Raw genomic sequence first — 71,831 nt, forward strand, 5'->3', positions numbered from 1 at the left:
TCCTGTGTCTGACTCCTCTACACCAGCTACACACAGGCTCATTACATAATCACTCTCCTTGAATGGAGTCAGCAGGAGCAGACACCCTCTCTGTGGCAGTAGAGGAGTGCGTACAGCAGCACTCGACCCTTGTGCAACGTCTGGGGACCGCCATGGATCGAGTGTTGCAGACGATAGATTGTTAGGAGAGAGGAGGAGGTCTTCAAGCGCCCCCACCAGCCCCACTACAGCAGACCCCCCTCCTTCACCCTGTCCCAGTGGGATTCGGCTCGCACTCCAGAGGGAGTATGATGGGACGGCTGCCGGATGCCTGGGGTTCCTACTCCAGCTGGAACACTACCTGGCGACCGTCCACCCGGCTCCTTCGGGACGTGAGAGTGTGTCCACCCTCGTCTCCTACCTCTCAGGCAAAGCCCTGGAGTGGGCCAACGCCGTGTGGATTGAAGGAGATGCGGCGCCATTGGACCATTACGCAGAGTTCTCCCACCGCTTTCGGGCAGGTTTCAAGCACTCGCCTGAGGGTCGAGCGGCAGGTGAACGTTTGTTCCACCTGAGGCAGGGGACGAGGAGCGCACAGGATTTCACTTTGGACTTCCGGACCCTGGCCGCCAGCGCGGGATGGAACGACAGGGCCCTGATCGATCACTACCGGTGCAGTCTGAGCGAGCACGTCCGTCTGGATCTGGCCTTCCTAGACACCACCCTCACATTGGACCAGCTGGTGGACCTGTCCATCCGGCTGGACAACCTCCTTGCTACCCGCGGATGTCCGGATTGGGGCCTGTCAGTTCCATCCCCAAGCAGCTCCACTCCGATGCCCATGGAGCTGGGAGATGCTGCGCTTAGGGTGACCGGAGGAGGGGCCATTCCCTGCACCATCTGTGGCCGCAGAGGGCACACTGCTGGTCGGTGCTGGGGGGGCGGTTCCTCAGAGAGTCGAGGAAGCAGGCAGGGCACTATCGTGTCACCCCAGGTGAGATGGAACCAGGCTCACCCAGAGCCCCCTGTTGCTCACATGTATGTGTTTATTACATTTCCTGAGTTTTCCCTGCATTCCCAGCATAAGGCGCTCGTAGATTCAGGCGCATCTGGGAATTTTATTGACCCTTCATTTGCCCATAGTTTAGGGATCCCCCTTGTTCCTATGGTTATGCCCTTCCCTGTGCACGCCCTAGATCGTCGACCATTAGGGTCAGGGCTGATTAGGGAGGCCACCGCTCCACTAGACATGGTTACGCAGGAGGGTCACAAGGAGAGAATCAGTCTCTTCCTTATTGATTCTCCTGCATTTCCGTGGTGCTGGGCCTACCCTTGTTGGCCTGTCATGACCCCACTACTTCGTGGCAACAGAAGACTATCAAGGGGTGGTCACGAAAGTGCTCAGGGTGGTGTGTTTGTGTTTCCATCGGTGCGACTACGGTGAAAAGTCCAGACCAGGTCTCCACCTTGCGCATCCCCTCAGAATATGCCGATTTGGCTCTCGAAGGTGACTCAATTACCACCCCGTCGACGGGGGGATTGTGCGATAAATCTCCTGGTAGACGCAGCACTTCCCAGGAGTCACGTGTATACTCTGTCACAGGAGGTGACGGTGGCTATGGAAACATATGTCTCCGAATCCATGCGGCAGGGATACATTGAGCCCTCCACTTCACCTGCCTCCTCAAGTTTATGTTTTGTGAAGAAGAAGGATGGAGGTCTGCACCCGTGTATTGACTATCGGGGTATCAATCCGATCACGGTGAGGTACAGCTACCTGCTGCCTCTCATCGCCAGTGCGATCGAGTCAATGCACGGGGCGCGCTTCTTCACAAAATTGGATCTCAGGAGTGCATACAACCTGGTGCGTATCTGGGAGGGGGACGAGTGGAAGACGGCATTTAGTACCACCTCAGGGCACTATGAGGACCTCGTCATGCCGTACGAGTTGATGAATGCTCCATCAGTCATCCAGGTCTTTGTGGACGAGAATTTCCGGGACCTGCATGGGCAGGGTGTAGTGGTGTATATCGACGACATTCTGATAAACTCCGCTACACGCGCCGAGCATGTGTCCCTGGTGCGCAGGGTGCTTGGTCGACTGTTGAAGCATGACCTGTACGTGAAGGCTGAGAAATGTCTGTTCTTCCAACAGTCCGTCTCCTTCATAGGGTACCGCATTTCCACTTCAGGGGTGAAGATGGAGAGTGACCGCATTTCAGCCGTGCGTAATTGGCCGACTCCCAGCACGGTAAAGGAAGTAGAGCGGTTCCTAGGGTTTGCCAACTACTACCGGAGGTTAATCCGGGGCTTTGGTCAGGTAGCGGCTCCCATTACCTCACTGCTGAAGGGGGACCTGTGCGATTGCAGTGGTCGGCTGTGGCGGACAGGGCTTTTGGTCACCTGAGGGCTCTGTTTACCTCGGCTCCCGTGCTGGCTCATCTGGATCCCTCTTTGGCGTTCATAGCGGAGGTGGACGTGTCCGAGGCTGGGATAGGAGCCGTGCTCTCTCACCGAAGCTCTCACACCGACGCTCCGACCCTGTGCCTTCTTTTCGAAGAAGTTCAGCCCGGCGAGCGAAACTATGATGTGGGGGACCGGGAGCTTTTGGCTGTCGTCAAGGCTCTGAAGGCATGGAGACATTGGCTTGAGGGGGCGAGACACCCTTTTCTCATCTGGACTGACGACCGCAAAATGGAGTACATCCTGGTGGCGAGGAGACTGAACCCTCGCCAAGCAAGGTGGGCCATGTTTTTTACTCATTTTGTGTTCACCCTGTCCTACCGACCAGGTTCCCAGAACGCTAAGCCAGAAGCACTGTCCCCGATGTATGACACAGAGGAGCGGTCAATGGATCACACTCCCATACTCCCGACCTCTTGCCTAGTGGCGCCGGTAGTGTGGGAGCTGGACACGGACATCGAGCGGGCGTTACGTACAGAGCCCACTCCTCTCCAGTGTCCAGCTGGGCGTCTGTACGTTCCATCTGCTGTCTGCGACCGGTTGATCTATTGGGCCCACACGTCACCCTCCTCTGGTCATCCTGGCATCGGTCAGACGGTACGCTGTCTTAGTGGGAAGTACTTGTGGTCCACCTTGGCCAAGGACGTGCCCGGTCTCCCTACGGCCCTACAGACTTAGGAGGCCCTGTTCACTCCTGTCTTCCTACACTACGGGGTGCCTGAGAACAAAGTCTCTGATCGGGGTCCCCAGTTCACGTCCAGGATATGGAGGGCGTTCATGGAACGTCTGGGGGTCTCGGTCAGCCTCACCTCAGGTTTCACCCCGAGAGTAACGGGCAGGTGGAGAGAGTAAACCAGGATGTGGGTAGGTTTCTGTGGTCATATTGCCAGGACCGGCCGGGGGAGTGGGCGGTGTTCATCCCTTGGGCAGAGATGGCCCAAAACTCACTCCGCCACTCCTCCATTAACCTCTTACATCTAGACGTTCTGCTAGCGGAACACCTGCTCCAATGATAGGCGTGGCGCGAATGACAAATTCCTCAAAAATACAAAAACTTAAATTTTTCAAACATATGACTATTTTACACCATTTTAAAGACAAGACTCTCCTTCATCTAACCACACTGTCAGATTTCAAAAAGGCTTTACAGCGAAAGCAAAACATTAGATTATGTCAGCAGAGTACCCAGCCAGAAATAATCAGACACCCATTTTTCAAGCTAGCATATAATGTCACAAAAAACAAAACCACAGCTAAATGCAGCACTAACCTTTGATGATCTTCATCAGATGACACGCCTAGGACATTATGTTATACAATACATGCATGTTTTGTTCAATCAAGTTCATATTTATATCAAAAAACAGCTTTTTACATTAGCATGTGACGTTCAGAACTAGCATTCCCACCGAACACTTCCGGTGAATTTACTAAATTACTCACGATAAACGTTCACAAAAAACATAACAATTATTTTAAGAATTATAGATACAGAACTCCTTTATGCACTCCCTATGTCCGCACATTTTGCAATATTCTGAGTAGATAGCACGCCATCACAGGCTAGCTATTTTGACACCCACCAAGTTTGACCCTCACCAAACTCCGATTTACTATTAGAAAAGTTTGATTACCTTTCCTGTTCTTCGTCAGAATGCACTCCCAGGACTTCTACTTCAATAACAAATGTTGGTTTGGTTCAAAATAATCCATAGTTATATCCAAATAGCGGCGTTTTGTTAGTGCGTTCAAGACACTATCCAAGGATGACGAAGGGTTACGCGCCCGACGCGTTTCGTGACAAAAAAATTCCAAATATTCCATTACCGTACTTCGAAGCATGTCAACCGCTGTTTAAAATCAATTTTTATGCTATTTTTCGTAAAAAAGCGATAATATTCCGACATGGAGTCGTTGTTTTCGTTCAAAGACGAAAGAATAAAAACATGGGGTCGCCTCGTGCACGCACCTCCAGTCTCTGTTCTCTGATCGACCACTATCAAAATGCGCTAATGTTTTTCAGCCAGGGCCTGCAAAGCCACCATTCAGCTTTTTGCAGCCTTCTGAGAGCCTATGGGAGCCGTAGGAAGTGTCACGTAACAGCAGAGATCCCCTGTTTTGGATAGAGATGATCAAGAAGGCCAAGAAATGGTCAGACAGGGTACTTCCTGTACAGAATCTTCTCAGGTTTTGGCCTGCCAAATGAGTTCTGTTATACTCACAGACACCATTCAAATGGGAGTGTTTTCTATCCAAAGCTAATAATTATATGCATATTCTAGTTTCTGGGCAGGAGTAATAATCAGATTAAATCGGGTACGTTTTTTATCCGGCCGTGAAAATACTGCCCCCTATCCATAACAGGTAAACCTCTACTCCTTCCAATGCGTACTGGGGTATCAGCCGGTTCTGGCACCTTGGCATCACAGCCAGATTTAGGCTCCTGCCGTGGACGAATGGTTTAAACGCTCGGAGGAGACCTGGGATGCCGCTCATGTGCACCTGTAACGGGCCGTGAGGCGACAGAAGGTGAGCGCCGACCGCCACCGCGGTGAGGCCCCGGTGTTTGCACAGGAGGACAGGGTCTGGCTCTCGACCCGAAACCTGCCCCACCGCCTGCCCTGCCGGAAGCTGGGCCCGCGGTTTGTGGGGACATTCAAAGTCCTGAGGAGACTGAACGAGGTATGCTACAGGTTACAGCTTCCCCCAGATTACCGTATTAATCCCTCATTTCATGTGTCCCCTAGTGGCTGGTCCACTCCAGGAGTCTGAGGTGCGGGAGGTTCCTCCGCCCCCTCTGGACATTGAGGGGGCCCCGGCATATGCTGTTGGAGCCATCCTGGACTCGAGGCGTCGGGTGAGGGGCCTTCAGTACCTCGTGGAGTGGGTGAGGTACGGTCCGGAGGAAAGATGCTGGGAGCCGGTGGAGGATGTCTTGTACCCTTCGTTGCTGCGGGAGTTCCACCGTCTCCATCCAGATCGCCCTGCGCCTCATCCTCCGGGTCGTCTCCGAGGTCGGTGTCGGCGCGCTGCTGGAGCCGCGCGTCAAGTGGGGGTACTGTCATGACTTCCTCTGAAGTCGGACATTCTCCTTGTTCGGGCGGCGTTCGGCAGTTGACATCACCGGCCTTCAAGCCATCGCCAATCCACTTTTCATTTTCCATTTGTTTTGTCCTTGTCTTACACACCTGGTTTCATTCCCCCAATTACTTGTTCATTATTTAACCCTCTGTTCCCCCATGTTTGTTTGTGAGTGATTGTTTGTATGTAATATGGTCCGTTATTGCGCCGAACTCCTCTACACCGGCTTATTACTCTCCCAAGGATGAACCAGACTGTGGAGGTCTACAAATTTTTTTCTGAGGTCTTGGATGTTTTCTTTTGATTTTACCATGATGTCAAGCAGAGAGGCACTTAGTTTGAAGGTAGGCCTTGAAATAAATCCACAGGTACACCTCCAATTGACTCAAATTATGTCAATTAGCCTATCAGAAGCTTCTAAAGCCATGACATATTTTTCTGGAAATTTCCAAGCTATTTAAAGGCACAGTCAACTTAGAGAATGTAAACTTCTCAACTACTGGAAATATGAAACAGTGAATTATAAGTTAAACAACTGTAAACAATTTTGGGAAAAATGACTTGTGTCATGCACAAAGTAGATGTCCTAACAGACTTGCCAAAACTATAATTTGTTTAAAAAAAAATGTGTGGAGTTGTTGAAAAACTAGTTTTATTGACTCTACCCTAAGTGTATGTAAACTTCCGACTTCAACTGTGTATGATAATGTTTATTATATTATTATAATACATAATATGATGAATTACAATATCAATTGAACACATGCACTTCAATGTTATATCAATTCATATAGGATTAAAGCTTTTCTCCAAACAACATGGAAGTGGTTCCACTCTGTAGGCTACTGCTAATCACATCATTTAGCAGGTCAAATTAGATTTAAACACTCTAGATTTGAACAATGTCTCATAACATTGGAATATCTAAAGTGAACCTGTGTCATGTTACTAGTTACAATGTTACCAATGATTAGCTGCTAAATTGTTGGTCATCTCTGTCAGAGTAGTCCTACCGAACTGTATAATAAACCATATAACTGAACGTTACAATGTTTTTTTACCTCAATAATTTCTTAATAACGTATATCATTGGATGTCTTCTCCATAAGGTGTTTCTTGGTGTTCTTCTCCGGCCTGAACAGAATAATAAAGCATTTAGGAACAAATAATAGAAAGAACAACCCAAAGCTAGAGGTGATGATGGCAAAGATCTCCACAGCTACAGTGAACTTTCCAGGAGAGCTGACATAAGCTGGGATAAAGGTGATCCAGACTGCACAGAATATGAGCATGCTGAAGGTGATGAATTCGGCCTCATTGAAGTTATCAGGCAGCTTCCTAGCCAGAAAAGCCAGCACAAAGCACAAGAGAGCCAGGAGTCCTATATACCCCAACACAGCCCAGAAACCAATAGCTGAACCCACATCACACTCTAGAATGATCTTTTCCTTGTAGGTAGTGAGGTTTTTAATGGGGAAGGGAGGGGACAGGACCAACCACAGAGTGCATATCAAAGCTTGGACAAACGTGAAGGACACTACAGTCAATCTCTGCTGTGGAGGACCAAACCATTTCATGACATTACTGCCTGGAAGTGTAGCCCTGAAGGCCATCAACACCACTATTGTTTTCCCCAGAACACAAGAGATGCAGAGGACGAAGGTGATCCCAAACGCTGTGTGGCGCAGCATACAGGACCATTCAGAGGGCCGGCCAATGAAAGTAAGAGAACACAGAAAACACAGAGCCAAGGAGAAGAGCAGCAGGAAGCTCAGCTCAGAGTTGTTTGCCCTGACGATGGCCGAAGTTCGGTGCCGGTAGAAGACGGTTGCCGTGGCGATGGCCAGACAAGACCCGCCCGCAGAGCAGGCGGTCAGGATGATTCCGAGGACCTCGTGGAAGGACAGGAACTCCACAGGCTTAAGGATACATTGGTCTCTCTCAGCGTTGGGCCAGTACTCCTCGGGACATATCAGACAGTCTGAAGAATCTGACCAGGACAAACAACAGACATCAAATGTTAATAGTAATAGATTCAGGTTTCATTTATTTACAAATACATGTCCCACAATGCTGCACTTTGGCAGTTTACAATAAAGAATGTTCAATTAATGTGCAGCTTACATGAGATATTAAGAATAGGATCGTGATTGACAGACACTACCTTTGCAGTGCTGGCAATATGAATAAACCACTATTTAGTAAACCCTGATAGAAATTACTACACGTTTTAAGCCAACGATTCCTATTGTCCTACCTGTTTTATTACTGATCTCTCCCTCTGCACATTGGATACAGTCATAACAGCATACAGGCTTTCCCTTCTGTACAGCCTTACGAGTGCCTCGGGGACAGCTCTCACTGCACACTGACACAGGTATTTGTGTACTGTTCTTTACCCAGGTGATTTCCCTCTCGATGTCAAGCCTCTGGTCAGGAGGCAGGGACGCATCATAGCGCCCCACTGTCACAAACTCCATCGTCCCACTCTCCCGTCTCTGCCAGTTGACCAGCTCATAGGTGGCCACTGGGTCCCCGTTGGCATCGAAAGACACCTGGTACCCATTACGAGAGAAGTTCACCCTCCTCAATCTCTCCAGGACCTGGGGGATGGAAGGGCAAGGGAGAGAGAGAGAGAGGGGATGAGAGAGAAGGAGAGATGTGAAGAGAGATGGAGATAAAGGAAGAGAGAGATGAGAGATGGAGAGAAGGGAAGAAAGATGGAAAGAGAGAAATGGAGAGAAGGGAAGAGAGATGGAGAGAGGCAGAGAGAGAAACAGAACATTAATTCAACTCATATTTATCACGTGTTACTGCAGAAGAATTTATAATGTATAATGAGAACTCCTAGGCCTTCATACATGTAGTCTAAATAAACATATCAATCAGGACATTATACAATCGTCTTGTCATTCACCTGTGTTGGCTTCACATGAAGGTTTATGTCACAGTTCACAGTGGCGTTTTCTCTCTCTTCACAAACAATGCTGTGGATGGCGTGTGCTATGGCGTAAACAGCTTTATACACCATGTTAGTGACACGTAGCTGGGATGTATCTGTGTAGGGGACCTGTAGCTGCTGTATATCCTCACTGCCATCACACACCTTCTCCTCAACACCAACACCTGTAGAGGTCCCTACAGACAGACAGACAGACAGACAGACAGACAGACAGACAGACAGACAGACAGACAGACAGACAGACAGACAGACAGAACAGACAGACAGACAGACAGACAGACAGACAGACAGACAGACAGACAGACAGACAGACAGACAGACAGACAGACAGACAGACAGACAGACAGACAGACAGACAGACAGACAGACAGACAGACAGACAGACAGACAGACAGACAGACATGTAAAAAGATATATAGAAAAACAGACAGATGAATGGATGGATGGATGGATGAATGGATGGATGGATAGATAGATACCTATCCCCAGTCTACAGCCAAAGGCTCCCTCCCAGAACTCAGTGAGCAAGGGAGAATTGGACACCTTCTGTGGGGAGAGGTCCAGGAGGAAGTCCCTGAGGCCGGGGATGACAGAGCGTTGGATGCCAAATCCGATGGCCCCGGCACACAGGCCGAAGCGCAGCATATCTGGGTCAGTGACCCAGGTCTCGCTCCCAATCCACTGGCGGGGCGGAGAGGGCAGGCGGTCCATCTCCTCCAGCAGGATTCTCATGTCCCCAGAGGCTACGAATGCAACCACCACCTGGGCTGTGGAGCTGGGGAACATGATTATATCATATGCTTAATATGCTGGTCATGTTTGTTATTCATTGGAATGTCTCAGTGAAGTGAACATGAACATTAGTATTAATCAACACTTTTGACAAGTTTAAGATATGCAAATCATGTTGGTCTCACAGATCAGCTTTGGGAAAAGAGAGAAATTAATAACAATAGTATTTTTTATAAATATAGTCTTGCATTTGTATGACTGAGAAGTTCACAAGTAATCACGGATCACCTGCGGATCACGTCGGCCACCCGTTGCACTCTGCTGAGTGAATTGATACGGGAGAAGGCTTCAGAATACTCCACACAGATTCCTTCCTCTTGTGCTGCCTGTAGGAAAGCCGCCATCCCGTTATTACCGTAGTCAGAGTCGGAACGGACCGCCCCAATCCAGGTCCAGCCGAAGTGCCTGATGAGGTGGGCCAGAGCGGCAGCCTGGAACTGGTCACTGGGGATGGTTCTGAAGAAGGTTGGATACTGTTTCTTATCACTCAGACATGCACAGGTGGAAGAGTGGCTCACCTAGGTAAAAACAGACAGTTGAAAACTAATGTATTGGCTACTTCCTGCTTTTTTAAATTTAGCTATGTAGTTTGATGTTAGGGAGACATTATAAGAATAAGCCAATTCATTGTTTTCCATTAGGCCAGGTTGAAAAGGATACACAAAAGTGTGACAGCAATCTCTGGTCTCCCATAACAACCTAGCCTATGAAAGATAGTCCTCAGATCATGTTCAAATGCCTCCAGACGTTCTCCAGACTCATATTCCTCAGTCTATGTTCTAATACCTTTCTACACATAATTTCACACAGAAATGTATATTCCTGAAAGAGAGGAGAATACAGTTGGAACACAGGGAATTAAAAGTTGAACTCATTCCTGAAAGAGAGGAGAATATACACTAGGAATACAGTAAATTAAAAGAAGCTGAATGATTTCTTTCCATATGAATTTACCTGAGGAATGCCGAATTGGCCGATGATGCGCAACATGCTGATGGTAGGCGTCGAGGCAGACTCGCCAACAATAGCTGTCACTGTAGCCGAACCCGAGCACTCTTCTCCGGTATCAAACATGGGGTCCAGGCCGTTAGCCAGCTGGAAGGCCACTTTCACGGCCATCGGGACCGAGGAGCAGGAGTCGTGCACTTGATAACCAAGCGTGACACCCGGTAGAAGGTATGAACTATTGTTAATCTCCTCAACAGCGAAGACCATGGCCCGCGAGAAGCGCAACTCACGGGAATCCATACTGTAAATAGAAGATGGGTCAGTGAGCACCTCCTGATGAATCATAAACTAGCCTATAGAATGTTACAAATGCAAACAGCCAAATATCTAGTATTATTTTCCATACCGCCCATATGCCTACACTTTTGTTGTCTGTAATTGAGGACATTGTAGGATAGCCTGCATTTGAAAATGTGATCCATTGTAACAGTAGGCTTTAACTACTCTCTCATACACAAACACACTTCTTATCTGTCTTTAAACACACTGTTTATCTGTCTTTAAACACACTGTTTATCTGTCTTTAAAACACTGTTTACCTGTCTTTAAAACACTGTTTGTCTCTTTAAAACACTGCTTATCTCTCTTTAAACACACTGTTTGTCTCTTTCAAACACTTTATCTGTCTTAAAAACACTGTTAATCTGTCTTTAAACACACTGTTTCTCTGTCTTTAAAACACAATGTATCTGTCTACCCACACATCCACAGTCCTGTCCCCTGTTCTCTCTTGCGTTCACTGACCTCCCTGTGCACTGCAGGGGCTCAGGCATGCTGGTGTAGCTGTGATCCACAGTGTGCATGTTGTAGTGCATTGAGAAAACACCCCCGATGACAAAGTCCCCGTCCTGGGAGAACGCCGGAGGACGAGGGGTGCCTTGGAGCCTGCATCTGACAGACTCCAGCCCAGAGGTAGAGGTAGAGGCAGACGAGAGCAAGGCGAGCCCACCAGTAACCACAGCTAGATGTAGTAGAACCAGACTACCAGCCAGACTTGGATCCAGAGCAGGAGTCAGAGAGAGCCTCATTCCCCTGATGTGTAGAAGGGATGGCGTAATACAGCACCACACAGACCCACATAGGTCAGGTTACCTCTCTACTCTGGGTTAAATACCCACCGTACCTCTGTGGGGATTCCCCTGGGGGCCACACTGTGGGTATGGCCATGCCAGGAAGGGAGGGGCTAGAGGCTGCTCTGCTCATTCAGTCAGGTCCTGCTTCTTTCAGATATATAGACTGCATGCACCAGTGTAAGCCCTAATTAAACTGTAATGGTTTATATAGACATAAACATACAGTAGACACACAATAACCATCTGGCTCTCTTATATTTCTCCTAAAGTCTTGTCCTAATGGCATGCTGACTCTACACAGTATTTCCCTTCAGTCTAGTCCCCTTGGCACGCTGGCTCTACACAGTATTTCCTTTACAGTCTAGTCCTCTTGGCTCGCTAGCTATACGAAGTATTTTCCCGACAGTGTAGCCCTCTTGGCACGCTGGCTCTACACAGTATTTCCTCTACAGTCTAATCCTCTTTGCACGCTGGCTCTCTTATATTTCCACTGCAGTCTAGTCCTCTAGGCATGCTGGATCTGCACAGGAACCTAGAAAGAAACCTGGAGAGGAACCAGGCTCTGAGGGTAGGCCAGTCCTCTTCTGACTGTGCCAGGTAGAGATTATAACAGCATATAACATGTTCAAACGTTAGAGACAGCAGGTGTGGTAGAGTGAGAGAGTTGATAACAGCAAGTCCGGGACAAGGCAGCACGTCCGGTGAACAGGTCAGGGTTCAGTTGAAACTGGAACAGCAGCACGACCAGGTGGACTGAGGACAGCAAGGAGTCATCAGGCCAGGTAGTCCTGAGGCATGGTCCCAGGGCTCAGGTCCTCTGAGAGAAGAGAAAGACAAAGAGAGAAAGAGAGAGAGAATTAGAGGGAGCATACTTAAATTCACACAGGACACCGGATAAGACAGGAGAAATACTCCAGATATAGCAGTGAACCTAGCCCCCCGACACATAAACTATTACAGCATAATTACTGGAGGATGAGACAGGAGGGGTCGGGAGACACTGTGGCCCCGTCCGACTATACCCCTGGACAGGGCCAATCAGGCAGGATATAACCCCACCCACTCTCCCAAAGCACAGCCTCACACCACTAGATATCTTTAGCCACCAACTTTCTAACCTGAGACAAGACAGAGTATAGCCCACGAAGATCTCCCCCATGTCACAAACCCGAGGGGGGCGCCAACCCGGACAGGAAGATCACATCAGAGACTCAACCCACTCAAGTGACGCACCCCTCCTAGGGACGGCATGGAAGAGCCCCAATAAACCAGTGACTTAGCCCCCGTAATAGGGTTGGAGACAGAGAATCCCTGTGAATCCCTGAGAGAAGGGAACCTGCCAGGCAGAGACAGCAATGGCAGTTCGTCGCTCCAGTATCCTTCTGTTCACCTTCACACCACTGGGCCAGACTACACTCAATCATAGTACCTACTGAAGAGATGAGTCTTCAATAACGCCTTAAATGTTGAGACCGAGTCTGCATCTCTCAAAATGGATAGGCAGACCATTCCATAAAAATTGAGCTCTATAGGAGAAATCCCTGCTTAGAAATTCTAGGGACAATAAGGAGACCTGCGTCTTGTGACCGTAGCGTACGTGTAGGTATGTACGGCAGGACCAAATCAGAACGATAGATAGGAGCAAGTCATGCAATGCTTTGTAGGTTAGCAGTAAAACCTTGAAATCAGCCCTAGTCTTAACAGAAAGCCAGTGTAGAGAGGCTAGCACTGGAGTAACGGAAGTTTATTTAGTGCTTTATCTGGGTAGCCGGAAAGTAGAGCATTGCAGTAGCCTATTCTAGAAGTGACAAAAGCATGGATACATTTTTCTGCATCATTTTTGGACAGAAAGTTTCTGATTTTTGCAATGTTATGTTATGGAAAAAAGCTGTCCTTGAAACAGTCTTGATATGTTCGTCAATAGAGAGATCAGGTTCCAGATTTACGCCAAGGAGCTTCACAGTTTTATTTGAGACGACTGTACAACCATCAAGATCAATTGTCAGATCCAACAGAAGATCTTTTTGTTTCTTGGGACCTATAACTAGCATTTCTGTTCTGTCTGAGTTAAAAAGTAAAACATTTGCCGCCATCCACTTCCTTATGTTTGAAACACAGGCTTCCAGGGAGGGCAAATTTGGGGCTTCACCATGTTTCATTGAAAGGTACAGCTGTGTATCGTTCGCATAGCAGTGAAAATTAACCAAGATGTAAAATATATAGTGAAAACAATAGAGTTGATTTGTCAGAGGACAAACCATCCACAGAGACAAACTGATATCATTTTGACAGATAAGATCTAAACCAGGCTAGAACTTGTCCGTGTAGACCAATTTGGGTTTCAAATCTCTCCAAAAGAATGTGGTGATTGATGGTATCAAAAGCAGCACTAAGGTCTAGGAGCACGAGGACAGATGCTGATAGTAGCAAAAAGTAATTTACCATATTCACGAATGCAGGCTCAGTGCTATGATGGGGTCTAAAATAATACTGAAGTGTTTTTTATACATTGTTTGTCTTCGGGAAGGCAGTGAGTTGCTGTGCAACAGATTTTTCTAACATTTTTGAGAGGAACGGGAGTTTTGATATAGGCCAAAAGTTTTTTATATTTTCTGTGAAAAGGTTTTCAAAAGAGGCTTTATTACTGCCACTTTTAGTGAGTTTGGTACACATCCGGTGGACAGGGAGCAGTTTATTATGTTCAACATAGGAGGGCCAAGCACAGGAAGCAGCTCTTTCAGTAGTTCAGTTGGAATTGGGTCCAGTATGCAGCTTGAAGGTTTAGAGGCCATTACTATTTTCATCAACGTGTCAAGAGATCTTTCAAAAATTGAGTGTCTCCCTTGATCCTAGGTCAGTGTTGCTCAGACCTTGCTTTCTAATTATCATGATCTCTTTGTCAAAGAAGTTCATGAATTTATCACTGCTGATGTGAAAGCCATCCTCTCTTGGGGAATGCTGCTTTTTAGTTAGCTTTGCGACAGTATCAAAAATACATTTAGGATTGTTCTTATTCTCCTCAATTAAGTGGGAAAATAGGATGATCGAGCAGCAGTGAGGGATCTTCGATTCTGCACTGTACTGTCTTACCAAGCTAATCGGAAGACTTCCAGTTTGGTGTAGTGCCATTTTCATTCCAATTTTCTGGAAGCTTGCTTCAGGACTCGGGTATTTTCTGTAAACCAGGAAGCTAGTTTATAATTGTGACAAATGTTTTTTGTTTTTAGGAGTGGGACTGAATCTAGGGTATTACATAAGGTTAAAATAAGTTCCTCCGTTAGGTGGTTAACAGATTGTTGTACTCTGAAGTCCTTGTGTAGGTGGAGGGAGTCTGGAAAGGCATCTAGGAATCTTTGGGTCGTCCAAGAATTTGTAGTACTGCTTTTGATGATCCTTGATTGGGGTCTGAGCAGATTATTTGTTGCGATTACAACCGTAATAAAATGGTTGTCCGATAGTCCAGGATTATGAGGAAAAACATTAAGATCCACAAAATGTATTCTACGAGACAAAACTAGGTCCAGAGTATGACTGTGTCAGTGAGTAGGTCCGGAGATATGTTGGACAAAGCCCACTGAGTCGATGATGGCTCTGAAAGCCTTTTGGAGTGTGTCTGTGGACTTTTCCATGTGAATATTAAAGTCACAAAAAATAAGAATATCATCTGCCATGACTGCAAGGTCTGATAGGAATTCAAGGAACTCAGTGAGGAATGCTGTATACGGCTCAAGAGGCATGCAAACAGTGGCTATAAAAAGTGAATTAAACTCAGCAAAAAAAGCAACGTCCTCTCACTGTCAACTGCGTTTATTTTCAGCAAACTTAACATGTGTAAATATTTGATTGAACATATCAAGATTCAACAACTGAGACATAAAATGAACAAGTTCCACAGACATGTGACTAACAGAAATTGAATAATGTGTCCCTGAACAAAGGGGGGAGGTCAAAATCAAAAGTAACAGTCAGTATCTGTTGTGGCCACCAGCTAAATGATGTACTGCAGTGCATCTCCTCCTCATGGACTGCACCAGATTTGCCAGTCCTTGTTGTGAGATGTTACCCCACTCTTCCACCAAGGCACCTGCAAGTTCCCGGACATTTCTTGGGGGATTGGCCCTAGCCCTCACCCTCCGATCCAACAGGTCCCAGACGTGGTCAATGGGATTGAGATCTGGGCTCTTCGCTGGCCAAGCACAGCATTGAGATTGCCTGCAATGACAAAAAGCTCACTCCGATGATGCTGTGACACACAGCCCCAGACCATGACAGACCCTCCACCTCCTAATCGATCCTGCTCCAGAGTACAGGTCTCTGTGCAACACTCACTACTTTGACGATAAGCGCAAATCCAACCATCACCCCTGGTGAGACAAAACTGCACCTTGTCAGTGAAGAGCACTTTTTGCCAGTCCTGTCTGGTCCAGCGACGGTGGGTTTGTGCCCATAGGCAACGTTGTTGCCGGTGATGTCTGGTGAAGACCTGCCTTACAACAGGCCTACAAGCCCTCAGTCCAGCCTCTATCAGCCTATTGCAGTCAGTGTGAGCCCTGATGGAGGGATTGTGCGTTCCTGGTGTAACTCGGGCAGTTGTTGTTGCCATCCTGTACCTGTCCCGCAGGTGTGATGTTCGGATGTACCGATCCTGTGCAGGTGTTGTTACACGTGGTCTGCCACTGTGAGGACAATCAGCTGTCCGTCCTGTCTCCCTGTAGCGCTGTCTTAGGCGTCTCACAGTACGAATATTGCAATTTATTGCCCTGGCCACATCTGCAGTCCTCATGCCTCCTTGCAGCATGCCCAAGGCACGTTCATGCAGATGAGAAGGGACCCTGGGCATCTTTCTTTTGGTGTTTTTCAGAGTCAGTAGAAAGGCCTCTTTAGTGTCCTAAGTTTTCATAACTGTGACATTAATTGCCTACCATCTGCAAGCTGTTAGTGTCTTAACGACCATTCCTCAGGTGCATCTTCATTAACTATTTGTGGTTCATTGAACGAGCATGGGAAACAGTGTTTAAACCCTTTACGATGAAGACCTGTGAAGTTATTTGGAATTTTACCAATTATCTTTGAAATACACGGGCCTCAAAAAGGGACGTTTCTTTTTTGCTGAGATTAGTTGGTTGCATAGATTTCATGACTATTTCCCCTACAGTCTACTCCTCTTGGCATGCTGGCTCAACACAGCAATTACCCTACAGTCTAGTCCTCTTGGCACACTGGCTCTACATAGTATTTCATCTACAGTCTAGTCATCTTGGCACGCTGGCTCTACACAGTATTTCCCCTACAGCAGGGGTGGGCTTTATTGGTGTCACACTTTTACTCCATCCCTTGAAAATGGCTGTCTAGCAATAATCAACAACCGACTTGACAGAGCTTGAAGATTTAAAAAAAATGTTTATGGGAAAATATTTTACAATCCAGTTGTGTAAAGATTTTAGAGACTTACCCAGAAAGACTCACAGCTGTAATCGCTGCCAAAGGTGATTCCTAATGTTTTGTATAAACAGTGTTTATTGTACACTATTTGAGACGTACTATACATTTTATGTAACACAAAAGCGTATGCAGTACCTTCAGAAAGTTTTCACTCGGGTGATGTCTGTATTTCAATTTCAATAAATTTGCTAAAATGTCTGAAAACATGTTTTTACTTTTTCATTGTGGGGATTTGTGTGTAGATGGGTGAGAAAAAAACGTTTTCATTCAGGTTGTAACAAAAAACTCAATGTGGAATAAGTCAAGTAGTATGAATACTTTCTGAAGGCACTGTATGCTTTTATGTTACATAACATGTGTAGTGTATCCCATATAGACTAATATATACACTGAGTATAAAACACATTAAGAATACATGTTTTTTCAATGATAGACTGACCAGGTGAATCAGGGTGAAAGATATGATCCGTTATTGATGTCACTTGTTAAATCCACTTCAATCAGTGTAGATGAAGGGGAGGAGTTTTAAGCCTTGAGAGAATTGGGACATGGATTGTGTATGTCAAATCAAATCAAATCCAATTTTATTGGTCACATAAACATGGTTAGCAGATGTGAATGCAAGCGTAGCGAAATGCTTGTGCTTCTAGTTCCGACTATGCAGTCATATCCAACAAGTAATCTAACAAATTCACAACATCTACCTTATAGATGGTATAGAATACAGTATATACATATGAGATGAGTAATGTAGGATATATAAACATTATTAAAGTGGCGTTATTTAAAGTGTCTAGTGATACCTTTATTAAGTCAGTTTATTTAAGTGGCCAGATATCTGAGTCTGTATGTTGGCAGCAGCCTCTCTATGTTAGTGATGGCTGTTTAACAGTCTGATGGCCTTGAGATAGAAGCTGTTTTCAGCCTCTCGGTCCCAGCTTTGATGCATCTGTACTGACCTCACCTTCTGGATGTTAGCGGGGTGAACAGGCAGTGGCTCGGGTGGTTGTTGTCCTTCATGATCGTTTTGGCCTTCCTCTGACATCGGGTCCTGTAAGTGTCCTGTAGGGCAGGTAGTTTGCCCCCAGTGATGCATTGTGCAGACCGCACTACGCTCTGGAGAGACTTGCGTTTGTGGGCGGTGCAATTGACATACCAGGCGGTGATACAGCCTGACAGGATGCTCTCGATTGTGTATCTGTAAAAGTTTGTGAGTGTTTTGGACGTCAAGTCACATTTTTTCAGCCTCCTGAGGTTGAAGAGGCGCTGTTGTGCCTTCTTCACCACGCTGTCTGTGTGGGTGGACCATTTCAGTTTGTCCGTGATGTGTACGCCTAGGAACATAAAATTTCCACTATCTCCACTACTGTCCCGTCGATGTGGATAGGGGGCTGCTCCCTCTGCTGTTTCCTGAAGTCCACCATCATCTCCTTTATTTTGTTGACGTTGATTGAGAGGTTATTTTCCTGACACCACACTCCGAGGGCCCTCACCTCTTCCCTGTAGGCTGCCTCGTCGTTGTTGGTAACCAGGCCTACCACTGTAGTGTACTCTGCAAACTTGATGATTGAGTTGCAGGCGTGCATGTCCACGCAGTCATGGGTGAACAGGGAGTACGGAAGAGGGCTGAGAATGCACCCTTGTAGTGCCCCAGTGTTGAGGATCAGCTGGGTGGAGATGTTGTTTCCTACCTTCACCAACTGGGGGCGACCCGTCAGAAAGTCCAGGACGCAGTTGCATAGGGTGGGGTCGAGACCCAGGGTCTTGAGCTAATTAATGACGAGTTTGGAGGGTACTATGGTGTTAAATGCTGAGCTGTAGTCAATGAACAGCATTCTTGCATAGGTATTCCTCTAGTCCAGATGGGATAGGGCAGTGTGCAGTGTGATGGTGATTGCATCATCAGTGGACCTATTGGGGAAGAAAGCAAATTGGAGTTGGTTTAGGTGTGTGTGCCATTCAGAGGGTGAATGATATTTCAGTGCCTTTGAATTGGTTATGGTGGTAGGTGCCAAGTGCACCGGTTTGTGTCAAGAACTGCAACACTGCTGGGATTTTCACACTCAAATGTTTCCTGTGTTTATCAAGAATGGTCCACCAGCCAAAGTACATCCAGCCAACTTCAAAAAATTGGCTTCATCAAGGGTCAGAAACACTCTGGAACACTTTTGACAACTTGTAGAGTCCATCCCCCAACGAATTGAGGCTGAAGTGAGGGCAAAAATGGGGGGGGGGGTTGCAATTCAATATTTTGAAGGGGTTCCTAATGTTTAGTAAACTCAGTGTAAGTATTATGTTGGAAACTTTGTTTAACAATTGTATCTTCCACCTCAACAACCTTTGAGTAGAATCTTGCTGCATGGAAGATGAAAAAATAAAATGTATATTTAGTAATCTGGAGTTATTGTTGCATCTCGAATTACTGTAATTGGTACATTTTGGATACAAAAATATGAAAACCTCAATAGAAATATCCAAATTAGAGCACAGAAAAATCATGAACAAATGAAACTCACATAATCATCCAGAAAAATTAATTGCAATACCACAGCAATTATGTTGACTAACTATTTATGGTAACAAACTGCTTAATTTGAGCACCACTGAGCATTAACATTCTATTAACCTGTCTGGGCAGTATTTTCACAGCCGGATAAAAAACGTACCTGATTTAAACTGGTGACTACTCTTTCCCAGAAACGAGAATATGCATATTATTAGTAGATTTGGATAGGAAACACTCTGAAGTTTCTAAAACTGTTTGAATGGTGTCTGTGAGTATAACAGAACTCATATGGCAGGCAAAAACCTGAGAAGATTCCAAGCAGGAGGTGGCCTGTCTGACAATTTGTAGTTCTTCTTTCTATTCCCTTTCGAAACTACAGTATCTCTGGGGTTACGTTGCACTTTCTAAGGCTTCCATTGGCTCTCTAAAGCCTTCAGAAAGCGGATTGAGGCGTCTCCTGTCTCTGGGCAGAGTATGGTAGCTCAGTTTGTCAGTGGTCTGCCTGGTCACTAAGAGACTGGGTATGTGCGGTCCCGCGACCATGCTGTTTTTCCTTTTCCTCTTTGAATGAAAAGACTATTGTCCGGTTGGAATATTATCACTATTTTACGAGAAAAATACCATAAACATTTATTTTAAACAGCGTTTGACATGCTTCTAAGTACGGTAAAGGAACATTTAGATCTTTTTGGTCTCGAAATGCGCTCGCGCGTTACCCTTTGCGTAGTGACCTGAACGCACAAACAAAACGGAGGTATTTGGACATAACTATGGATTATTTGGAACAAAAACTACATTTGTTGTTGAAGTAGCAGTCCTGGGAGTGCATTCTGATGAAGATCAGCAAAGGTAATACAATTTTTCTAATAGTAATTCTGAGTTTAGTTATCCCCGAAGTTGGCGGGTGTCAAAATAGCTAGCCGTGATGGCTGAGCTATGTACTCAGAATATTGCAAAATGTGCTTTCGCCGAAAAGCTATTTTAAAATCTGACATAACGATTGCATGAAGGAGTTCTGTATCTATAATTCTTAAAATAATTGTTATGTATTTTGTCAACGTTTATGGTGAGTAATTTAGCAAATTCACCGGAAGTTTTGGGTGGGAATGCATGTTCTGAACATCACATGCCAATGTGAAAAGCTGTTTTTGGATATAAATATGAACTTGATTGAACAAAACATGCATGTATTGTTTAACTTAATGTCCTAGGAGTGTCATCTGATGAAGATCATCAAAGGTTAGTGCTTCATTTAGCTGTGTTTTGGGTTTATGTGACATATATGCTTGCTTGGAAAATGGCTGTCTGATTATTTGTGGCTATGTACTCTCCTAACATAATCTAATGTTTTGCTTTCGCTGTAAAGCCTTTTTGAAATCAGACAATGTGGTTAGATTAATGAGAGTCTTGTCTTTAAAATGGTGTAAAATAGTCATATGTTTGAAAAATTGAAATTATTGCATTTTTGAGGTTTGTATTTCGCGCCACTCTCTTCCACTGGCTGTTGAATAGAGTGGAACGGTGACGTACCACCTAGCCCATAGATGTTAAATGGATTTAAAATCCCCTATAGTCGATTTCCGCAGACCCATAGAAATTCAAATAGCATAGTAAAAATATCCCCATAAAAATCTGTCAGTTTAAGATAGCGATATTTTTTTGCGTTGGATGTGTCTCCATCCACCAAATCCGCGGATGTCACAGTTTCGCATCTGTGGTGAAAGGTGACAGAGCTAGAGCGATGTGTGTCAGACCATGAGACATCCTGAAAATTCGTCTTCTCACAAAATCGTCTGTAGCATCCAAACAGTTCGCCTACGAACTCTATTGAAAGATGAGACTCTCATGAACACGATGGTATTCTCTGTTTTGCTCTATGACCTCCACACGCTCTTGCGACTCGTCTGAATTCGTCTGTTTTGTAGCATCCAAACCGTTTGGGCTACACACTAACAAATGTGAGACTAGTCGGTTGTTTTGCTCGAGGAAGCCCACAGGCATTACAATACTCGTCTGAATGTCCCCGGAACCAGTTATAGGAAAATGATGGAAGCATGTACAGTCGTGGCCAAAAGTTTTGAGAATGACACAAATATTAATTTCCACAAAGTTTGCTGCTTTAGTGTCTTTAGAATTTTTTTTCAGAAGTAACTTTGGAATACTGAAGTATAATTACAAGCATTTCATAAGTGTCAAAGGCTTTTATTGACAATTACGTGAAGTTGATGCAAAAAGTCAAAATTTGTAGTGGTGACAATCTTTTTCAAGACCTCTGCAATCAGCCCTGGCATGCTGTCAACTGTTGGCAGCCCATTCTTGCATAATCAATGCTTGGAGTTTGTCAGAATTTGTGGGTTTTTGTTTGAAAATCCGCCTCTTGAGGATTGACCACAAGTTCTCAATGGGATTAAGGTCTGGGGAGTTTCCTGACCATTGACCCAAAATATCGATGTTTTGTTCCCCGAGCCACTTAGTTATCACTTTTGTCTAATGGCAAGGTGCTCCATCATGCTGGAAAAGGCATTGTTCATCACCAAACTGTTCCTGGATGGTTGGGAGAAGTTGCTCTTGGAGGATGAGTTGGTACCTTCTTTATTCATAGCTGTGTTCTTAGGCAAAATTGTGAGTGAGCCCACTCCCTTGGCTGAGAAGCAACCCCATACATGAATGGTCTCAGGATGCTTTACTGATGGCATGACACAGAACTGATGGTAGCGCTCACCTTGTCTTCTCTGGACAATTTTTTTCCGGATGCCCCAAACCATCGGAAAGGGGATTCATCAGAGAAAAATACTTTACCCCAGTCCTCAGCAGTCCAATCCCTGTACCTTTTGCCGAATATCAGTCTGTCCCTGATGTTTTCATGGATAGAAGTGGCTTCTTTGCTGCCCTTCTTGACACCAGGCCAGCCTCCAAAAGTCCTCGCCTCACTGTGCGTGCAGATGCACTCACACCTACCTGCCTGCTGCCATTCCTTAGCAAGCTCTGTGCTGGTGGTGCCCCAATCCCGCAGCTGAATCAACTTTAGGAGATGGTCCTGGCGCTTGCTGGACTTTCTTGGGCACCCTGAAGCCTTCTTCACAACAATTGATCCGCTCTCCTTGAAGTTCTTAATGATCCGATAAATGGTTGATTTAGTTGCAATCTTACTGGCAGCAATATCCTTGCTTTGAAGCCCTTTTTTTGTGCAAAGCAATGATGACGGCAGGTGTTTCCCTGCAGGTAACCATGGTCGACAGAGGAAGAACAATGATTCCAAGCACCACCGTCCTTTTGAAGCTTCCAGTCTGTTATTCAAACTCAGTCAGCATGACTGAGTGATCTCCAGCCATGTCCTCGTCAACACTCACACCTGTGTTAACGAGAGAATCACTGACATGATGTCAGTTGGTAATTTTGTGGCAGAACTGAAATGCAGTGGAAATGTTTTTTGGGAATTCAGTTAATGTACATGGCAAAGAGGGACTTTGCAATTAATTGCAATTCATCTGATCACTCTTCATAACATTCTGGAGAATATTCTCAAAACTTTTGGCCACGACTGTATACTGTGTCTCCATCCACCAAATCCGCGGATGTCACAGTTCCGCATCTGTGGTGAAAGGTGACAGAGCTAGAGCGATGTGTGTCAGACCATGAGACATCCTGAAAATTCGTCTTCTCACAAAATCGACTGTTTATTGCCAAATATAAGGGGTTAAACATATGCTAAAATAAAAACAATGCAAAAATACATTCTGATCGTTCTTATGTCTCTCAGATACAGGACAGACACTTGAGAACAAGCTTCCTTTACAGCCAGCGTGCCAAGAGGACAAGACTGTAGAGGAAATATAAGAGAGCCAGATGGTTATTGTGTGTTTACTGTATGTTTATGTCTATCTAAACCAATACAGTCAACATAGTTCTAATGCTGCTGCATTTTCCCTCTACAGCTGAAAGAAGCAGGACCTGACTGGGTGAGCCTCTTGTCCCTCCCACCCTGGCATGGCCATACCCACAGTGTGGCCCCCAGAGGAATACCCACAGATACCCACAGAATCAGAATACCCACAGATACCCACAGATACCCACAGGAAAACCCACAATACCCACAGAATACCCACAGGTGGGTATTTAAACCAGAGTAGAGAGGCAACCTAACCTATGTGGGTCTGTGTGGCGCTGTGCTACACCATACCTTCTACTCATCAGTGGAATGAGGCTCTCTCTGGATCCAAGTCTGGCTGGTAGTCTGGTTCTACTACATCTAGCTGTGGTGGCTGGGCCCGCGGTTTGTGGGGCCATTCAAAGTCCTGAAGAGACTGAACGAGGTATGCTACAGGTTACAGCTTCCCCCAGATTACCGTATTAATTCCTCATTCCATGTGTATCTCCTCAGGACGGTGGTGGCTGGTCCACTCCAGGAGTCTGAGGTGCGGGAGGTTCCTCCGCCCCCTCTGGACATTGAGGGGGCCCCGGCGTATGCTGTTCGAGCCATCCTGGACTCGAGGGGTCGGGCGAGGGGCCTTCAGTACCTCGTGGAGTGGGAGGGGTACGGTCTGGAGGAGAGATGCTGGGTGCCGGCGGAGGACGTCTTGTACCCTTCGTTGCTGCGTGAGTTCCACCGTCTCCATCCGGATCGCCCTGCGCCTCGTTCTCAGGGTCGTCCCCGGTGTCGGCGCGCTGCTGGAGCCGCGCGTCAATTAGGGGGTACTGTCATGACTTCCGCTGAAGTTGGTCATTCTCCTTGTTCGGGCGGCGTTCGGCAGTTGACATCACCGGCCTTCAAGCCATCGCCAATCCACTTTTCATTTTCCATTTGTTTTGTCCTTGTGTTACACACCTGGTTTCATTCCCCCAATTACTTGTTCATTATTTAACCCTCTGTTCCCCCATGTTTGTTTGTGAGTGATTGTTTGTATGTAATACGGTCCGTTATTGTGGGCTAGATTACTGCTTTGTATTATTGATTCTTTGAGTAAATTATGTTTATTACTCATATCTGCTGTCCTGCGCCTGACTCCTCTACACCAGCTACACACAGGCTTAATACACTCCCAAGGATGAATCAGACTGTGGAGGTCTGCAATATTTTTTCTGAGGTTTTGGCTGATTTCATTTGATTTTACCATGATGTCAAGCAGAGGGTCACTGAGTTTGAAGGTAGGCCTTGAAATACATCCACAGGTACCCCTCCAATTGACTCAGATTATGTCATTTAGCCTATCAGATTCTTCTAAAGACATGACATTTTTATCTGGAATTTTCCATGCTATTTAACAAGCACAGTCAACTTAGTGTATGTAAACTTCTCACCCACTGGAAGTGTGAAACAAAAGTGAAACAACTGAAATATAAGTGAAACAACTGTAAACAATTGTTGGAAAAATTACTTGCGTCATGCACAAGGTATAAGCCCTAACAGACTTGCCAAAACTATAATTTTTTAACAAGAAATGTGTGGAGTGGTTGAAAAACAAGTTTTAATTACTCAAACCTAAGTGAATGTAAACTTCCTACTTCAAATGTGTATGAAAATGTTTATTATATTATTATAATACATAATATGATGAATTACATTATCAATTGAACACATGCACTTCAATGTTATATCAATTCATATAGGAATAAAGCTTTTCTCCAAACAACATGGAAGTGGTTCCACTCTGTAGGCTACTGCTAATCACATCATTTAGCAGGTCATTAGATTTAAACACTCTAGATTTAAACAATCTCTCATAACATTGGAATATCTAAAGTGAACCTGCGTCATGTTTCTAGTTACAATGTTACCAATGATTAGCTGCTAAATTGTTGGTCATCTCTGTCAGAGTAGTCCTACTGAACTGTATAATAAACCATATAACTGAACGTTACAATGTTTTTTCCCCTCAATAATTTCTTAATAACGTATATCATTGGATGTCTTCTCCATAAGGTGTTTCTTGGTGTTCTTCTCCGGCCTGAACAGAATAATAAAGCATTTAGGAACAAATAATAGAAAGAACAACCCAAAGCTAGAGGTGATGATGGCAAAGATCTCCACAGCTACTGTGAACTTCCCAGGAGAGCTGACATAAGCTGGGATAAAGGTGATCCAGACTGCACAGAATATGAGCATGCTGAAGGTGATGAATTCGGCCTCATTGAAGTTATCAGGCAGCTTCCTAGCCAGAAAAGCCAGCGCAAAGCACAAGAGAGCCAGCAGTCCTATATAGCCCAACACAGACCAGAAACCAATAGCTGAACCCACATTACACTCTAGAATGATCTTTTCCTTGTAGGTAGTAAGGTTTTTAATGGGGAAGGGAGGGGACAGGACCAACCACAGAGTGCATATCAAAGCCTGGACAAACGTGAAGGACACTACAGTCATTCTCTGCTGTGGAGGGCCAAACCATTTCATGACATTACTGCCTGGAAGTGTAGCCCTGAAGGCCATCAACACCACTATTGTTTTCCCCAGAACACAAGAGATGCAGAGGACGAAGGTGATCCCAAAAGCTGTGTGACGCAGCATACAGGACCATTCAGAGGGCCGGCCAATGAAAGTAAGAGAACACAGAAAACACAGAGCCAAGGAGAAGAGCAGCAGGAAGCTCAGCTCAGAGTTGTTGGCCCTGACGATGGGCGAAGTTCGGTGGCGGTAGAAGACAGTTGCCGTGGCGATGGCCAGACAAGCCCCGCCCACAGAGCAGGCGGTCAGGATGATTCCGAGGACCTCGTGGAAGGACAGGAACTCCACAGGCTTAAGGATACAGCGGTCTCTCTCAGCGTTGGGCCAGTACTCCTCGGGACAGATCATACAGTCTGAAGAATCTGACCAGGACAAAACAACATACATCAAATGTTACTAATAATAGATTCAGGTTTTGTTTAAATACAAATACATGTCCCTAATGCTGCACTTTGTCAGTTTACAATAAAGAATGTTGAATTAATGTGCAGCTTACATGAGATATTAAGAACAGGAACATGATTGACAGACACTACCTTTGTAGTGCTGTTGGTATGAATAAACCACTATTTAGTAAACCGTGATAGAAATTACTACACATTTTATGCCAACTATTCCTATAGTCCTACCTGTTTTATTACTGATTTCTCCCTCTGCACATTGGATACAGTCATAACAGCATACAGGCTTTCCTCTCTGTACAGCCTTACGAGTGCCTGGGGGACAGCTCTCACTGCACACTGACACAGGTACTTGTGTACTGTTCTTTAACCAGGTGATTTCACTCTCGATGTCAAGCCTCTGATCAGGAGGCAGGGACGCATCATAGCGCCCCACTGTCACATACTCCATCTTCCCACTCTCCCGTATCTGCCAGTTGACCAGCTCATAGGTGGCCACTGGGTCCCCGTTGGCATCGAAAGACACCTGGTACCCGTTACGAGAGAAGTTCACCCTCCTCAATCTCTCCAGGACCTGGGGGTTGGAAGGGCAAGGGAGAGAGAGAGGGGATGAGAGAGAAGGAGAGAGGTGAAGAGAGATGGAGATAAGGGAAGAGATAGATGAGAGATGGTGAGATAGAGGAAGAAAGATGGAGAGAGAGAAACAGAACATTAATTCAACTCACATTTATCAGATGTGTTACTTCAGAACAAGATGTAAAGTATAATGAGAACTCATAGGCCTTCATACATGTCGTCTAAATAAACATATTTATCAGGACATTATACTACAAACTTGTCATTTACCTGTGTTGACTTCACATTAAGGTTTTTGTCACAGTTCACAGTGGAGTTTTCTCTCTTTTCACAAACAATGCTGTGGATGGCGTGTGCTATGGCGTAAACAGCTTTATACACCATGTTAGTGATACGCAGCTGAGATGTATCTGTGTAGGGGGTCTGTAGCTGCTGTAAATCCTCACTGCCATCACACACCTTCTCGTCAACCCCAACACCTGTAGAGGTCCATACAGACAGACAGAGAGAGAGAGAGACCAACAGACAGACAGACAGACAGACAGACAGACAGACAGACAGACAGACAGACAGACAGACAGACAGACAGACAGACAGACAGACAGACAGACAGACAGACAGACAGACAGACAGACAGACAGACAGACAGACAGACAGACAGACAGACAGACAGACAGACGGACAGAGAGAGAGAGACAGAAAGATAGATATAGATAGCTGCTGTATATCCTCACTGCCATCACACACCTACTCTTCAACCCCAACACCTGTAGAGGAGGTCCCTACAGACAGAGAAAAAGACAGACTGACGGACAGACGGACAACCGGACGGACAGATGGATGGATGATAGATAGATAGATAGATAGATAGATAGATAGATAGATAGATAGATAGATGATAGATAGATAGATAGATACCTGTCCCCAGCCTACAGCCAAAGGCTCCCTCCCAGAACTCAGTGAGAATGGGAGAGTTGGACACCTTCTGTGTTGAGAGGTCCAGGAGGAAGTTCCTGAGGCCGGGGATGACAGACCGTTGGATGCCAATTCCGATGGCCCCGGCACACAGGCCGAAGCGCAGCATATCTGGGTCAGTGACCCAGGACTCGCTCCCGATCCACTGGCGGGGCGGAGAGGGCAGGCTTTCCAACTCCCTCAGCAGGATCCTCATGTCCCCAATGGCAACAAATGCAACCACCACCCTGGCTGTGGAGCTGGGGAACATGATTATATCATATGCTTAATATGTTGGTCATGTTTGTCATTCATTGGACTGTCTCAGTGAAGTGAACATGAACATTAGTATTAATCAACACTTTTGACAAGCTTAAGATATGCAAATCCTGTTGGTCTCACAGATCAACTTTGGGAAAAGAGAGAAATTAATAACAATAGAATTTTTATAAATATAGTTTTGCATTTGTGTGAATGAAAAGTTCACAAGTAATCATGGATCACCTGCGGATCACGTCGGCCACCCGTTGAACTCTGCTGAGTGGGTTGGTACGGTAGAAGGCTTCAGAATACTCCACACAGATGCCTTCCTCTTGTGCTGCCTTTAGAAAAGCCGCCATCCCGTTATTACCGTAGTCAGAGTCAGAACGGACCGCCCCAATCCAGGTCCAGCCGAAGTGCCTGACGAGGTGGGCCAGAGCGGCAGCCTGGAACTGGTCACTGGGGATGGTTCTGAAGAAGGTTGGATACTGTTTCTTATCACTCAGACACGCACAGGTGGAAGAGTGGCTCACCTAGGTAAAAACAGACAGTCGAAAACATTAAAAAGAACATCATGTCGGTTTAACAACTCTAATGTATTGGCTACGTCCTGCTTTTTTTATTTAGCTATGTAGTTTGATGTTAGGGAGAAATTAATAAAACTAAGCCAATTCCTTGTTTTTCATTAGGCCAGAATGAAAAGGGTACACAAAAGTGTGACACCAATCCCTGGTCTCCCTTAACAACCTAGCCTACGAAATATAGACCTCAGTCTATGTTCAAATGCCTATAGAAGTTCTCCAGACTCATAGTCCTCAGTCTATGTTCAAATGCCTTTCTTCACATAATTTAACACAAAAATGTACATTCCTGAAAGAGAGGAGAATACAGCTGGAATACAGTTAATTAAAAGTTGAACTCATCCCTGAAAGAGAGGAGAATATACACTAGGAATACAGTAAATTAAAAGAAGCTGAATGATTTCTTTCCACAGGAGTTTACCTGAGGAATGCCTAAAGGGCCGGTGATGCGCAACATGCTGATGGTAGGCGTGGAGGCAGACTCGCCAACGATAGCTGTCACTGTAGCCGACCCCGAGCACTCTTCTCCGGTATCAAACATGGGGTCCAGGCCGTTAGCCAGCTGGAAGGCCACTTTCACAGCGAAAGGGACCGAGGAGCAGGAGTCGTACAATTGATAACCAAGCGTGACACCCGGTAGAAGGTATGAACTGTTGTTTATCTCCTCAACTGCGAAGATCATGGCGCGCGAGAAGCGCAACTCACGGGTATCCATGCTGTAATTAGAAATGGGTCAGTGAGCACCTCCTGATGAATCATAAACTAGCCTATAGAATGTTACCATGGCAAACAGGCTAATATCTAGTATTATTTTCCATACCGTCTATATGCCTACACTTTTGTTGTCTGTAATTGAGGACATTGTAGGATAGCCTACATTTGAAAATGTGATCCTTTGTAACAGTAGGCTTTACCTACTCTCTCAGACACAAACACACTTTTTATCTGTCTTAAAAACACTTTATCTGTCTTTAAAACACTGTTTGTCATTCTTTAAAACACTGTTTGTCTGTCTTTAAACACACTATTCATCTGTCTTTAAAACAATGTTTACCTGTCTTTAAAACACTGTTTATCTGTCTTTAAAACACTGTTTGTCTCTTTAAAACACTGTTTGTCATTCTATAAAACACTGTTTATCTGTCTTTAAAACACTGTTTGTCTCTTTATAACACTGCTTTTCTGTCTTTAAACACACTGTTTATCGTCTTTAAAAACAATGTTTATCTGTCTTTAAACACATTGTTTCTCTGTCATTAACACTGTCTCTCTGTCTTTAAACACACTGCTTACCGATCTTTAAACACACTGTTTCTCTGTCTTTAAAACACAATTTATCTGTCTACCCACACAGCCACAGTCCTGTCCCCTGTTCCCTCTTGCGTTCACTGACCTCCCTGTGCACTGCAGGGGCTCAGGCAGGCTGGTGTAGCTGTGATCCACAGTGCGCATGTAGTAGTGGAAGGAGAAAACTCCCCCGATGACAAAGTCTCCGTCCTGGGAGAACGCCGGAGGATGAGGGGTGCCTTGGAGCCTGCATCTGACAGACTCCAGCCCAGAGGCAGAGGCAGATGAGAGCAAGGCAAGCCCACCAGCCACCACAGCTAGATGTAGTAGAACCAGACTACCAGCCAGACTTGGATCCAGAGCAGGAGCCGGAGAGAGCCTCATTCCCCTGATATGTAGAAGGTATGGGGTAGCACAGCGCCACACAGACCCACATAGGTCAGGTTACCTCTCTACTCTGGTTTAAATACCCACCGTACCTCTTTGGAGATTCCTCTGGGGGCCACACTGTGGGTATGGCCATGCCAGGGAGGGAGGGGTTAGAGGCTGCTCTGCTCACTCAGTCAGGTCCTGCTTCTTTCAGCTATAGAGACTGCATGCACCAGTGTAAGCCCTAAGTTGACTGTAATGGTTTATATAGACATAAACATACAGTAGACACACGATAACCATTTGGCTCTCTTTTATTTCCACTGCAGTCTAGTCCTCTAGGCATGCTGGCTCTACACAGGAATCTAGAAAGAAACCTGGAGAGGAACCATGCTCTGAGGGGAGGCCAGTCCTCTTCTGACTTTGCCAGGTGGAGATTATAACAGTACATGGCTAAGATGTTCAAATGTTAGAGACAGCAGGTGTGGTGGAGTGAGAGAGTTGAAATCAGCAGGTCCATGTCCAGGGGGCAGGGCTACCAATGTTAAGTCTAATCTGAAGATGGTGCTGGGTAAAGCTAAAACTGGTGAGTTTAGAGAGTATAGAGATAATATTGTTATCCACGTCGGCACCAACGATGTTAGGATGAAACAGTCAGAGGTCACCAAGCGCAACATAGCTTCAGCGTGTAAATCAGATAGAAAGATGTGTCGGCATCGAGTAATTGTCTCTGGCCCCCTCCCAGTTAGGGGGAGTGATGAGCTCTACAGCAGAGTCTCACAACTCAATCGCTGTTTAAAAACTGTTTTCTGCCCCTCCCAAAATATAGTATTTGTAGATAATTGGCCTTCTTTCTCGGACTCACCCACAAACAGGACCAAGCCTGGCCTGTTGAGGAGTGACGGACTCCCATCCTAGCTGGAGGGGTGCTCGCATCTTATCTACGAACATAGACAGGGCTCTAACTCCCCTAGCTCCACAAAGAAATAGGGTGCAGGCCAGGCAGCAGGCTGTTAGCCAGTCTGCCAGCTTAGTGGAGTCTACCACTAGCACAGTCAGTATAGTCAGCTCAGCTTTCCCCATTGAGACCGTATCTGTGCCTCGACCTAGGTTGGGCAAAACTAAACATGGCAGTGTTCGCCTTAGCAATCTCACTAGAATAAAGACCTCCTCCATTCCTGCCATTATTGAAAGAGATCGTGATACCTCACATCTCAAAATAGGGCTACTTAATGTTAGATCACTCACTTCAAAGGCAGTTACAGTCAATGAACTAATCACTGATCATAATCTTGATGTGATTGGCCTGACTGAAACATGGCTTAAGCCTGATGAATTTACTGTGTTAAATGAGGCCTCACCTCCTAGTTACACTAGTGACCATATCCCCCGTGCATCCCGCAAAGGCGGATGTGTTGCTAACATTTACGATAGCAAATTTCAATTTACAAAAAAAACAACAACGACGTTTTAGTCTTTTGAGCGTCTAGTCATGAAATCTATGCAGCCTACTCAATCAATTTTTATAGCTACTGTTTACAGGCCTCCTGGGCCATATACAGCGTTCCTCACTGAGTTCCCTGAATTCCTATGTTCAAATGTTCATAAATGACCAGCATTGTCAAATAATAATAATCACAGTAGTTGTCGAGGGTGCAATAAGTCAGCACCTCAAGAGTAAATGTCAGTTGGCTTTTCAAAGCCGATCATTGAGAGTATCTCTACCGCTCCTGCTGTCTCTAGAGAGTTGAAAACAGCAGGTCTGGGACAGGTTGTACGTCCGGTGAACAGGTCAGGGTTCCATAGCCACAGGCAGAACAGTTGAAACTAGAGCAGCAGCACGGCCAGGTGGACTGGAGACAGCAAGGAGTCATCATGCCAGGTAGTCCTGAGGCAAGGTCCTAGGGCTCAGGTCCTCAGAGAGAGAGAAAGAAAGAGAGAAAGAGAGAATTAGAGAGAGCATTCTTAAATTCACACAGGACACCGGATAAGACAGGAGAAATACTCCAGATAGAACATACTGACCCTAGCCCCCTGACACATAAACTACTGCAGCATAAATACTGGAGGCTGAGACAGGAGGGGTCAGGAGACACTGTGGCCCCATCCGAGGATACCCCCGGACAGGGCCAAAGATGCAGGATATAACCCCACCCACTTTGCCAAAGCACAGCCCCCACACCACTAGAGGGATATCTTCAACCACCAACTTACCGTCCTGAGACAAGGTCGAGTATAGCCCACAAAGTGACTCAACCCACTCAAGTGACGCACCCCTCCTAGGGACGGCATGGAAGAACACCAATAAGCCAGTGACTCTGCCCCTATAATAGGGTTAGAGGCAGAGAATCCTAGTGGAGAAAGGGGAACCGGCCAGGCAGAGACTGCAAGGGCGGTTCGTTGCTCCAGAGCCTTTCCGTTCACCTTCACACTCCCGGGCCAGACTGAACTCAATCATAGGACCTACTGAAGAGATGAGTCTTCAGTAAAGACTTAAAGGTTGAGACCGATTCTGCATCTCTCACATGGGTAGGCAGACCATTCCATAAAAATGGAGCTCTATAGGAGAAATCCCTGCCTCCAGCTGTTTGCTTAGAAATCTAGGGACAATTAGGAGGCCTGCATTTTGTGACCATAGCGTACGTGTAGGTATGTACTGCAGGACCAAATCTTAAAGATAGGTAGGAGCAAGCACATGTAATGCTTTGTAGGTTAGCAGTAAAACCTTGAAATCAGCCTTTGCCTTAACAGGAAGCCAGTGTAGGGAGGCTAGCACTGGAGAAATATGATCACATTTTTTGGTTCTAGTCAGGATTGTTGCAGCCGTATTTAGCACTAACTGAAGTTTATTTAGTGCTTTATCAGGGTAGCCGGAAGTAGAGCATTGCAGTAGTCCAACCTAGAAGTAACAAAAGCATGGGTTAATTTTTATGCATCATTTTTGGACAGAAAGTTTCTGATTTTTGCAATGTTACGTAGATGGAAAAAAGCTGTCCTTGAAACAGTCTTGATATGTTCTTCAAAAGAGAGATCACGGTCCAGAGTAACGCCGTGGTCCTTCACAGTTTTATTTGAGACGACTGTACAACCATCAAGATTAATTGTCAGATTCAACAGAAGATCTCTTTGTTTCTTGGGACCTAGAACAAGCATCTCTGTTTTGTCCGAGTTTAAAAGTAGAAAGTTTGCAGCCATCCACTTCCTTATGTCTGAAACACAGGTTTCTAGCGAGGGCAATTTTGGGGCTTCACCATGTTTCATTGAAATGTACAGCTGTGTGTCATCCGCATAGCAGTGAAATGTAACATTATGTTTTCAAATGACATCCCCAAGAGGTAAAATATATAGTGAAAACAATAGTGGTCCTAAAACGGAACCTTGAGGAACACCGAAATTTACAGTTGATTTGTCAGAGGACAAACCATTCACAGAGACAAACTGATATCTTTCCGACAGATAAGATCTAAACCAGGCCAGAACTTGTCCGTGTAGACCAATTTGGGTTTCCAATCTCTCCAAAAGTATGTGGTGATCGATGGTATCAAAGCAGCACTAAGATCTAGGAGCACGAGGACAGATGCAGAGTCTCGGTCTGACACCATTAAAATGACATTTACCACATTCACAAGTGCAGTCTCAGTGCTGTGGTGGGGTCTAAAACCAGACTGAAGCGTTTCGTATACATTGTTTGTCTTCAGGAAGGCAGTGAGTTCCTGCGCAACAGCTTTTTCTAAACATTTTGAGAGGAATGGAAGATTCGATATATGCCGATAGTTTTTTATATTTTACATTTACATTTACATTTAAGTCATTTAGCAGACGCTCTTATCCAGAGCGACTTACAAATTGGTGCATTCACCTTATGATATCCAGTGGAACAACCACTTTACAATAGTGCATCTAAATCTTTTAAGGGGGGGGGTTAGAAGGATTACTTTATCCTATCCCAGGTATTCCTTAAAGAGGTGGGGTTTCAGGTGTCTCGGAAGGTGGTGATTGACTCCGCTGTCCTGGCATCGTGAGGGAGCTTGTTCCACCATTGGGGTGCCAGAGCAGCGAACAGTTTTGACTGGGCTGAGCGGGAACTGTGCTTCCTCAGAGGTAGGGCCATCCTGTACCTGTCCCGCAGGTGTGATGTTCGGATGTGCCGACCTGTGCAGGTGTTGTTACACGTGGTCTGCCACTGTGAGGACAATCAGCTGTTCGTCCTGTCTCTCTGTAGCTCTGTCTTAGGCGTCTCAGTACGAATATTGCAATTTATTTCCCTGGCCACATCTGCAGTCCTCATGCCTCCTTGCAGCATGCCCAAGGCACGTTCACGCAGATGAGAAGGGACCCTGGGCATCTTTCTTTTGGTGTTTTTCAGAGTCAGAAGAAAGGCCTCTTTAGTGTCCTAAGTTTTCATAACTGCAAGCTGTTCGTGTCTTAACGACCGTTCCACAAGTGCATGTTGATTAAATATTTATGGTTCATTGAACTAGCATGGGAAACAGTGTTTAAACCCTTTACAATGAAGATCTGTGAAGTTATTTGGAATTTTACCAATTATCTTTGAAATACAGGGTCCTGAAAAAGGGACGTTTCTTTTTTGCTGAGCTTAGTAGGCTACACAGATTTCATGACTATTTTCCCTACAGTCTCGTCCTCTTGGCACGCTGGCTCAACACAGTATTTCCCTTACAGCAGGGGTAGGCTTTATTGGTGTCACACATTTTATCCATCCCTTGCCATAGCTTTTAAAAAGCTATGGCAAGACTTGAAAATGGCTGTCTAGCAATAATCAACATCCGACTTGACAGAGCATGAAGATTTTTTTTAAATGTTTATAGGAAAATATTATACAATCCTGTTGTGTAAAGATTTTAGAGACTTACCCAGAAAGACTCACAGCTGTAATCGCTGCCAAAGGTGATTCATAATGTTTTGTATAAACAGTGTTTATTGTACACTATTTGAGACGTACTATACATTTTATGTAACACAAAAGCGTATGCAGTACCTTCAGAAAGTTTTCACTCGGGTGATGTCTGTATTTCAATTTCAATAAATTTGCTAAAATGTCTGAAAACATGTTTTTACTTTTTCATTGTGGGGATTTGTGTGTAGATGGGTGAGAAAAAAACGTTTTCATTCAGGTTGTAACAAAAAACTCAATGTGGAATAAGTCAAGTAGTATGAATACTTTCTGAAGGCACTGTATGCTTTTGTGTTACAAAACATGTATAGTATATCCCATATAGGCTAAAATATACACTGAGTATAAAACACATTAAGAATGCATGTTTTTTCCATGATAGACTAACCAGGTGAATCAGGGTGAAAGATATGATCCGTTAATTATGTCACTTGTTAAATCCAGTTCAATCAGTGTAGATGAAGGGGAGGAGTTTTAAGCCTTGAGAAAATTGGGACATGGATTGTGTATGTCAAATCAAATCAAATCAAATCAAATTGTATTGGTCACAAACACATGGTTAGCAGATGTAAATGCAAGTGTAGCGAAATGCTTGTGCTTCTAGTTCCGACTATGCAGTAAAATCTAACTAGTAATCTAACATTTTCACAACAACTACCTTATACACACAAATGTAAAGGGATGAATAAGAATATGTACATATAAATATATGTATGAGCGATGGCCCTGTGGCACAGGCAAGATGCAGTAGATGGTATAGAATACAGTGTATACATCTGAGATGAGTAATGTAGGATATATAAACATTATTAAAGTGGCGGTATTTAAAGTGACTAGTGATACCTTTATTAAGTCAGTTTATTTAAGTGGCCAGAGATCTGAGTCTGTTTGTTGGCAGCAGCCTCTCTAATTAACAGTCTGATGGCTTTGAGATAGAAGCTGTTTTCAGCCTCTCGGTCCCAGCTTTGATGCATCTGTACTGACCTCGCCTTCTGGACGATAGCAGTGTGAACAGGCAGTGGCTCGGGTGGTTGTTGTCGTTGATGATCTTTTTGGCCTTCCTGTGACATCGGGTGCTGTAAGTGTCATGGAGGGCAGGTAGTTTGCCCCCAATGATACGTTGTGCAGACCGCACTACCCTCTGGAGAGCCTTGCGGTTGAGGGTGGTGCAATTGCCGTACCAAGCGGTGATACAGCCTGACAGGATGCTCTCAATTGTGCATCTGTAAAAGTTTGTGAGTGTTTTAGATGACAAGCCAAATTTCTTCAGCCTCCTGAGGTTGAAGAGGCACTGTTGCGCCTTCTTCACCACGCTGTCTGTGTGGGTGGACCATTTCAGTTTGTCCGTGATATGTACGCCTAGGAACATAACATTTTCCGCCATCTCCACTACTGTCCCGTCAATGTGGATGGGGGGTGCTCCCTCTGCTGTTTCCTGAAGTCCACGATCATCTCCTTTGTTTTTTTTACCTTGATTAAGAGGTTATTTTCCTGACACCACACTCCGAGGGCCCTCACCTCTTCCCTGTAGGCTGTCTCATCGTTGTTGATAACTAGGCCTACCACTGTAGTGTTGTCTGCAATCTTGATGATTGAGTTGGAAGCGTGCATGGCCATGCAGTCATGGGTGAACAGGGAGTACAGAAGAGGGCTGAGAATGCACCCTTGTGGGGCCCCAGTGTTGAGGATCAGCCGGGTGGAGATGTTGTTTCCTACCTTCACCACCTGGGGGCGGCCCGTCAGAAAGTCCAGGACGCAGTTGCACAGGGTGGGGTCGAGACCCAGGGTCTTGAGCTTAGTGACGAGTTTGGAAGGTACTATGGTGTTAAATGCTGAGCTGTAGTCAATGAACAGCATTCTTACATAGGTATTCCTCTAGTCCAGATGGGATAGGGCAGTGTGCAGTGTGATGGTGATTGCATCATCAGTGGACCTATTGGGGTGGAAAGCAAATTGAAGTGGCTTTAGGTGTGTGTGCCATTCAGAGGGTAAGTGATATTTCAGTGTCATCATGGGTCAGAAACCCTCTGGAACACTTTTGACAACTTGTACAGTTCATCCCCCAATGAATTGAGGGCTAAAGGGGGGGGGGGGGTGCAATTCAATATATTTCGAAGGTGTTCCTAATGTTTTGTAAAGTCAGTGTAAGTATTATGTTGGAAACTTTGTTTAACAATTGTATCTTCCACCTCAACAACCGTTGAGTAGAATCTTTCTGCATGGAAGATGAAAAAAGGAAATGTATCTTTATTAATCTGGAGTTATTGTTGCGACTCTAATTACTGTAATTGGTACACTTGGGAAACAAAAATATGAAACCCTCAATAGAAATATCGAAATTAGAGCACAGAATAATCATGAACAAATGAAACTCACATAATCATCCAGAAAAATCAATTGCAATACCACAGCAATTATGTTGACTGACTATATATGGTAACAAACTGCTTAATTTGAGCACCACTGAGCATTAAAATTCTATTAATGGCTTTAAAATCCCCTAGAGTCGATTTCCGCAGACCCACAGAAATTCAAATAGCATAGTAAAAAAATCCCCATAAAAATCTGTTAGTTTAAGATAGCAATATTTTTTTGCGTTGGATGCGTCTCCATCCACCAAATCCGCAGATCTCACACTTCCGCATTTGTGGTGAAAGGTGACAGAGCTAAAGCGATGTTTGTCAGACCATGAGACATCCCGAAAATTCGTCTTCTCACAAAATCGTATGTACCATCCAAACGGTTTGCCTACAAACTCTATTGAAAGATGAGACTCTCACGAACACGATGGTATTCTCTGATTTGCTCTATGACCTCCACACGCTCTTGGGACTCGTCTGAATTCAGTACAGCCGATCTGCCAACTTCTGTTTTGTAGCGTCCAAACCGTTTGGGCTACACACTAACAAATGTGAGACTAGTCGGTTGTTTTGCTCGAGGAAGCCCACAGGCATTACATTACTCTTCTGAATGTCCCCGGTACCAGTTATAAAAAATGATGGAAGTATGTACAGTCGTGGCCAAAAGTTTTGAGAATGACAAAAATATTAATTTCCACAAAGTTTGCTGCTTCAGTGTCTTTAGATATTTTTGTCAGATGTTACTATGGAATACTGAAGTATAATTACAGCATTTCATAAGTGTCAAAGGCTTTTATTGACAATTACATAAAGTTGATGCAAAGAGTCAAAATTTGTAGCGGTGACCCTTCTTTTTCAAGACCTCTGCAATCAGCCCTGGCATGCTGTCAATTAACTTTGGGCCACAATTTGACTGTTGGCAGCCCATTCTTGCATAATCAGTGCTTGGAGTTTGTCAGAATTTGCGGGTTTTTGTTTGAAAACCCGCCTCTTGAGGATTGACCACAAGTTCTCAATGGGATTAATTAAGGTCTGGGGAGTTTCCTGGCCATGGACCCAAAATATCGATGTTTTGTTCCCCGAGCCACTTAGTTATCACTTTTGCCTAATGGCAAGGTGCTCCATCATGCTGGAAAGGCATTGTTCATCACCAAACTGTTTATGGATGGTTGGGATAAGTTGCTCTCGGATGATGTGTTGGTACCTTCTTTATTCATGGCTGTTTTCTTAGGCAAAATTGTGAGTGAGCCCACTCCCTTGGCTGAGAAGCAACCCCACACATGAAGGGTCTCAGGATGCTTTACTGATGGCATGACACAGGACTGATGGTAGCGCTCACCTTGTCTTGTCCGGACAAGTTTTTTTCCGGATGCACCAAACAATCGGAAAGGGGATTCATCAGAGAAAAATACTTTATCCCAGTCCTCAGCAGTCCAATCCCTGTACCTTTTGCCGACTATCAGTCTGTCCCTGATGTTTTTCCTGGAGAGAAGTGGCTTCTTTGCTGCCCTTCTTGACACCAGTCCACCCTCCAAAAGTTCTCGCCTCACTGTGCGTGTAGATGCACTCACACCTGCCTGCTGCCATTCCTGAGCAAGCTCTGTACTGGTGGTGCCCCAATCCCGCAGCTGAATCAACTTTAGGAGATGGTCTTGGCGCTTGCTGGACTTTCTTGGGCGCCCTGAAGCCTTCTTCACAACAATTGAACCGCTCTCCTTGAAGTTCTTGATGATCCGATAAATGGTTGATTTAGGTGCGCTCTTACTGGCAGCAATATCCTGGTCTGTGAAGCCCTTTTTGTGCAAAGCAATGATGACAGCATGTGTTTCCCTGCAGGTAACCATCGTTAACAGAGGAAGAACAATGATTCCAAGCACCACCGTCCTTTTGAAGCTTCCAGTCTGTTATTCGAACTCAATCAGCATGACTGAGTGATCTCCAGCCTTGTCCTCGTCAACACTCACACCTGTGTTAACGAGAGAATCACTGACATGATGTCATCTGGTCCTTTTGTGGCAGGGCTGAAATGCAGTGGAAATGTTTTGGGGGATTCAGTTCATTTGCATGGCAAAGAGGGACTTTACAATTAATTGCAATTCATCTGATCACTCTTCATAAGATTCTGGAGAATATTCTCTAAACTTTTGGGCACGACTGTATAGTATGGGGACAAGGGGTTAAGCACATGTTAAAATAAAAACAATGTAATAATACGTTCTGATCTTTCTTATGTCTCTCAGATATTAAAGGACAGACACTTGAGAACAAGCTTCCTTTAGAGCCAGCGTGCCAAGAGGACAAGACTGTAGAGGAAATATAAGAGAGCCAGATGGTTATTGTGTGTTTACTGTATGTTTATGTCTATCTAAACCAATACAGTCAACGTAGTTCTGATGCTGCTGCATTTTCCCTCTATAGCTGAAAGAAGCAGGACCAGACTGGGTGAGCCTCTGGTCCCTCCCTCCTTGGCATGGCCATACCCCCAGTGTGGCCCCCAGAGTAATCCCCACAGAGGTACGGTGGGTATTTAACCCAGAGTAGAGAGGTAACCTAACCTATGTGGGTCTGTGTGGCGCTGTGCTACCCCATACCTTCTACACATCAGGGGAATGAGGCTCTCTCCGGCTCCTGCTCTGGATCCAAGTCTGGCTGGTAGTCTGGTTCTACTACATCTAGCTGTGGTGGCTGGTGGGCTCGCCTTGCTCTCGTCTGCCTCTGCCTCTGTCTCTGCCTCTGCCTCTGCCTCTGCCTCTACCTCTGGGCTGGAGTCTGTCAGATGCAGGCTCCAAGGCACCCCTCGTCCTCCGGCGTTCTCCCAGGACGGGGACTTTGTCATCGGGGGTGTTTTCTCCATGCACTACTACATGCAAACTGTGGATCACAGCTACACCAGCATGCCTGAGCCCCTGCAGTGCACAGGGAGGTCAGTGAGCACAAGAGGGAGCAGGGGACAGGACTGTGGCTGTGTGGGGAGGCAGATAAATTGTGTTTTAAAGACAGAGGAACAGTGTTTTAAAGACAGATTAACAGTGTGTTTACAAACAGATAAACAATGTTTTAAAGATAGATTAACAGTGTTTTAAAGACATAAAAAGTGTTTTAAAGACAGATAAGCAGTGTGTTTACAGACTGGTATACAATGTTTTAAAGACATATTAAGTGTTTTAAAGACAGATAAAAAAGCGTTTAAAGACAGATTAACATTGTTTTTAAGACAGATAAAAAGTTTGTTTGTATCTGAGAGAGTAGGTAAAGCCTACTTTTACAAAGGGTCACATTTTCAAATGCAGGCTATCCTACAATGTCCTCAATTACCGATAACAAAAGTGTAGGCATGTAGGAAAATAAGATTAGATATTAAGATGTTTGCCCTCGTATAACCATATATTCTACCAGCTAGTTTACCATATAGTCAAGAGGTGATCACTCACCTATCTTCTATTTACAGTTTGGATTCCCGTGAGTTGCGCTTCTCGCGCGCCATGGTCTTCGCAGTTGAGGAGATAAACAACAGTTCAGACCTTCTACCGGGTGTCACACTTGGTTATCAAGTGCACGACTCCTGCTCCTCGGTCCCCATGGCTGTGAAATTGGCCTTCCAACTGGCTAACGGCCTGGATCCCATGTTTGATACCGGAGAACAGTGTTCGGGGTCGGCTACAGTGACAGCAATCGTGGGGGAGTCTGGCTCCACGCCTACCATCAGCATGTTGCGCATCATCGGCCCTTTCGGCATTCCTCAGGTAAACTCCTGTAGAAATAAATCATATATTCTCCTCTCTTTCAGGAAATACATTTTCTTTTAACTTCCTGTATTCCAACTGCATTCTCCTATCTTTTAGGAATAAATATTTACGTGTGAAATTATGTGGAGAAAGTCTGGAGAACTTCTATAGGCATTTTAACATAGACTGAGGAATATGAGTCTGGAACATGTCTGGTTGCATTTCAACATGATCTGAGGACTATCTTTCATCAGCTAGGTTGTTATGGGAGACCAGGGATTAGTTTCACACCTTTTACTCATGTATTTCACAGCACCTTTATGTCTTATAAAACTATTTTATATATTAATAGAATGACCAATGTCTTGTGTAGAAATATGTATCCTTTTCATTCTTGTAAAATGAAAAACAATAAATCGGCTTATTATTAATGTCTCCCTAACATCATAATACATAGCTAAATAAAAAAAAGCAGGAAGTAGACAATACATTAGAGTTGTTAGGCCGACATGATGTTCTTTCTCATGTTTACGACTGTCTGTTTTTACCTAGGTGAGCCACTTTTCCACCTGTGCTTGTCTGAGTGATAAGAAACAGTATCCAACCTTCTTCAGAACCATCCCCAGTGACCAGTTCCAGGCTGCCGCTCTGGCCCGCCTCATCAGGCACTTCGGCTGGACCTGGATTGGGGCAGTCCGTTCCGACTCTGACTACGGTAATAACGGGATGGCGGCTTTCCTACAGGCAGCACAAGAGGAAGGCATCTGTGTGGAGTATTCTGAAGCCTTCTACCGTACCAACCCACTCAGCAGAGTGCAACGGGTGGCCGACGTGATCCGCAGGTGATCCATGATTACTTGTGAACTTTTCATTCACACAAATGCAAAACTATGTTTATAAAAATACTATTGTTGTTAATTTCTCTCTTTTCCCAAAGCTGATCTGTGAGACTAACATGTTTTGCATATATTAAGCATGTCAAAAGTGTTTATTAATACTATTGTTTATGTTCACTTCACTGAGACATTCCAATGAATGACAAACATGACCAGCATATTAAGCATATGATATAATCATGTTCCCCAGCTCCACAGCCCGGGTGGTGGTTGCATTTGCAGCCACTGGGGACATGAGGATCCTGCTGAGGGAGTTGGAAAGCCTGCCCTCTCCGCCCCGCCAGTGGATCGGGAGCGAGACCTGGGTCACTGACCCAGATATGCTGCGCTTCGGCCTTTGTGCCGGGGCCATCGGATTTGGCATCCAACGCTCTATCATCCCCGGCCTCAGGAACTTCCTCCTGGACCTCTCCCCACAGAAGGTGTCCAACTCTCCCCTGCTCACTGAGTTCTGGGAGGGAGCCTTTGGCTGTCGGCTGGGGAAAGGTATCTATCTATATATATATCATCCATCCATCTGTCCGTCCGTCTGTCCGTCTGTCCGTCTGTCTGTCTTTCTGTCTGTCTGTAGGGACCTCCTCTACAGGTGTTGGGGTTGAAGAGAAGGTGTGTGATGGCAGTGAGGATATACAGCAGCTATCTATATCTATCTATCTTTCTGTCTGTCTGTCTGTCTGTCTGTCTGTCTGTCTGTCTGTCTGTCTGTCTGTCTGTCTGTCTGTCTGTCTGTCTGTCTGTCTGTCTGTCTGTCTGTCTGTCTGTCTGTCTGTCTGTCTGTCTGTCTGTCTGTCTGTCTGTCTGTCTGTCTGTATGGACCTCTACAGGTGTTGGTGTTGAGGAGAAGGTGTGTGATGGCAGTGAGGATATACAGCAGCTACAGACCCCCTACACAGATACATCTCAGCTGCGTGTCACTAACATGGTGTATAAAGCTGTTTACGCCATAGCACACGCCATCCACAGCATTGTTTGTGAAGAGAGAGAAAACTCCACTGTGAACTGTGACAAAAACCTCCATGTGAAGCCAACACAGGTGAATGACAAGTCGATAGTATAATGTCCTGATAGATATGTTTATTTAGACTACATGTATGAAGGATATTACGGCTGGTTTTGAAGTAAAACCTTTGAGAAATATACGACAAATAATGAAAGTTCAGTTTCTCTCTGTCTCTCTTCCCCTCTCTCCATCTATCTCTCCATCTCTCTTCCCTTACCTCCATCTCTCTTCCCCGCTCTCCTTCTCTCTCGTCCCCTCACTCTCTCCCTTGCCCTTCCAAACCCCAGGTCCTGGAGAGATTGAGGAGGGTGAACTTCTCTCGTAATGGGTACCAGGTGTCTTTCGATGCAAACGGGGACCCAGTGCCCACATATGAGCTGGTCAACTGGCAGATAGGGGAGAGTGGTAAGATGGAGTTTGTGACAGTGGGGCGCTATGATGCGTCCCTGCCTCCTGACCAGAGGTTTGACATGGAGAGGGAAATCACCTGGGTAAAGAACAGTACACAAGTACCTGTGTCAGTGTGCAGTGAGAGCTGTCCCCCAGGCACTCGTAAGGCTGTACAGAAAGGAAAGCCTGTATGCTGTTATGACTGTATCCAATGTGCAGAGGGAGAGATCAGTAATAACACAGGTAGGACTATAGGAATAGTTGGCATAAAATGTGTAGTAATTTCTATCACGGTTAACTAAGTAGTTGTTGATTCATATTACCAGCATTACAAAGGTAGTGTCTGTCAATCATGTTCCTATTCTTATTATCTCATGTAAGCTGCACATGAATTCAAAATTCTTTATTGTAAACTGACGAAGTGCAGCATTGTGGGACATGTATTTGTAAATAAATAAAACCTGAATCTTTTATTATTAACATTTGATGTCTGTTGTTTTGTCCTGGTCAGATTCATCAGACTGTCTGATCTGTCCCGAGGAGTACTGGCCCAACGCTGAGAGAGACCGCTGTATCCTTAAGCCTGTGGAGTTCCTGTCCTTCCACGAGGTCCTCGGAATCATCCTGACCGCCTGCTCTGTGGGTGGGGCTTGTCTGGCCATCGCCACGGCAACCGTCTTCTACCGCCACCGAACTTCGCCCATCGTCAGGGCAAACAACTCTGAGCTGAGCTTCCTGCTGCTCTTCTCCTTGACTCTGTGTTTTCTGTGTTCTCTTACCTTCATTGGCCGGCCTTCTGAATGGTCCTGTATGCTGCGCCACACAGCGTTTGGGATCACCTTCGTCCTCTGCATCTCTTGTGTTCTGGGGAAAACAATAGTGGTGTTGATGGCCTTCAGGGCTACGCTTCCAGCCAGTAATGTCATGAAATGGTTTGGTCCTCCACAGCAGAGATTGACTGTAGTGTCCTTCACGTTTGTCCAGGCTTTGATATGCACTCTGTGGTTGGTCTTGTCCCCTCCCTTCCCCATTAAAAACCTCACCACCTACAAGGAAAAGGTCCTTCTCGAGTGTGACTTAGGCTCTGTAGGGGCATTCTGGGCTGTGTTGGGCTATATAGGACTCCTGTCTCTCTTGTGCTTTGTGCTGGCTTTTCTGGCTCGGAAGCTGCCTGATAACTTCAATGAGGCCAAATTCATCACCTTCAGCATGCTCATATTCTGTGCAGTCTGGATCACCTTTATCCCAGCTTATGTCAGCTCTCCTGGGAAGTTCACTGTAGCTGTGGAGATCTTTGCCATCATCACCTCTAGCTTTGGGTTGTTCTTTCTATTATTTGTTCCTAAATGCTTTATTATTCTGTTCAGGCCGGAGAAGAACACCAAGAAACACCTTATGGAGAAGACATCCAATGATGTACGTTATTAAGAAATGATTGATGGGAAAAAACATTGTAATCTTCAGTTATATGGTTTATCATACAGTTAGGTAGGACTACTCTGACAGAGATGACCAACAATTTAGCAGGTAATCATTGGTAACATTGTAACTAGTAACATGTAACAGGGTCACTTTAGATATTCCAATGTTATGAGAGGTTTTCAAATCTAGAGTGTTAAAATCTAATATGACCTGCTAAATGATGTGATTAGCAGTAGCCTACAGAGTGGAACCACTTCCATGTTGTTGGAGCAAAGCTTTATTCCTATATGAATTGATATAACATTGAAGTGCATGTGTTCAATTGCTATTGTAATTCATCATAGTATGTATTATAATAGTATAATATAATAAACATTTTCAGATATATTGGTGTCTTGTCAATGATTGCTTGGCCTGTCAATCCACATTTGTTCGATACCTTGTTTTTTATATTCATTGCATTTTATTAATTACAGATCACAAATAAACCAACCACATTTTTTCAAACACTTGACCAGTGATGGTCAGTCTTCTCATGCTTACATCACCTACTAGAGCAGTTAATTAAGACACACACTGTTCAAGAAGCCAAATGGTTTCTAGTGCAATGTAGAGTACTTCAATTTCTATTCATTTAACAAGTCGTTTAAGACCAATTTCTTATTTACAATCACAGACCACCCCAGCCAAACCCTAACACGGACGACGCTGGGCCAATTGTGCGTCGCCCTACGGGCCTCCCAATCACGGCCGGTTGTGATGCAGCCCGGAATCGAGCCAGGGTCTGTAGTGACACCTCTAGCACTGATATGCAGGGCCTTAGACTGCTGCACCACTCTGGAGCACAGGTACTGTAGTGGGCAGCAACCATTATGAGCTGTGGTTATGAGTAACACTTAACACTAAGTTGTTCTTTACTTGTAGCACCAGTCAAACTTTAGAACACACCTACTCATTCAAGGGGTTTTCTTTATTTCTATTATTTACTACACTCTAGAATAATAGTGAACACATCAAATCTATTAAATAACATTTGGATTCATGTAGTAACCAAAAAAGTGTTAAATAAATCAAATTATATTTTGGGTTTTAGATTATTCTGCCTTGATGACAGCTTTGCACACTCTTGGTATTCTTTCAACCAGCTTCATGAGGTAGTCACCTGGAATGCATTTCAATTAACAGGTGTGGCTTGTTAAAAGATCATTTGTGGAATTTCTTTCCTTCATAATGTGTTTGAGCCAATAATTTGTGTTGTGACAAGGTAGTGGTGGTATACAGAAGATAGCCCTGTTTGGTAAGAGACCAAGTACATATTATGGCAAGAAGAGCTCAAATAAGCAAAGAGAAAGGGGAGGAGATCATGTTGTAAAAACAAGTAACATATAAGGATTATTAAATATTACTGGAAACACATTCATAAATAATCACACTAACTTACACACACGTACACACACACACACACACACACACACACACACACACACACACACACACACACACACACACACACACACACACACACACACACACACACACACATCATAGGAGATCCTGACTCAATGTCACACTCAGATATTCTGAACCGGTACACAGAGCAGTCAGTCCAGGACACTTTGAGCCGCTGCCCGCCCCAAAATCCAACTTGAAGCCAAACAGTTCCTCTCAGAACATATTGATGAACTCAAACCCCGGTGTGGGCGAGGGCCTGACCTTCAGCAGGAGGTCCCCCAGGCCAGGGATACTGACTCCTGGGAAGGAGAAGCCCAGGGTTCCCTGTAGCAGTGGGTGGACCTGAGGGGAGGTGAGCAAGCTGGCCATAACCCAGGCCTCACTGGCCACCCACTGGAACCCTGTAACGATCCTCACTGCCAGCTGAGGATGAGGAATTAAACAGTTGGTATTGTATGTTGCTTATCCAAGTTCTCAAAGAGTTTCTACATAGTTTTATTTAGCACAATGAAACTAGAAGAAAGGAAGATAAATATATCAAAATGAAGTAAATACTTGACAGAATATTTTATAGAGGAGAACTCACCTCAGAGAGAAACTCCAGCAGCTGGCCCTCTGTAGCGAAGGCTACCACCACGCGAGCCTTGGAGCTCTGCAGGGTGTCCGCCATGGCACGTAGCCCAGCTGGGGAGGTCGAATTGGGGATGGTGAGGTGGAACGCCAGGCAGCCTCCCTGGTCCTTCAGCTGCTGGGTAAAGGCCTGGATGCCAAAGCGACTGTAGTCATCCGAGGTGCCCAGGATGCCAACCCAGCGCCAGCCGAAATGGCTCACCAACTGGACTAAACCCCAAATTTAGGATGAGATAAAAAAAAGTGAAGGATTAGACTGAGAGCATGGCATAAGAAAAATTATGGTGCACATTTTCATAGCAGCAAAAGCAATGTGTTCAGAGAGACATTTACTATTAACATCATTGTAATCTGGCACTGTGATTAAATTTGAATATTTTTTTTCACCAATTTGCGTTGTATAGAGGTGGTTGTTTAACTAGAGTTTATTCAACTGAGCAATACATGAATACTTAATGTGTACTTAACACATTACTTTTGCACTACTTATATCTAAAACTTTCTCATCTTTCTTCACACCTGGAACAGATCATTGGGCACAGTCTGCTGGAACGAGGGGTAGGAGAGTTTATCTGTCAGACAGGTACAGGTCGCAAAGTAGCTTACTTGTGGAGAGAACAATATATTATACATGTTAAACTATCTATCTCTATCTCTGTCTCTCTCTCAATTCAATTCAAGGGGCTTTATTAACATGGGAAACATACAGTTGAAGTCGGAAGTTCACATACACCTTAGCCAACTACATTTAAACTCGGTATTCACAATTCATAACATTTAACCCTAGTAAAAATTCCCTGCCTTTGGTCAGTTAGGATCACCATTTAATTTTAAGAATGTTAAATGTCAGAATAATAGTAGAGAGAATTATTTATTTCAGCTTTTATTTCTTTCATCACATTCTCAGTGGTTCAGAAGTTTACATACACTCAATTAGTATTTGGTAGCATTGCCTTTAAATTGTTTAACTTGGGTCAAACGTTTTGGGTAGCCTTCCACAAGCTTCCCACAAGAAGTTGGGTGAATTTTGGCCCATTCTTCCTGACAGAGCTGGTGTAACTGAGTCAGATTTGTAGGCCTCCTAGCTCGCACACACTTTTTCAGTTCTGCCCACAAATTTTCTATAAGATTGAGGTCAGGGCTTTGTGGTGGCCACTCCAATACCTTGACTTTGTTGTCCACAACTTTGGAAGTATGCTTGGGGTCATTGTCCATTTGGTAGACCCATTTGCGACCAAGCTTTAACTTCTGACTGATGTCTTGAGATGTTGCTTCAATATATCCACATAATTTTCCATCCTCATGATGCCATCTATTTTGTGAAGTGCACCAATCCCTCCTTCAGCAAAGCACCCCCACAACATGATGCTGCCACCCCCGTGCTTCACATTTGGGATAGTGTTCTTCGGCTTGCAAGCCTTCCCCTTTTTCCTCCAAACATAACGATGGTCATTATGGCCAAACTGTTCTATTTTGTTTCATCAGACCAGAGGATATTTCTCCAAAAAGTACGATCTTTGTCCCCATGTGCAGTTGCAAACCGTAGTCTGGCTTTTTTATGGCGGTTTTGGAGCAGTGGCTTCTTCCTTGCTGAGCGGCCTTTCAGGTTATTTCGGAATAGATACTTTTGTACCAGTTTTCTCCAGCATCTGCACAAGGTCCTTTGCTGTTGCTCCACAATAGGATGCTGCCACCCCCATGCTTCATGGTTGGGATGGTGTTCTTCGGCTTGCAAGCTTCCTCCTTTGTCCTCAAACATAACGATGGTAACGATCTTTGTCCCCATGTGCAGTTGCAAACAGTAGTCTGGCTTTTTTATGGTGGTTTTGGAGCAGTGGCTACTTCCTTGCAGAGCGGCCTTTCAGGTTATGTCGATATAGGACTCGTTTTACTGTGGATATAGATACTTTCATATCTGTTTCCTCCAGCATCTTCACAGGGTCCTTTTCTGTTGTTCTGGGATTGATTTGCACTTTTTGCAACAAAGTATGTTAATCTCTAGGATACAGAGCGCATCTCCTTCCTGAGCGGTATGATGTCTGCGTGGTCCCATGGTGTTTATACTTGCATACTATTGTTTGTACAGATGAACGTGGTACCTTCAGGCATTTGGAAATTGCTCCCAAGGATGAACCAGACTTGTGGAGTTCTTAGGTAGGCCTTGAAATACATCCACAGGTACACCTCCAATTGACTCAAATGATGTCAATTAGCCTATCAGAAGTTTCTAAAGCCATGACATATTTTCCTGGAATTTTCCAAGCTGTTTAAAGGCACAGTCAACTGTCACGTCCTGGCCATAGAGAGGGTCTTATTCTCTATTTTGGTTAGGCCAGGGTGTGACTAGGGTGGGCCTTCTATGTCCTTTTTCCTATGTTTTTGTATTTCTTTGTTTTGGCCTGTTGTGGCTCTCAATCAGGGACAGCTGTACTTCATTGTTGCTGATTGGGAGCCATACTTAGGCAGCCTGTTTTCCTTTGGGTTTTTATGGGTAGTTGTTTCTGTTGTGTGGTTTGCACCTAACAGAACTGTTGGCGTTCATTTGTTTCTTAAGTTCAAGTGTTTCGCATTATTAAAACTTCAATATGAACACTCAGCAAGCTGCATCTTGGTCCCCTCTGTCAGACGATCGTTACATCAACTTAGTGTATGTACACTTTTGACCCACTGGAATTGTGATACAGTGAAATAGTCTGTCTGTAAACAATTGTTGGAAAAATGACTTGCGTCATGCACAAAGTAGATGTCCTAACAGATTTGCCAAAACTATAGTTTGTTAACAAGACATTTGTAGAGTGGTTGAAAAACAAGTTTTAATGACTCCAACCTAAGTGTATGTAAATTATGTAAACTTGCCAAAGCAAGTGAAAGGGATGAACAAAAGTGAAATAAACATTAACAGTAAATATAAGACTCACAATTTCAAAATAGTAGAGGCATTTCAAATGTCAAATTATGTCTTAACATAAATATGGGTTGTATTTACAATTGTATTTGTTCTTCACCGCTTGCCCGTTTCTTGTGTAAACATGTCACAAATATTGCTGCTATGATTGCACACTGTTGTATATCAAAATCGGACTTGTTTTTGTATTCTTTGTGGGTCTGTGGAATCTGAGGGAAATATGTGTCTCTAATATGGTCATACATTTGGCAGGAGGTTAGGAAGTGCAGCTCAGTTTCCACCTCATTTTGTGGACAGTGTGCACATAGCCTGTCTTCTCTTGAGTGCCAGATCTGCCTTTGGTGGCTTTTCTCAATAGCAAGGCTGAGTCTGTAGATAGTCAAAGCTTTCCTTAATTTTGGGTCAGTCACAGGGGTCAGGCATTCTGCCATTGTGTACTCTCTGTTTAGTGCCAAATAGGAATCTAGTTTGCTTAGTTTTTTTTTTGTTAATTCTTTCTAATGTGTCAAGTAATATTTTTTTTTCTCATGATTTAGTTGGGTCTAATTGTGTTGCTCTCCTGGGACTCTCTGGAGTCTGTTTGTGTTTGTGAACAGAACCCCAGGATCAGATTGCTTAGGGGACTCTTCTCCAGGTTCTACTCCCTGTAGGTGTAACGGCTTGTCTGTGGTGTGGCGGAAAGAAGCGCAGGAAGCAGCGAACACTGTGTGGTAATTTTAATAAACCACATGTACAAAATAAAAGGTCTCCCAACAACAGGGAAAATACAATCGACAAGCACAGTCGAACAAAACGCAGTCGACACACAGAAGGACAATCCCGCACAATAGGGAGCGGGCCAGCTGAACTAAATAGCCCTCTTAATTGACTAACTCAGGGCAGGTGAGAAAACATAAAAAAAGGGAAAAACAAAAAGGGAATCGGTGGTAGCTAATAGGCCGGTGACGACGACCGCCGAGCGCCACCCGAGCAGGAGGGGGCGCCACCGTCGGTGGGAATCGTGACAGTACCCCCCTCCTGACGCGCGGCTCCTGCAGCACGCCGACCCGGAGGACGAGGCGCAGGGCAATCCGGACGGAGGCGGTGGAACTCCTTCAACATGGATGGGTCCAAGACGTCCTCCGCCGGCACCCAGCACCTCTCCTCCGGACCGTACCCCTCCCAGTCCACGAGGTACTGCAGGCCCCCTGCCCGGCGTCTCGAGTCCAGAATGGCCCTTACGCTGTACGCCGGGGACCCCCCGATGTCCAGGGGGGGTGGAGGGACCTCCGGCACCTCATCTTCTTGTAGGGGACCAGCCACCACCGGCCTGAGGAGAGACATGAAACGAGGGGTTAATACGGTAATAGGAAGGGAGTTGCAAACGATAACACACCTCGTTTATCCTCCTCAGGACTTTGAAGGGCCCCACACACTGCGGCCCCAGCTTCCGGCAGGGCACGTGGAGGGACAGGTTCCGGGTCGAGAGCCAGACCCTGTCACCCGGTGCGAACACCGGCGCCTCACTGCGGTGGCAGTCAGCATTCCTTTTCTGCCTAGCACTGGCCTCCTTCAGTGAGTCCTGTACTGCTTTCCAGGTCTCCTTGGAGTGCTGAACCCAGTCCTCCACCGCAGGAGCCTCGGTCTGGCTCTGGTGCCATGGGGCCAGGACCGGCTGGTACCCTAACACACACTGGAAGGGTGACATGTTAGTAGAGGAGTGGCGAAGTGAGTTCTGGGCTAACTCTGCCCAGGGAATATACCTCGCCCACTCCCCTGGCCGGTCCCGGCAATACGACCTCAGGAACCTGCCCACCTCCTGGTTCACCCTCTCCGCCTGCCCATTGCTCTCGGGGTGATAACCGGAGGTTAAACTGACCGAGACCCCCAGCCGCTCCATAAACGCCTTCCAGACCCTGGATGGTTAGAGGAGTCGAGGAGCGCGTCCAGGAACATTCGGCCATGTTACAACATCTTGGTGCCATGATGGATCGCGTTGTCCAGACCATGGACCGCTGGGAGAGACAGAAAGTCTCCAGTGCCTCGACCAGCACAACTGGGGTTGTCTCCATCCGTTCCATCCGGAGAGAGTTCCAGTGGGATGCGTCTCTCCCTTCCCAGGGAGTATGATGGAACGGCAGCACAGTGCCAGGGATTCTTGTTACAACTGGACCTCTACCTGGCCACTGTGCACCCAGCTCCCTCAGGAGGGGAGAGAGTGGCCGCCCTCGTCTCCTGCCTCACAGGAAGAGCGCTGGAGTGGGCAAACGCCGTGTGGAGAGAAAGAGACACGGCGCCAGACCCCTTCGAGGAGTTCACCTGTCCCTTCAGGGCCATCTTCGACCGTTCACCTGAGGGCAGAGCATCGGGGGAGAGGCTCTTCCATTTGAGACAGGGGACGAGGAGCGCCCAGGACTTTGCCCTGGAATTCCGGACCTTAGCCGCCGGAGCAGGCTGGAACGACAGGGCCCTCATCGACCACTATTGATGCAGCCTACGAGAGGACGTCTGACGTCAGCTGGCCTGCAGGGATGCCACCATTTCCTTCGAACAACTGGTGGATTTGTCCATCCGGTTGGATAACCTGCTGGTCACCCGCGGACATCCAGAGGGGGCTCTGTCGGTTTCATCGTCCAGCACCCCCCCTCCGGTGCCCAATGAGTTAGGAGGGGCTGCTCATAGGAAGACTGGAGGAGGAGCTGGGAACCCCGATCAGAGACAATATCCTCCGGCACCCCGTAGTGCCGGAAGACGTGGGTAAATAGGGCCTCCGCAGTCTGCAGGACCGTAGGGAGACCGGGCAAGGGGAGGAGACGGCAGGACTTAGAAAACCGATCCACAACCACCAGAATCGCAGTGTTCCCCTGAGAGGGGGGAAGATCTGTCAGGAAGTCGATAGACAGATGCGACCATGGCCGTGCGGAACGGGGAGGGGCTGTAACTTCCCTCTCGGTAAATGCCTAGGAGCCTTACTCTGGGCACACACCGAACAGGAAGAGACATATGACCTCACGTCCTTAGCCAAGGTGGGCCACCAATACTTCCCCCTTAGACTCCGCACTGTCCTCTCTACACCAGGATGACCCGCCGCAGGTAGCGTGTGCGCCCACCGAATCAACCGATCGCGAACATCGAGCGGCACATACATGCGCCCCACGGGCACCTGCGCAGGCGCAGGTTCCAACACCAGTGCCCGCTCGATGTCCGCGTCCACCTCCCACACCACTGGTGCCACCAGCCTAGACGCTGGAATGATGGGAGTTGGATCGATGGGTCGGTCATCCCTGTCATACAGACGGGACAGCACGTCGGCTTTAGTATTAAGGGAACCCGGTCTATATGAGATGGTAAACCTAAACCGGGCGAAGAACATGGCCCACCTTGCCTGACGTGGATTCAGTCTCCTCGCTGCCCGGATGTACTCCAGGTTTCGGTGGTCGGTCCAGATAAGAAAGGGGTGCTTAGCCCCCTCAAGCCAGTGTCGCCACACCCTCAAGGCTTTGACTACCGCTAGCAACTCCCTGTCCCCCACATCGTAATTACGCTCCGCCGAACTGAGCTTCCCTGAGAAGAAAGCGCAGGGGCAGAGTTTCGGTGGCGCACCCGAGCGCTGTGATAGCACGGCACCCACCCCAGCCTCGGATGCGTCCACCTCTACTACGAACGCTAAAGACGGGTCCGGGTGCGCCAACACGGGCGCGTCGGTGAACAGTGTGTTCAACTTTTTGAAGGCTCCGTCCGCCTCCGTCGACCATCTCAAACGCGCCGGCCCCCCCTTCAGCAGTGAGGTAAAGGGAGCCGCTACCTGGCCAAACCCCCGGATAAACCTCCGGTAGTAGTTGGCAAAGCCCAAGAACCGCTGCACTTCCTTCACCGTGGTTGGAGTCGGCCAATTACGCACGGCCTTAATGCGGTCACACTCCATCACCACCCCCGTGGTGGAAATGCGATAACCCAGAAAGGAGACGGCTCGTTTGAAAAACTCACACTTCTCAGCCTTAACGTATAGGTCATGCTCCAGCAGTCTACCAAGCACCTTGCGCACCAGGGACACATGCGTGGAGCGGGTGGCGGAATATATCAGAATGTCATCGATATAGACAATCACGCCCTGCCCGTGCAGGTCCCTGAGAATCTCGTCAACAAAGGATTGAAAGACGGCTGGAGCATTTTTCAACCCATACGGCATGACGAGGTACTCATAATGGCCTGATGTGGTACTAAAGGCGGTTTTCCACTCATCTCCCTTCTTGATACGCACCAGGTTATACGCGCTCCTGAGATCCAATTTTGTGAAGAACTGTGCTCCGTGAAATGATTCCACCGCCGTAGCGGTAAGAGGTAGTGGGTAACTAAACCCCACCGTGATCGCGTTTAGACCTCTATAATCAATGCACGGACGCAGACCTCCCTCCTTTTTCTTCACAAAAAAGAAACTCAAGGAAGCGGGTGAGATGGAGGGCCGAATGTACCCCTGTCCCAAGGATTCCGTGACGTATGTCTCCATAGCCGCCGTCTCCTCTTGTGACAAGGGGTACACGTGACTCCTGGGAAGCGCAGCGTTAACCTGGAGATCTATCGCACAATCCCCTTGTCGATGAGGTGATAATTTAGTCGCTCTCTTTTTACAAAAAGCGATCGCCAAATCGGCGTATTCAGGGGGAATGCGCACGGTGGACACCTGGTCTGGACTCTCCACCGACGTGGCACCTATGGAAACTCCTAGACACCTCCCTGAACACTCCTCCGACCACCCCTGGAGAACCCCCTGTTTCCATGAAATGAGGGGATTGTGACCAGCCAGCCAGGGGACCCCCAGCACCACCGGAAACGCAGGTGAATCAATAAAAAAAAAGTTAATGCTTTCCTTATGATTCCCCAGCGTTACCATGTCCAGCGGCACCGTAGACTCCCTGACTAGCCCTGACCCTAATGGTCGGCTATCTAAGGAGTGCACTGGGAAGGGGGAATCTATCGGCACCCGTGGAATGCCCAGCTTAATGGCAAGTCCACGGTCCATAAAGTTCCCAGCTGCGCCTGAATCGACTAGCGCCCTATGCTGGGAAGAGGGAAAAAATGTAGAAAATGAAACAGGCAAAAACACATGACCAACAGGGGGTTCTGGGCGAGTCTGGTGCTGACTCACATGAGGCGACCGAGAAGTGTCTGCCTGCCTTCTCGACTCCCAGACTGGCTCCTCCAGCACCGGTCGGCCGTGTGTCCTCTCCGACCACAGCTGGTGTAGGAGGAGCCACCTCCTCCGGTGCCCCTTGGCACGGCCCCCCTACCTCCATAGGGGTAGGGGCGGGGGTGCACGGGGGTGGAACGGGCAGGACCCTCTCCGAACGCCCGCGGGCAGCCAGCAAATTGTCCAACCATATGGACATATTAATGAGTTCGTCCAGGGATAGATTGGTGTCCCTACAGGCCATCTCCCTGCGGACGTCCGCCCGGAGACTACACCGGTAGTGGTCTATGAGGGCCCTGTCATTCCACCCCGCTCCAGCATCCAAGGTCCTAAACTCCAGCGCAAAGTCTTGAGCGCTCCTCGTCTCCTGCCTGAGGTGGAACAGCCGTTCACCCGCCGCTCTACCTTCGGGGGGGTGGTCGAAAACAGCCCGAAAGCGGCGGGTGAACTCTGGGTAGTGGTCCCTCGCCGAGTCCGTCCCTCGCCGAGCGTTCCAGACCGCATTAGCCCACTCCAGAGCTCGGCCCGTCAGGCAGGAAACGAGGGCACTCACGCTCTCCTCTCCTGTAGGAGCAGGTCTGACGGTGGCCAGGTACAACTCTAACTGGAGAAGAAACCCCTTGCACCCAGCCGCCGTCCCATCGTACTCCCTCGGGAGTGCCAGGCGAAACGCGCCAGAGCCAGACGTCGTAGGAGGAGGAGGTTGTATCGAGGGGGTGTAGGTGGAGAGAGGATACCACTCTTCTCCCATCGGTCCATCCTCTCCATCATCTGGTCCATGGCGGATTCGATGCGATGCAGGACCGATGTATTATGCAGGACACGTTCCTCCATCGAGGGTAGTGGAGTGCCCGCTGCTCCCGCTGATTCCATGCTCTTTGTGGTGCGGGATTCTGTAACGGCTTGTCTGTGGTGTGGCGGAAAGAAGCGCAGGAAGCAGCGAACACTGTGTGGTAATTTTAATAAACCACATGTACAAAATAAAAGGTCTCCCAACAACAGGGAAAATACAATCGACAAGCACAGTCGAACAAAACGCAGTCGACACACAGAAGGACAATCCCGCACAATAGGGAGCGGGCCAGCTGAACTAAATAGCCCTCTTAATTGACTAACTCAGGGCAGGTGAGAAAACATAAAAAAAGGGAATAACAAAAAGGGAATCGGTGGTAGCTAATAGGCCGGTGACGACGACCGCCGAGCGCCACCCGAGCAGGAGGGGGCGCCACCGTCGGTAGGAATCGTGACAGTAGGTGATGGCTTTGTTACGAAAGGTTTGGGAATCGCTTCCTTTTAGGTGATTGTAGAATTGAACAGCTCTTTTCTGGATTTTGACAATTAGCGGGTATCGGCCTAATTCTGTCTTCATGCATTATTTGGTGTTTTATGTTGTACACTGAAGATATTTTGCAGAATTTTGCATGCAGAGTCTCAATTTGGCCTTTGTCCTATTTTGTGAATTCTTGATTGGTGAGCAGACCCCAGACCTCACAACTAGAAAGTGCAATAGGTTCTATAACTTCTTCAAGTATTTTTAGAAAGGTCCTAATTGGTATGTCCAATTTTATGTTCCATTTGATGCCATAGAAGGCCATTCTTGCCTTGTCTCTGTGCTAAAACTTATAAACTCATACTTATATATACTTGTATACTGTGTAGAGGCAGCACGCCAAGAGGACTTTATTGTAGGCAAAATAATGTGCAGAGCCAGCGTGCCAAGAGGACTAGACCGTAGTGGAAATATAAGAGAGGCAGCATGCCAAGAAGACTACAATGTAGTGTAAAACTGTTGTAGAGCCAGCATGGCAAGAGGACCAGACTGTAGAGAAAAAATAAGAGAGGCAACGTGCCAAGAGGACTAGACTGTAGGGGAAATACTGTGTAGAGTCAGCATGCCAATAGGACTAGACTGTTAGACTGCTAGATTGAATCCCCGAGCTGACAAGGTATAACGCTGTCATTCTGCCCCTGAACAAGGCAGTTAACCCACTGTTCCTTCATTGTTAAAACCTGTTATGGACCTCTTGGGGATAGAATCCCACTGACGGGATTGCTAGCATGGCAGGAAATTCAAAAGAGCAAAAATCGAATAATTTCAATTTCTCAAACAATCAACTATTTTACACCATTTGAAAGATAAACATCTCCTTAATCGAACCACATTGTCCGATTTCAGAGTCTTTACGGCGAAAGCATAAAGTTAGTGTCAGGGATATGTAGGGCAGGAGGAAGGAGCAGAGTCAAATGCAGGATACGATTGTTCGGTAGGCCGAAGTTTATTGACACCAAACACACTAGGTGTATCATAAGCACAGGGATCGCACAAAACCCCAAAAAGGAAACAGGTAATCCAATGAAGAGGAAAAAATACGCACGGGGCGCAGCCCGGCTAGAATCAATACTCCAATATGAAAACGCTGGAGAAAACCACAACGTACAACCCCACTGCCTGCTGACAAACAAATAATCCCGCACAAAACACAAACCCAAACTGTTATTCAAAGAATTATAGATTAACATCTCCTGAATGCAACCGCATTGACAGATTTCAAAATAACTTTACTGGGAAAGCACACTTTGCAATAATCCGACTACTCTGCTCAGAAAAATACACTACGCAATACAGATAGCGCCATGTTGGAATCATCTAAAATCATAAATAACATTAGAAATATTCCCTTACCTTTAATAATCTTCATCAGAAGGCACTTCCAGGAACCCCAGGTCCACATAAATGTTGTTTTTTTCGATGAAGTTCATAATTTATGTCCAAATACCTCCATGTTGTTCCGTGTTGTTAGCGCGTTCAGTAGGCTACTCAAAAGTCACGGCGAGAAGTAAAAAAAGAAAATCTATTTACGTTCGTTCAAACATGAACGTTGTTTAGCATCAATCTTTAGGGCCATTTTTAACGTGAAACATCAGTAATATTTCAACCGGACCTTTCCTGTGTCTTGAAAAACGTTTTGAAAAGGTCTCATCTCACATGAACTCGTATGAACGCTCAATAATTGAAGTGACGACATCCCAGAGACATCAACTTCCCTTCCTTCTCATCCGATCTCTGTTCATCATAGACAATTCAAACAACTTTATAAAGACTGTTGACATCTAGTGGAAGCCATAGGAAGTGCACAATAAATAATTTGTCACTGTGTGTTTTATTGGCAATGACTTGAAAATAGTACAGCCACAAGATTTTCATTTCCTGCTTGTATTTTTCTCAGGTTTTTGCCTGCCATATGAGTTCTGTTATACTTAGATACACCATTCAAACAGTTTTAGAAACTTCAGAGTGTTTTCTATCCAAATCTACTAATAATATGCATATTCTATTTTCTGGGCCAGAGTAGTAACCTGTTTAAATTGGGTACGTTTTTCATCCGGCCGTGAAAATACAACCCCCTAGCCCCTAGAGGTTAATAAGAATTTGTTCTTAACTGACTTGACTAGTTAAATAAAGGTTAAAAAAATAAATGAAATAAAAATGTTGGATTGGCTTCCATTAAGAACACCCTATGTGTTCTGTTAGACAGGTAACTCTTTATCCACAATATAGCAGGGGGTGTAAAGCCATAACAGATACATTTTTCCAGCAGCAGACTATGATCAATAATGTCAAAAGCCTCACTGAAGTTTAACAAAACAGTCCCCACAAACTTTTTATTTTCAATTTTTCTCAGCCAATCTTCAGTCCTTTGTAAAAGCGCTGTGCTTGTTGAACGTCCTTCCTGATAAGCGTGCTGAAAGTCTGTTGTCAATTTGTTAACTGTAAAATAGCATTGTATCTGGTCAAACAACATTTTTTCCAAAAGTTTACTAAGGTTTGGTTGATATTTGAGCCAGTTAAGGGGGCTTTACTATTTTTAGTTAGGGGAATGACTTTTGTTTCCCTAACCCCGAGGGAACACACACTTTCTAGTAGGCTTAAATTGAATATATGGCAAATAGGAGTGGCAATATCATCCGCTATTATCCTCAGTAATTTTCCATCTGTCGTCAGACCCCGGTAGCTTGTCATTGTTGATAGACAACAATCATTTTTTCACCTCTTCCAGCACTCACTTTACCGTTATGGCTGGTATGTCATGCTTAAGTTTGCTAATCTTGCCAATGGAAAAATCATTAAAGTAGTATGGCAATATCAGTGGGTTTTGTGACGAACGAGGCATTTGATTCAATAAATGATGGCGCTGCCTTTTTGCCCAAAATGTCATTTAAAGTTCTCCAAAGCTTTTTACTATCATTCTTTAAGTCATGTTTCTTTGTTTCATAGTGTAGTTCCGTCTTCTTTTTATTCAGTTTAGTCACATGATTTCTCAATTTGCAGTATGTTTGCCAAATCGGTTGTGCAGCCAGACCTATTAGCCATTTCTTTTGCCTCATCCCTCTCAACCATACAATATTTCCATTCCTCATCAATCCACAGGGATTTAACAGTTTTTACAGTTATTTTCATAATGAATGCATGCTTATTAGTAACTGGGATAAGCAATTTCATAAATGTGTCAAGTGCAGCATCTGGTTGCTTTTCATTACACACCACAGACCAACAAATATGATTTTCATCAACAACATACTGTAGGAATCTCTACAAAACATATTGTATGACCTCTTATACACTATATTAGATGCAGGCGTTGGAACTTTGGTTTTCCTAGATATGGCTACTATAATGTGATCACTACATCAGATGAATTTGGATACTGCTTTCAAGAAAATGTATGCAGCATTTGTACATTTGTGATTAATACATGCTGATGATTTCAGTCCTGTTCTGTTTGTAACTACCCTGGTAGGTTGACTGATAACCTGAACCAGGTTGTAGACAGTGGTGTAAATATTTTAAAGTACCACTTAAAACTTCTTAGGGATAGGGGGCAGTATTTTCACATCCGGATGAAAAGTGTGCCCATAGTAAACTGCCTGTTACTAAGGCCCAGAAGCTAGGATATGCATATAATTGGTAGATGTTGATAGAAAACACTCCAAAGTTTCTAACACCGTTAAAATAATGTCTGTGAGTTTAACAGAACTGATTTGGCAGGTGAAACCCCGAGGACAAACCATCCAGGGATTGTTTTTTTTAGGTCATAGTATTTTCCAATGGTTTTCTATGGGAAACCCTATTTTATTTTATTTTATTTTGATTTCACCTTTATATAACCAGGTAGGCTAGTTGAGAACAAGTTCTCATTTACAACTGTGACCTGGCCAAAATAAAACAAAGCAGTGTGACACAGACAAACAGCACAGAGTTACTCATGGAGTAAACAATAAACAAGCCAATAACACAATAAACAAGTCAATGATACAGAAGAAAAAATAAAGTCTATATACAGTGTGTGCTAAAGGCATGAGGATGTAGGCAATAAATAGGCCATAGGAGCGAATAATTACAATTTAGCAGATTAACACTGGAGTGATAAATGAGCATATGATGATGTGCATGTGGAGTGGTGTGCAAAAGAGCAAAAAAGTAAATAAATAAAAACAGTATGGGGGTGAGGTAGGTAGATTGGGTGGGCAATTTACAGATGGACTATGTACAGCTGCAGCGATCGGTTAGCTGCTTGGATATCTGATGTTTAAAGTTGGTGAGGGAAATAAAAGTCTCCAACTTCAGCAATTTTTGCAATTCGTTCCAGTCACTGGCAGCAGAGAACTGGAAGGAAAGGTGGCCAAATGAGGTCTTGGCTTTAGGGATGATCAGTGAGATATACCTGCTGGAACGTGTGCTACGGGTGAGTGTTGTTATTGTGACCAGTGAACTGAGATAAGGTGGAGCTTTACCAAGAATATTATTATTGAGTAATCTGGAGCCAGTGGGTATGGCGATGAATATGTAGCGAGGGCCAGCCGACTAAAGCATACAGGTCGCAGTGGTGGGTGGTATAAGGTGATTCGGTAACAAAACGGATGACACTGTGTGTGGATCAGTGTGGCTCAGTTAGTAGAGCATGGCGTTTGCAATGCCAGGGTTGTGGGTTTGATTCCCATGGGGGACCACTGCGGAATTTTTTTTATGAAATGTGTGCATGCACTACTGTAAGTTGCTCTGGATAAGAGTGTCTGCTAAATGACTAAAATGTAATGTGATAGACTGCATCCAGTTTGCTGAGTGGAGTATTGGAAGCTATTTTGAAGATGTCGAGGATCGGTAGGATAGTCAGTTTTACTAGGGTAAGTTTGGCGGTGTGAGTGAAGGAGGCTTTGTTACGAAAAAGAAAGCCGATTCTAGATTTGATTTTGGATTGGAGATGTTTAATATTAGTCTGGAAGGAGAGTTTACAGTCTAACCAGACACCTAGGTATTTGTAGTTATCCACATATTCTAGGTTGGAACCGTCCAGGGTGGTGATGCTAGTCGGGCGGGAGGGTGCGGACAGCGAATGGTTGAAAAGCATGCATTTGGTTTAACTAGCATTTAAGAGCAGTTGGAGGCCACGGAAGGAGGGTTGTATGGCATTGAAGCTAATTTGGAGGATAGTTAGCACACTGTCCAAGGAAGGGCCAGAAGTATACAGATTGGTGTCTTCTGCGTAGAGGTGGATCAGGGAATCGCCCGCAGCAAGAGCGACATCATTGATATATTCAGAGAAAAGTGTCGGCCCGAGAATTGAACCCTGTGGTACCCCCATAGAGACTGCCAGAGGTCCGGACAACATGCCCTCCGATTTGACACACTGAACACACTGAACACACTGAAGGCTATTGAGTCTGCCGATATGAATACGGTGATTGACAGAGTCGAAAGCCTTGGCCAGGTCAATGAAGACGGCTGCACAGTACTGTCTTTTATCGATGGTGGTTATGATATCATTTAGTACCTTGAGTGTGGCTGAGGTGCACCCGTGACCGGCTTGGGAACCGGATTGCACAGTGGAGAAGGTACGGTGGGATTTGAAATGTTTAGTGATCTGTTTATTAACTTGGTTTTCGAAGACTTTAAATAGGCAAGGCAGGATGGATATAGGTCTGTAACAGTTTGGGTCTAGGGTGTCTCCCCCTTTGAAGAGGGTGTTGACCACGGCAGCTTTCCAATCTTTAGAGATCTCGGACGATACGAAAGAGAGGTTGAACAGACTGGTAATAGGGGTTGCAACAATGGCAGCGGATAGTTTTAGAAAGAGAGGGTCCATATTGTCTAGCCCAGCTGATTTGTACAGGTCCAGGTTTTGCAGCTCTTTCAGAACATCTGCTATCTGAATTTGGGTGAAGGAGAAGCTGGGGAGGCTTGGGCGAGTAGCTGCACGGGGGGCGGAGCTGTTGGCCGGGGTTGGAGTAGCCAGGAGGAAGACATGGCCAGCCGTTGAGAAATGCTTATTGAAATGTTCAATTATCATGGATTTATCGGTGGTGACCGTGTTACCTAGCCTCAGTGCAGTGGGCAGCTGGGAGGAGGTGCTCTTGTTCTCCATGGACTTTACAGTGTCCCAAAACTTTTTGGAGTTAGAGCTACAGGATGCAAATTTCTGCTTGAAAATGCTAGCCTTTGCTTTCCTGACTGACTGAGTGTATTGGTTCCTGACTTCCCTGAACAGTTGCATATCGCGGGGACAATTCGATGCTATTGCAGTCCGCCACAGGATGTTTTTGTGCTGGTCAAGGGCAGTCAGGTCTGGAGTGAACCAAGGGCTGTATCTGTTCTTAGTTCTGCATTTTTTGAACGGGGCATGCTTATCTAAGATGTTGAGGAAATTACTTTTAAAGAATGACCAGGCATCCTCGACTGACGGGAGGAGGTCAATATCCTTCCAGTATACCCGGGCCAGGTTGATTACAATGGCCTGCTCGCAGAAGTGTTTTAGGGAGCGTTTGACAGTGATGAGGGGTGGTCATTTGACCGCGGACCCACAGCGGATACAGGCAAAGAGGCAGTGATCGCTGAGATCCTGTTTGAAAACAGCGGAAGTGTTTTTGGAGGGCAAGTTGGTCAGGATAACGTCTATGAGGGTGCCCATGTTTACGGATTTAGGGTTGTACCTGGTGGGTTCCTTGATGATTTGTGTGAGATTGAGGGCATCTAGCTTAAATTGTAGGACTGCCGGGGTGTTAAGCATATCCCAGTTTAGGTCACCTAACAGAACGAACTCTGAGGCTAGATGGGGGGCGATCAATTCACATATGGTGTCCAGGGCACAGCTGGGAGAGGAGGGGGGTCGATAGCAGGCGGCAACAGTGAGAGTCTTATTTCTGGAGAGATTCATTTTTAAAATTAGAAGTTCGAACTGTTTGGGTATAGACCTGGAAAGTATGACAGACTTTTGCAGGCAATTTAGGCAGTAGATTGCAACTCCTCCCCCTTTGGCATTTCTATCTTGACGGAAAATGTTGTAGTTGGGTATGGAAATCTCAGAATTTTTGGTGGCTTTCCTAAGCCAGGATACAGACACGGCAAGAACATCAGGGTTGGCGGAGTGTGCTAAAGCAGTGAGTTAAACAAACTTAGGGAGGAGGCTTCTGATGTTGACATGCATGAAACCAAGGCTTTTTCAATCACAGAGGTCAACAAATGAGGGTGCCTGGGGACACGCAGGGCCTGAGTTTACCTCCATGTCACCCGAGGAACAGAGGAGGAGTAGGATGAGGGTACGGCTAAAGGCTATCAAAACTGGTCTCCTAGAGCGTTGGGGACAAAGAATAAAAGGAGCAGATTTCTGGGCGTGGTAGAATAGATTCAGGGCATAATGTGCAGACAGGGGTATGGTGGGGTGCGGCTACAGCGGAGGTAAGCCCAGGCACTGAGTGATGATAAGAGAGGTTGTATCTCTGGACATGCTGGTTATAATGGGTGAGGTCATCGCATGTGTGGGAGGTGGGACAAAGGAGGTAACAGAGGTATGATGAGTGGAACTAGGGGCTCCATTGTAAACTAAAACAATGATAACTAACCTAAACAACAGTATTCAAGGCATATTGACATTTGAGAGAGAAATACAGCGAGGCATAAAATAATTACAGGTGTTGATTGGGAGAGCTAGCTAGACAACAACGGGTGAGACAACAGCTGATCAGCTAAAACAACAACAACAGGTAAAATTGTGATGACTGGGCAGAGAGGGTCGGTTAACTACACACACAGCCTGAGTTCGCGGCTTGGGCCGACAGATAAACAAAAAAATAAACAGAATGGAGCACAGTGATTAATGGACAGTCCAGCAGGCATAAGCTATATAGCCAAGTGGTCATAGGGTCCAGGGGGCAGTGATAGATGGAACAGGGAAGCCACGGAGCAGTCGCTACTATGCTAGCACGCGGGCGACGCGGCGTTTAAAATTTAGTAGCCCGGGGCTAGTGGAAGCGTCTGCTCCGACGTCCGACGGAGGACGGTTGAAGAAAACCCCTTGAATGAGTAGGTGTGTTCTGACGCTTGACTGGTCCTACAAGTAAAGAAGAACTTGGTGTTAAGTGTTACTCATAACCACAGCTCATAATGGTTGCTGCCCACTACAGTACTTGTGCTCCAGAGTGGTGCAGCTGTCTAAGGCCCTGCATATCAGTGCTAGAGGTGTCACTACAGACCCTGGCTCGAATCTGGGCTGCATCACAACCAGCCGTGATTGGGAGGCCCGTAGGGCGACGCATAATTGGCCCAGCGTCGTCCATGTTAGGGTTTGGCTGGGGTGGTCTGTGATTGTAAATAAGAAATTGGTCTTAAATTACTTGTTAAATAAATAGAAATTGAAGTACTCTACATGGCACTAGAAACCATTTGGCTTCTTGAACAGTGTGTGTCTTAATTAACTGCTCTAGTAGGTGATGTAAGCATAAGAAAACTGACCATCACTGGTCAAGTGTTTGAAAAAATGTGGTTGGTTTATTTGTGATCTGTAATTAATAAAATGCAATGAATATAAAAAACAAGGTATCGAACAAATGTGGATTGACAGGCCAAGCAATCATTGACGTGACACCAATATATCTGAAAATGTTTATTATATTATACTATTATAATAAGTACTACAATGAATTAGAATAGCAATTGAACACATGCACTTCAATGTTATATCAATTCATAAAGGAATAAAGCTTTTCTCCAAACATGGAAGTGGTTCCACTCTGTAGGCTACTGCTAATCACATCATTTAGCATGTCAAATTAAACTTTAACACTCTAGATTTGAACAATATCTCATAACATTGGAATATTTAAAGTGAACCTGTTAATTATTACTAGTTACAATGTTACCAATGATTAGCTGCTAAATTGTTGGTCATCTCTGTCAGAGTAGTCCTACCTAACTGTATGATAAACCATATAACTGAACGTTACAATGTTTGTTCCCCTCAATAATTTCTTAATAACGTATATCATTGGATGTCTTCTCCATAAGGTGTTTCTTGGTGTTCTTCTCCGGCCTGAACAGAATAATAAAGCATTTAGGAACAAATAATAGAAAGAACAACCCAAAGCTAGAGGTGATGATGGCAAAGATCTCCACAGCTACAGTCAACTTCCCAGGAGAGCTGACATAAGCTGGGATAAAGGTGATCCAGACTGCACAGAATATGAGCATGCTGAAGGTGATGAATTTGGCCTCATTGAAGTTATCAGGCAGCTTCCGAGCCAGAAAAGCCAGCACAAAGCACAAGAGAGCCAGGAGTCCTATATAGCCCAACACAGCCCAGAAACCAATAGCTGAACCCACATCACACTCCAGAATTATCTTTTCCTTGTAGGTGGTGAGGTTTTTAATGGGTAAGGGAGGGGACAGGACCAACCATAGAGTGCATATCAAAGCCTGAACAAACGTGAATGACACTACAGTCAATCTCTGCTGTGGAGGACCAAACCATTTCATGGCATTACTGCCTGGAAGTGTAGCCCTGAAGGCCATCAACACCACTATTGTTTTCCCCAGAACACAAGAGATGCAGAGGACGAAGGTGATCCCAAACGCTGTGTGGCGCAGCATACAGGACCACTCAGAGGGCCGGCCAATGAAAGTAAGAGAACACAGGAAACACAGAGTCAAGGAGAAGAGCAGCAGGAAGCTCAGCTCAGAGTTGTTTGCCCTGACGATGGCCGAAGTTCGGTGGCGGTAGAAGACAGTTGCCGTGGCAATGGCCAGACAAGCCCCGCCCACAGAGCAGGCGGTCAGGATGATTCCGAGGACCTCGTGGAAGGACAAAAACTCCACAGGCTTAAGGATACAGCGGTCTCTCTCTGCGTTGGGCCAGTACTCCTTGGGACATATCAGACAGTCTGAAGAATCTGACCAGGACAAAACAACAGACATCAAATGACAGACATCAAATAATAACAGATTCAGGTTTTATTTATTTACAAATACATGTCCCACAATGCTGCACTTTGGCAGTTTACAATAAAGAATGTTGAATTAATGGTCAGCTTACATGAGATAATAAGAACAGGAACATGATTGACAGACGCTACCTTTGTAGTGCTGGTAATATGAAAAAAACACTACTTAGTTAACTGTCATACAAATTACTACACATTTTATGCCAACTATTCCTATAGTCCTACCTGTGTTATTACTGATCTCTCCCTCTGCACATTGGATACAGTCATAACAGCATACAGGCTTTCCTTTCTGTATAGCCTTACGAGTGCCTGGGGGACAGCTCTCACTGCACACTGACACAGGTACTTGTGTACTGTTCTTTACCCAGGTGATTTCCCTCTCCATGTCAAGCCTCTGGTCAGGAGGCAGGGACGCATCATAGCGCCCCACTGTCACAAACTTCATCTTCCCACTCTCCTGTCTCTGCCAGTTGACCAGCTCATAGGTGGCCACTGGGTCCCCGTTGGCATCGAAAGACACCTGGTACCCATTACGTGAGAAGTTCACCCTCCTCAATCTCTCCAGGACCTGGGGTTTGGAAGGGCAAGGGAGGGGAGAGAGGTGAATGGAGATGGAGATAAGGGAGGAGAGAGATGAGTGAAGGGAAGAGAGATGGAGAGATAGATGGAGAGAGGGGAAGAGAGAGATGAGAGATGGAGAGATAGAGGAAGAAAGATGGACAGAGAGAAATGGAGAGAAGGGAAGAGAGATGGAGAGAGAGAAACAGAACATTAATTCAACTCATATTTATCAGATGTGTTACTTCAGAACAAGTTGTAAAGTATAATGAGAACTCATATGCCTTCATACATGTAGTGTAAATAAACATATCTATCAGGAAATTATAAAAAAGACTTGTCATTCACCTGTGTTGGCTTCACATGAAGGTTTTTGTCACAGTTCACAGTGGAGTTTTCTCTCTCTTCACAAACAATGCTGTGGATGGCGTGTGCTATGGCGTAAACAGCTTTATACACCATGTTAGTGATACGCAGCTGAGATGTATCTGTGTAGGGGGCCTGTAGCTGCTGTATATCCTCACTGCCATCACACACCTTCTCCTCAACACCAACACCTGTAGAGGTCCAGACAGACAGACAGACAGACAGACAGACAGACAGCGGGCGGGCGGGCGGGCGGGCGGGCGGGCGGGCGGACGGACGGACGGACGGACGGACGGACGGAAAGACAGACAGACAGACAGACAGACAGACAGACAGACAGACAGACAGACAGACAGACAGACAGACAGACAGACAGACAGACAGACAGACAGACAGACAGACAGACAGACAGACAGACAGACAGACAGACAGACAGACAGACAGACAGACAGACAGACAGACAGACAGACAGATAGATAGATAGATAGATAGATAGATAGATAGATAGATAGATAGATAGAAAGATAGATACCTTTCCCCAGCCTACAGCCAAAGGCTCCCTCCCAGAACTCAGTGAGCATGGGAGAGTTGGACACCTTCTGTGGGGAGAGGTCCAGGAGGAAGTCCCTGAAGCCGGGGATGACAGAGCGTTGGATGCCAAATCCGATGGCCCCGGCACACAGGCCGAAGCGCAGCATATCTGGGTCAGTGACCCAGGTCTCGCTCCCGATCCACTGGCGGGGCGGAGAGGGCAGGTGGTCAAGCTCCTCCAGCAGGATTCTCATGTCCCAAGCAGATACGAATGCAACCACCACCCGGGCTGTGGAGCTGGGGAACATGATTATATCATATGCTTAATATGCTGGTCATGGTTGTCATTCAATGGAATGTCTCAGTGAAGTGAACATGAACATTAGTATTAATCAACACTTTTGACAAGCCTAAGATATGCAAATCATGTTGGTCTCACAGATCAGCTTTGGGAAAAGAGAGAAATTAACAACAAAAGTATTTTTTATAAATATAGTCTTGCATTTGTATGAATGAAAAGTTCACAAGTTATCATGGATCACCTGCGGATCACGTCGGCCACCCGTTGCACTCTGCTGAGTGGATTGGTAAGGGAGAAGGCTTCAGAATACTCCACACAGATGCCTTCCTCTTGTGCTGCATGTAGGAAAGCCGCCATCCCGTTATTACCGTAGTCAGAGTCGGAACGGACCGCCCCAATCCAGGTCCAGCCGAAGTGCCTGATGAGGTGGGCCAGAGCGGCAGCCTGGAACAGGTCACTGGGGATGGTTCTGAAGAAGGTTGGATACTGTTTCTTATCACTCAGACACGCACATGTGGAATAGTGGCTCACCTAGGTAAAAACAGATAGTTGAAAAATGTAAAAAGAACATCATGTCGGCCTAACAACTCTAATGTATTGGCTACTTCCTGCTTTTTTTATTTATCTATGTAGTTTGATGTTAGGGAGACATAATAATAATTTGCCAATTCATTGTTTTTCATTAGGCCAGAATTAATAGGATACACAAAAGTGTGACACCAATCCCTGGTCTCCCTTAACAACCTAGCCTATGAAAGATAGTCCTCAGATCATGTTTTAATGCCTACAGAAGTTCTCCAGACTCATATTCCTCAGTCTATGTTCAAAATCCTATAGTATTTCTCCAGACTCATATTCCTCAGTCTATGTTCAAATGCCTATAAAGTTCTCCAGACTCATAGTTCTCAGTCTATGTTCAAATGCCTTTCTCCACATAATTTCACACAGAAATGTATATTCCTGAAAGAGAGGAGAATACAGTTCGAATACAGTGAATTCAAAGTTGAACTCATTCCTGAAAGAGAGGAGAATATACTGTAGGAATACATTAAGTTTAAAAGAAGCTGAATAATTTCTTTCCAGAGGAGTTTACCTGAGGAATGCCGAAAGGGCCGGTGATGCGCAACATGCTGATGGTAGGTGTGGAGGCAGACTCGCCAACGATAGCTGTCACTGTAGCCGACCCCGAGCACTGTTCTCTGGTATCAAACATGGGGTCCAGGCTGTTAACCAGCTGGAAGGCCACTTTCACGGCCATAGGGACTGAGTTGCAGGAGTCGTGCACTTGATAACCAAGCGTGACACCCGGTAGAAGGTCTGAACTGTTGTTTATCTCCTCAACTGCGAAGACCATGGCGCGCGAGAAGCGCAACTCACGGGAATCCATACTGTAAATAGAAGATGGGTGAGTGAGCACCCATATAGAATGTTACCATGGCAAACAGCCTAATATCTAGTATTATTTTCCAGGCCGTCTATATGCCTACACTTTTGTTGTCTGTAATTGAGGACATTGAAGAATAGTCTGCATTTGGAACTGTGATCCTTAGCAACAGTAGTCTTCACCTACTCTCTCAGACACAAACACACTTTTTATCTGTCTTTAAACACACTGTTAATCTGTCTTTAAACACACATTTTATCTGTCCTTAAAACACTGTTTACCTGTCTTTAAAACACTGTTTATCTGTCTTTAAAACACTGTTTGTCTCTTTAAACACACTGATTATCAACTTTAAAAAATAGTTTCTCTGTCATTAACACACTCTTTTTCTGTCTTTAAACACATTGTTTATCTTTCTTTAAACACATTTTTTCTCTGTCATTAACACTGTCTCTCTGTCTTTAAACACACTGTTTATCAGTCTTTAAACACATTGTTTATCTTTCTTTAAACACATTGTTTATCTTTCTTTAAACATATTGTTTCTCTGTAATTAACACTGTTTCTCTGTCTTTAAACACACTGTTTATGTCTTTAAACACAATTTATCTGTCTCCCCACACAGCCACAGTCCTGTCCCCTTTCCCTCTTGCGCTCACTGACCTCCCTGTGCACTGCAGGGGCTCAGGCAGGCTGGTGTAGCTGTGATCCACAGTTTGCATGTAGTAATGGAAGGAGAAAACTCCCCCGATGACAAAGTCCCCGTCCTGGGAGAACACCGGAGAACGAGGGGTGCCTTGGAGCCTGCATCTGACAGACTCCAGACCAGTGGTAGAGGCAGACGAGAGCAAGGCGAGCCCACCAGCCACCACAGCTAGATGTAGCAGACCCAGACTACCGGCCAGACTTGGATCCAGAGCAGGAACCAGAGAGAGCCTCATTCCCCTGATGTGTAGAAGGTATGGGGTAACACAGCGCCACACAGACCCACATAGGTCAGGTTACCTCTCTACTCTGGGTTAAATACCCACCGTACCTCTGTTGGGATTCCTCTGGGGGCCACGCTGTGGGTATGGCCATGCCAAAGAGGGAGGGGTTAGAGACTGCTCTGCTCACCCAGTCTGGTCCTGCTTCTTTCATCTACAGAGAGTGTATGCAACAACATCAGAATTAAATTGACTGTAAACACACATTAGACACACAATAACCATGAGCCTCTCATATTTATTTTACAGCCTAGTCCTCTTGGCACGCTGGCTCTTCACATTATTTCCCCTACTATCTAGTCTTCTTGGTATGCTGGCAGTACACAGTATTTATTCAAAAGTCTAGCCCTCTTGGTACGCTTCCTGTCTTGTATTTCCCCTACAGTATAGCCCTCTTGGCACGTTGCCTCAATTACAGTTGAAGTCGGAAGTTTGCATTCACCTTAGTCAAATACATTTAAACTCAGTTTTTCAAAATTCCTGACATTTATTCCAAGTTAAAATTCCCTGTCTTAGGTCACTAAGGATCACCACTTTATTTTAAGAATGTGAAAAGTCAGAATAATAGTAGAGAAAATTATTTATTTCAGCTTTTATTTCTGTCATCACATTCCCAGTGGGTCAGAAGTTTACATACACTAAATTTGTATTTAGTAGCATTGCCTTCAAGTTGTTTAACTTTTGTCAAACGTTTTGGGTAGCCTTCCACAAGCTTTCCACAATAAGTTGTGTGAATTTTGGCCCATTCCTCCTGACAGAGCTGTTGTAACTGAATCAGGTTTGTCGGCCTCCTAGCTCGCAAAAGCTTTTTACGTTCTGCCCACAAATTTTCTATTGCATTGTGTTCAGAGCGTTGTGATGGCCACTCCAATACCTTGACTTTGTTGTCCTTAGGCCATTTTTGCTACAACTTTGGAAGATTGCTTGGGGTCACTGTTCATTTGGAAGACCCATTTGCGACCAAGCTTTAACTTCCTGACTGATGTCTTGAGATGTTGCTTCAATATATCCACATAATTTTTCATCCTCATGATGCCATCTGTTTTGTGAAGTGCACCAGTCCCTCCTGCAGCAAAGCAACCCCACAACATGATGCTGCCACCCACTGTGCTTCACATTTGGGATGGAGTTCTTCGATTTGCAAGCCTCCTCCTTTTTCCTCCAAAAATAACGATGGTCAAGATCTTTGTCCCCATGTGCAGTTGCAAACCCTTGTCTGGCATTTTTATGGCTGTTTTGGAGCAGTGGCTTCTTCCTTGCTAAGCGGCCTTTCAGGTTATGCCGATATAGGACTCGTTTTACTGTGGATATAGATACTTTCGTACCTAGTTCCTCCAGCATCTTCACAAGGTCCTTTGCTGTTGTCCTGGGATTGATTTGCACTTTTCGCACCAAAGT

The 71,831-nt window shown here is 45.5% G+C and overlaps 3 protein-coding genes across 3 annotated transcripts; 1 reads left to right on the forward strand and 2 right to left on the reverse strand.

Annotated features, from left to right (window-relative positions):
- Nucleotides 1-6,596: 6,596 nt before the first annotated feature.
- On the reverse strand, nt 6,597-15,002 carry LOC115206643 (extracellular calcium-sensing receptor). Its single transcript, XM_029773814.1, has 8 exons — nt 14,934-15,002; nt 11,030-11,133; nt 10,232-10,526; nt 9,506-9,795; nt 8,965-9,260; nt 8,441-8,661; nt 7,781-8,126; nt 6,597-7,513 (listed from the first exon to the last, which is right to left on the reverse strand). The coding sequence occupies exons 1-8, from the start codon at nt 14,985-14,987 to the stop codon at nt 6,597-6,599; spliced, it is 2,523 nt and encodes an 840-aa protein (XP_029629674.1). The 5' UTR covers nt 14,988-15,002.
- A 9,419-nt stretch (nt 15,003-24,421) lies between these two features.
- LOC115206641 (extracellular calcium-sensing receptor-like) lies at nt 24,422-45,188 on the forward strand. The gene is made up of 9 exons (XM_029773812.1): nt 24,422-24,451; nt 25,755-25,934; nt 40,269-40,372; nt 40,898-41,192; nt 41,727-42,016; nt 42,261-42,539; nt 42,881-43,103; nt 43,358-43,703; nt 43,972-45,188. Exons 1-9 carry the CDS (start codon nt 24,422-24,424, stop codon nt 44,886-44,888), a joined length of 2,664 nt encoding a protein of 887 aa, XP_029629672.1. The 3' UTR covers nt 44,889-45,188.
- A 20,148-nt stretch (nt 45,189-65,336) lies between these two features.
- Nucleotides 65,337-70,388, reverse strand: LOC115206644 (extracellular calcium-sensing receptor-like). Its single transcript, XM_029773815.1, has 7 exons — nt 70,111-70,388; nt 69,157-69,451; nt 68,305-68,594; nt 67,779-68,059; nt 67,214-67,422; nt 66,530-66,875; nt 65,337-66,253 (listed from the first exon to the last, which is right to left on the reverse strand). Exons 1-7 carry the CDS (start codon nt 70,386-70,388, stop codon nt 65,337-65,339), a joined length of 2,616 nt encoding a protein of 871 aa, XP_029629675.1.
- Nucleotides 70,389-71,831: the final 1,443 nt, after the last annotated feature.

Source organism: Salmo trutta, chromosome 13 (genome assembly GCF_901001165.1).
Source record: "Salmo trutta chromosome 13, fSalTru1.1, whole genome shotgun sequence".
Lineage (NCBI taxonomy): Eukaryota > Metazoa > Chordata > Actinopteri > Salmoniformes > Salmonidae > Salmo > Salmo trutta.

Excerpts from the sequence above, each read along its gene's own strand:
- LOC115206644 (XM_029773815.1), bottom strand. The coding sequence starts at position 70,388 with ATGAGGCTCTCTCTGGTTCCTGCTCTGGATCCAAGTCTGGCCGGTAGT. Across the intron at positions 68,595-69,156 it reads GCCCTTTCGGCATTCCTCAG|GTGAGCCACTATTCCACATG; the intron begins GTAAACTCCTCT and ends GTTTTTACCTAG. Across the intron at positions 66,876-67,213 it reads TTCATGTGAAGCCAACACAG|GTCCTGGAGAGATTGAGGAG; the intron begins GTGAATGACAAG and ends TCCAAACCCCAG.
- LOC115206641 (XM_029773812.1), top strand. The coding sequence starts at position 24,422 with ATGTCAAGCAGAGGGTCACTGAGTTTGAAG. Across the intron at positions 42,017-42,260 it reads GTGGCCGACGTGATCCGCAG|CTCCACAGCCCGGGTGGTGG; the intron begins GTGATCCATGAT and ends CATGTTCCCCAG. Across the intron at positions 42,540-42,880 it reads TTCTGGGAGGGAGCCTTTGG|ATGGACCTCTACAGGTGTTG; the intron begins CTGTCGGCTGGG and ends CTGTCTGTCTGT.
- LOC115206643 (XM_029773814.1), bottom strand. The coding sequence starts at position 14,987 with ATGGAAAAGTCCACAGACACACTCCAAAAGGCTTTCAGAGCCATCATC. Across the intron at positions 11,134-14,933 it reads TCAGAGCCATCATCGACTCA|GACGGGGACTTTGTCATCGG; the intron begins GTGGGCTTTGTC and ends GCGTTCTCCCAG. Across the intron at positions 8,127-8,440 it reads TTCATGTGAAGCCAACACAG|GTCCTGGAGAGATTGAGGAG; the intron begins GTGAATGACAAG and ends TCCATCCCCCAG.